Source organism: Spinacia oleracea, chromosome 4 (genome assembly GCF_020520425.1).
Source record: "Spinacia oleracea cultivar Varoflay chromosome 4, BTI_SOV_V1, whole genome shotgun sequence".
In the NCBI taxonomy this organism is placed as follows: Eukaryota; Viridiplantae; Streptophyta; class Magnoliopsida; order Caryophyllales; family Amaranthaceae; genus Spinacia; species Spinacia oleracea.
This window is the reverse complement of record NC_079490.1, coordinates 139,696,606-139,757,553: the sequence shown is the minus strand read 5'-3', so window position 1 is coordinate 139,757,553 and position 60,948 is coordinate 139,696,606. Positions and strand designations below refer to the sequence as shown.

General features: G+C 37.5%; 2 protein-coding genes and 1 long non-coding RNA gene across 3 annotated transcripts; 1 reads left to right on the top strand and 2 right to left on the bottom strand.

Annotated features, from left to right (window-relative positions):
• The first annotated feature begins 3,642 nt into the window (after positions 1-3,642).
• On the top strand, positions 3,643-8,171 carry LOC110790187 (uncharacterized). The gene is made up of 4 exons (XM_021994961.2): positions 3,643-4,130; positions 4,354-6,463; positions 6,574-6,922; positions 7,106-8,171. The coding sequence occupies exons 2-4, from the start codon at positions 4,355-4,357 to the stop codon at positions 7,789-7,791; spliced, it is 3,144 nt and encodes a 1,047-aa protein (XP_021850653.2). The 5' UTR covers positions 3,643-4,130; position 4,354; the 3' UTR covers positions 7,792-8,171.
• A 13,587-nt stretch (positions 8,172-21,758) lies between these two features.
• On the bottom strand, positions 21,759-23,373 carry LOC110778596 (ATP synthase gamma chain 2, chloroplastic-like). The gene has a single exon (XM_056826727.1). It carries the CDS (start codon positions 23,116-23,118, stop codon positions 21,988-21,990), a length of 1,131 nt encoding a protein of 376 aa, XP_056682705.1. The 5' UTR covers positions 23,119-23,373; the 3' UTR covers positions 21,759-21,987.
• Positions 23,374-51,498: 28,125 nt separating this feature from the next.
• LOC130471256 (uncharacterized) lies at positions 51,499-52,716 on the bottom strand. Its single transcript, XR_008931908.1, has 4 exons — positions 52,581-52,716; positions 52,418-52,487; positions 52,226-52,324; positions 51,499-52,142 (listed from the first exon to the last, which is right to left on the bottom strand). It is a non-coding gene; the product is annotated as an uncharacterized lncRNA (long non-coding RNA).
• Positions 52,717-60,948: the final 8,232 nt, after the last annotated feature.

Here is a 60,948-nt window from a genome sequence, read left to right as displayed (position 1 = left end):
CTTGAGGGGGGATGTTAGATTACTTAGTACTGAGTAGCAATGCACATACATTAATATAGTGTAGCAGTTGCATTGTATAATATAGGAGTTGTATTGTATGCAAAGCCTAACTAACTACTGCTGACTCAGCTCCACGTCAGCATAACAGATTGAGTTAGTTACACTAACAAACTTCAGTACATTCTAGAATTCTGCTCAGCTATAAATATTACTTGTAATAAGCTTATTTCAATCATTAATACAATTTCTAAATTTTAGCATTCTTCCCCAAATCCTATCAGTTGGATTAACGTTAGTTAGCGCTTTAACCACTTATTAGGCCAGAAAACAACAATAGTATCATTGTTGAATTGGTAAGGTAGAATTAATATAGGTTTATTAGTGATAATTAGTTTTTAATTGATTGACCATTGAGAATCAGAAAAACCACGTGCCTACCAATGAGAATTTTCCTTTCTTTTACAATGGAAGAAATTTAGGTTAAGCTTTAATTAAAGACTAATTTAAAACATTCTTACGTCATTAAGGATATAATAATGAGGGAGAGGGAGTAAACAAAAGAGGAAAATCAAAGCGACAATGATGGAGACATAGTTCACTTATTCGCCAAGAAGTCTGATGTTTGACTAGTTAGCCACTTGAAAGAATTAATGATTAAAGGAGTCGTGTTTCTTAGTTTCGCTTACATATGAATATATGATCTCACCAAAATTTCTATTTATAAAAACCTATAGAAGTAGTGAGCTTTCACCACATGAAATACATGCATTTGATTCCTTAAAATTACGCAATATTTACCTTTATTGTTTGTTCAAAATTGATCGATGGGTTACGTTGGGTTAAACTTACTCGAATATGGGTTCATTTGATTATATTTCTAGTTTCCAACCGTTCTACTTATTTTTTATTTAAATAATCTATCTATCTATCTAATCCTAAAATCTAGTCTAGTTAAGGAAAACAAAAGTTATCTTGCATTCTTGCTACGTATTGACTCATCCTCGATTTCTATCAAACGTTCAACTCAAATATTCTTCACATGGAAAAGATATGACAATAAAGGAAAGGAATTACCAATTATATTCATTTTATTGTTTACTTTATCACGAGTTCACGACATATAATATGATTTATCTATAGAACATAACTAGATTTTAGCTCGTGCGATGCACGGATTCTAATAAATTGTTAAGTTAAAATATAACTTTTATATATACCAACTACTATATTTATTTAATTCAAAAATAAATTAGGAATTTTATTTTTCATTGGCCGAAACCATTAGTAATCCTACGTGGCGGTCTAATATTTCAGCAAATTAAAAATGCCTCCTTTATATACATATATATTAGATTAGATTAGATTAGATTAGATTAGATTAGATGTATTGGGAAAATACATTCACTACCAATTATTTTCATTACCTTTATACCCTATCATCAATCATACTTTTATCGCTCATCAATCCATTTTGTTTCTAACAATTGTATGGGTAATAATCAACATTGTGTTAATTTACATTGTGTTAATGAGAGCAACGTTGACGGATTCTAATAAATTGTTAAGTTAAAATATAACTTTTATATATACCAACTACTATATTTATTTAATTCAAAAATAAATTAGGAATTTTATTTTTCATTGGCCGAAACCATTAGTAATCCTACGTGGCGGTCTAATATTTCAGCAAATTAAAAATGCCTCCTTTATATACATATATATTATATTAGATTAGATTAGATTAGATGTATTGGGAAAATACATTCACTACCAATTATTTTCATTACCTTTATACCCTATCATCAATCATACTTTTATCGCTCATCAATCCATTTTGTTTCTAACAATTGTATGGGTAATAATCAACATTGTGTTAATTTACATTGTGTTAATGAGAGCAACGTTGATCTCATTTACATGTCATACTTGGAGTGTTGCCCTAGCGAAGATCTAATTCAACTATAAAACACACATGACTTAGGTGTAGTTAGTTCTAAATATATCGGTTGAATGTGTGGACTTTCGATTTATGTGCACAATAAAGGTTGAAAATTTATAGAATAACCAGCTAACACATAATTGTTCACCCGTCTAAATTGTCAATCCTGAATGGACAAAATTTATAAAATTATACTCAGTATGCAACGTATTTACGTATGGTAGTCAATTTTGTCCACCGTTAACCCGTAAATCCGTAATCAATTGTCCAATTCCAACTTAGCGAGATTCCAATTAAGCAATTAATCGTAATAAAACAATTGGTTCCACGTATGAAGTAGGAAGTAGACATAAGCCATTGTTTAAAAGAATCAAGAATGCAATTTGGTGTCATTGATTGATGATGGAACTTATATAATTTTGTAATGTGATGATTAAATATGTTGATAATTTTCTATGAAAAAGGCCACCAATTGATGATGAAATGTGAATGACTTGGCACAACCACAAAGGAAAGACAACTTTAGGAAGAGTAGAATGGTGTAATTTGATGTTGGTGGGGTGCATGTACTAAGGATAAAAGCTGCCCTTTGACCCTCCCAAAAAGGTCGGATAACGTTAGTATTTGGTTCCTTTAAGGACATATTCCTTCTCTACAGCCCATTTGTTTCCATCAATTACTTTTAAGTACTTCCATAAAAATGAAAATAAATCAATTTACTTGTTGGTTTAGTGGTGGTTGGGGCTAAATTTGATAGGGAGAACCCATGTTTGATCCTCCGCAACAACAATTGGGAGGGGACTGGAACTTATCCATCCAAAACTCGCCCGAAATTCGAATCTATTACTATATACTAAAAGAGACACCAGGAATGACACGTGTCAATTCCTGGTGCGATTTTTTCCCGCCAAAACCATTTTCCAAAAAAAATGTATCTGTTTTTATTTTATTTTTATTCTCTACCTTTTTTTATAAACTATTTATAAATGGAAATAAATTTTAGTTTATAAATTATGGCAATAATAGATACGACGGAATAATAATTATTCTAAATTGGTAATATTTTAGTCAAATCTCTATATTAATAATGGAAAACATATCATTTAATATTTTGGTCAAATTACCATATTAGCATTTTAAATATGCATATTAAATGAATAAATTTAAATGAGTATGTTAAAAATGTTATAATTATGCAATAGTTTGGGAGATATTCAGTTAAATATTTTGTGAATAAAGAATGATCAAAATCCGTGCGTGCACGGGATCTAATCTAGTTAGCTATAAGGGTGAACCAGGTGCTAACTCAAAAAAAAAAAAATAAAAAAAAAAATAAAACTAATTTTAAGTACACCCTCGCCAAGGATGAAAATAAGTGCATGATGAAAGTTGGATCAACCGTTATAATAACGCGGATAAAAACTCCAAGTAAATAGATAAAAAGCGAGTGCAAGGATTCTGATATTTTTTGGACCATCAACTATTTACCACATAATTTTTCACTCATTTATTTTATATTTCGTATAATATATTATTTTTATTTCTATTTAAACATAATAAATGTTGGTAAGTTTGATTATTATTTAAGTTAGTGTTTGTTGTTTTTTTTCATTTATAGCTTAGGGCGATGAGAAGTAGCTACATCACCCACATGTGTCAAGCGAGGGTAAATGTAAGAAGATACAAGTTTGTTTTTTCGGATTTTTCACCAAATGCCCCTGAGGTTTACTTTAATGCACCAAATACCCCTAAACTTTCCAAAATGCACCAAACACCCCTGACGTATGCAATAATATCATTAAATGCCCTTTTGTCTGACGGACGTTAACCCTCCGTTACCATGTTTTTACCTTGTTGCCCTTACTTGTCCTTTCTGGCGCCATATCAAAAAAGAAAAAAAAAAAAAAAAAAAAAAATTCAAAACCTAACTTCCCAACTTCTTCCTCGACATTTCTCTCTGTTCTCTTACACCATTAGAGAGCACTTGAGTACCAAACCAAAGAGAGAGAAAGATCGAAATTCGCTGGGATTTGTGTAAAACAACTCGCAATAGTTAGTCGAAGTAAATCCCCACGAAAAGATCGACAATTTGGTCCAAAAATCTGCAGTTTTCGCGAGTCCTACAAAAGTGGGTGCAAGGAGAGCAAAGGACTGGAATTTGTGGCTTCAACTTCATCAAAATTGTGTCAAGGTTAGTTCACTCAATTCGTTTCTTGTTCTTGGTGCTATTTTTTGCGAATTTTGCTTTGATTAGGGTTAGGGTTTTGCTAAAATCGTGATTTTTCCATGAGATGGGTTAACTTGAATTTTGGGGTGTTAATGGTAAAACATAGTGTCTGGTTGTGCTTTGTTGTTTTGCCTAATGATTTAGTTCATTAATTTGAATTTTTGTGTTGTGTTTATTGTTTGTATAGGATGGTCGCAATTTGGTTGTTATGTCATTATAATGATCGGAATTTTGATGTGAGGGTACAAGATACTGATGAAACGAACTACATGGATTTGGTTGATGACTTGTTTGATGATTCTATTAAGCAAGATGTTCTGATTCCCGATTTATTTAGATTGTTTTATGTTAATCCTAGTACGAATAAAAGAGTAGAATTGTTGAATGATGTTGGTTTGATGGGCATGTGGGGTTTATTTAAGCGCACAGATACTGTGGAAATATGGATAGAGAAGGCAAATGAGAAGGAAACTTCAATCCAATTTAGGACTGCAGTTAAGAAAAGGAAGGATAGGAAGGAAAGGAAGGCTGCAGAACTTAGAAGGAAAGCTGAGGAGTTTGAGAGGGAGAGGGAAGAGGAAAGGAGAAGGTTAGAAAGGGAGGCTGAGATTCAAAGGGATTTGGAGGAGCAATTGGCAAACACAGTGGCAGTTGAGGTGCCTGTGTATGATGTTGAGGATTTAAGCGTAGAGTACGTACGTGTTTACAGCTCACAACATGCTGACTGCTTTTCCCCGGGAGGTTCCCAACCACCAAATACACAAAAAGAGCCTTCACCACCACCAAGAGAGCCCTCACCACCACCAAATGTTCCATCACCACCAAGAGAGCCCTCACCACCACCAAATAATCCATCACCACCACCAAGAAGTCCCTCACCACCACCAAATAATCCATCACCACCACCAAGAAGTCCCTCACCACCACCAACCTCACCACAGACACAACCACAGCAACAACAACAACAGAAAGAACATCAGCAACAACAACAAACAGAACATCAACAACAACAACAAACAGAACAACAGCAACACCAACCCACAGAACAGCAGCAACAACATCAAACAGAACACCAGCCAGATCAGACACCCCCTCCTAACAGGGCTGAGTTAAACAAAGGGAGGGGTTTCAGAATTTCCAGAAGTCATGCTAAGAAGACGGGTGAGTTTGTTCCTAAGAAGAGGGGGGGAAGGCCTGCTGGTTCAAGGGTGAGGAAACCCACTGCATACAATGTGGAGGAAGAGGAGCAATGGGATGATGAGAGTGATGATGAAAATTTTGAGGAGAGTGAGAGTGATAGTGAAACTGGTTTCAACTCCGACGATTTCATTGACGAAGAAATTGAAGAAGATGAAGAACAAGATGTTCTTAAGGAGGTAATTTCTGAGAGAAGTTTTGAGGATCATTTAGATGGGAGTAATAAGCTGGATAATTTGTATGCAAATGGGAAAGTTGTGGGAAGCATGCCATGGGGGACTATCAAGTTGCAACCATGGATGATATTCCAAAGCAAGACACACTTCATGGAGGTCTTCAGAGACTTCTGTATTCAAGAGGGATTTGCTGTGAGTGTTGAAAAGGCTGATACAACCAGATTCACTGCAATGTGTCTGGTTGAGTCATGCAATTGGAGGATCCATGCCTGTGTGTTGTTGGATGGGGTCAGTTGGGCCATTAAAACTCTTGTCAGTGAGCACAAGTCTTGTGGGAGACTTGAGGAGAATCCCATGGTGACATCTCAGTGGCTATGCACCAAACTACTTCCTGACATTGAAGCAAATCCAGAAATCCCAATTAAGACACTTCAAAGAAAGGCATTGGGGATTTATAGGGTACAAGTGAAACAGAGGTTGATGTACAAGGTGAGAAGCCTCGGGAGGCAGCAAATTTATGGAGGTTTTGATGAGTCATATGCCCTTTTACCATCCTATGCTGAAATGATCAAATCTACCAATCCTGGGAGTTATGCCTTGGTCACTTGGACTGCAGATTCTGGTAACGTGACACCCCGTTTCAAGGCTTGCTTTTTCTCCTTTGCTGCACAAGTTAGGGGTTTCTTAAGAGGTTGTAGGCCTATCATAGGCATTGATGGTGCACATTTGAGTGGATACTATAAGGGAATTCTCCTCACTGCAGTTGCTATCGATGGGAATAATGAGATTTTTCCATTAGCCTATAGCATTGTGAGTACGGAGAGTATGGACACATGGTCCTATTTTTTCAGAAGTTTGAAGGCTTTGTTTGTTCAACATGGGTGCCAGAGGGATGACTGGACTTTTATTAGTGACAGAATGAGGGTAATTACTCCTCCCTTTCTTGGTTTTTATTATTTGTAGTATTGTTTATATTTTTTTCAGTTTTCTGGTTGACTTCCCTAGTTATTGAAACTTGGAATTGTGTTATGCAGGGAGTAGAATCTGCTTTGTATGATGTTTTCCCCAAAGCAGTCAGGAGGGTCTGTGCTCAGCATCTGTATACCAACTGCAGACAAGCTGGATACAGTGGCACAGCCTTCCATGACTTGTTCTGGGTTGCTGCTGATGCATACAATCCATATGTCTTCAACAAAGCCATGGAAAAGATTGGCAAACTCATCCCAGAAGCAGTGGGATATCTTGACAAAGTGCCTGAACAGTGGTCCAGACACAAGTTTGATGTTGGGGTCACTTGTGATCACAACACCACCAACTTTGTGGAATCCTTCAACGCGTGTACCAAACCCTTTAGGGATCTTCCTGTTTTGTCACTTCTTGAAGGTAATCCTTTACATTTTATCCTATTTTTGTGTCATTGGAACTTATTTATTTAGGTTTGTATTCAAGTGTCCGAGTCGGGTTTGTGTTCAAGTGTCCGAGTCGGGTATGTGTTCAAGTTTCCGAGTCGGGTATTTATTTTGCATTAAAATGTGTGATGCCAATTATTGTATTCTGTTATGTTAGAAATAAGGTCTTGGTGCATGACGAAGATCGGGGCCAGATTTGATAAAGCTGTTGACATTGGACCCGATCAATTGACGCCATATGCTACTAAGGAGCTTGAAGAGAGGAGTGCTGACTCGAGGTTCTGTTATGCAACTAATGCTGGGGGGGGTGAATTTGAGGTTTTAGATGGTCATGTGAAGTTCCCTATTAGGCTTGCTGCTAGAGTTTGTGGTTGTGGGAAATGGCAAGGGTGTGGTATACCTTGCAAGCATGCTATTAGGGTAATATACCATCAAAGACTCAATCCTACAGATTTTGTTTCTCCTTACTTCAAAGGGGCAGCCTATAAGCTCACATACTCAGAGCATATTCACCCCATGCCTGACTCAACACAGTGGCCTACATTTGAGCTACCTAGGATTCTTCCCCCACTAATGAGAAGGGCAGCTGGCAGACCAGCCAAGCAGAGAAGAAGAGGTGCTCATGAGAAGAAGAGGGGGAAAAGAAACACCACTGTCAAGTGTGGGAAATGCAAGCAAATTGGGCATAACTCAAGAACCTGTAAAGGAGGTTCCACTGCAAAACAGAGGAAAGAATCTGCTGCAGCTGCTGCTGGTTCTGCTGGTGCATCAACATCTAGTGCTAGGAAGAGGAAGGCTCCAACATCTAATGCATCGAGCAGCAAGAAGTCCAAAGCTGCATAACTAGAAGTAAGCTTAGGATTCAGTTTAGTATTTCTGTTTTAAAGCTTAGGTTTATTTTGAAAAACAACTTAGGTTGTGGCACATTTTGGCATTTTTTTGTAAAGCTACCCACAACTTGATGTTCGGTTTATTTTGGAAACAAACTATTTCAGTTACGAGTTCAAAGACTTGCATATTATTGATAAATGAAATTCATGTGCTCGTGCCATTACAACCATCATTGTTTGTCTTGATTACTTCTTTACTACAAACATTAGACACAAAAACATTACAATTCCTATTTTAATTGCTGCAGCTTGGAATTTTTTGAGCTCTTTCACTCTTTTCTTCAGTTTCTTCAGTTCGTCACTTATATTGTCGTTGTCTTCCGATGTTCCCTCATACTCGATATTGCTCTGTTGCTGTTGGTGTTGTTGATTTTGGTGTAGAACACTTCCTTTGCACCACATAAAATGGTTACAAGGATCACACTTGTAATATAGCCTCTGTGGATTTTTGGATGTCTCGGAGCTTTTTATTGCACATTTTTTGGAACAAATAGGACAACATTTGTTTGGAACAAGTATGTATGAAAACAGATTGGATGATGATGTATTGGAACAAGAACTCATGCTGTGTTGTTGTTCTTGCTGCTCTGTTGTTGCTGCTTCTGTTGTTGATGCTTCTGTTGTTGCTGCTTCTGTTGTTTGTTATTGTTGTTGTTGTGTTGTGTTGTTCTTGCTGCTGGTGTTGTCTATTCTTGTTGTTGCTGTGTTGTTCTTGCTGCTGGTGTTGTGCTGTGTAGAAGTCCTTGCTGCTGCTGCTATTGGTGTTTGTTCTTGTTGCTCTGCTGTCTTGTTATTCTTGCTGTTGCTGCTGCTGCTGTTGTTGTTTGTTCTTGCTGTTGCTGCTGCTGGTGTTGCAGGGTTCTGCTTGTTGTTGGTGCTCCTGTTGCAGTGTTGTGGTTGTGCAGGTGGGGGTTTGGGGTGGACTGTTTGTGCAGTTGGGGGGGATTGGGGTTTAGGGCAGTGTGGTGTTGTTGTTGGGTATGGTATATATAAGGGAAATTAGTGTATGGGTGACTGCAACGGCTATATTATTCAAATTCAACGGCTAGTTTTTGGAAAAAAAATTACCAAACCTCAGGGGTATTTGGTGCTTTTTACCAAACCTCAGGGGTATTCGGTGCATTATGTTTTAACGAACTAACTGCCTAACGGAGGGTTAACGTCCGTCAGACAAAAGGGCATTTAATGATATTATTGCATACGTCAGGGGTGTTTGGTGCATTTTGAAAAGTTTAGGGGTATTTGGTGCATTAAAGTAAACCTGAGGGGCATTTGGTGAAAAATCCGTTGTTTTTTTGGTTAACTAGGATCCAAACCTCGCGCTATCGCACGCGGATGATCACCGGAAAAAAAAACGATAACGTTTGATCTCCTAAATCAAACACAGTAAAAACAAAAAAGATGTTTTTTTATTGTTGTGTTGATATCATCTTCAATGCGCTGATCTCATTGTATTACAGGTGATGAAGACTCATTTATATTATTTGGAGTTTGAGGAGTTGGATAATCAGACAAATAAGATGACGATATTCTTACTAAAAATATAGAGAACAAAGCTTGAATGGTTAAGAAATTATGTAAAATAGTTCCATAGACAACACAAATATGTATACGTCAAAGAGGTTAAATCCCTATATGTATGAAACGAATGAGATTGTAAATGTCATCTATGTAAGCCTTTTCTGCTGGTTACACCAATTTTATTAAGTTTGGGCAAACTTAATAATAAGGTAGGTTTGATTCCTGTTTTGTTTATAGATTCATACAACTCTGTGGATTTTGAGATTTTTCTAGCACCAAGTACCAAAGAATTAGAGAATCAGAAGTGATTGGATAAGGAGTGAAGCCACTGTCAATCATATATTTGTGGAAGAAGATCTTCAGCTTTCCTGTAATTCCCCATTCTTGCATAACCCGATAATAAGAGTATTATAAGTAACCAATGTTGGCACTATGTTAGCGGAAATCAACTTGTATAAGATGTGCATTTGGTAGAACCCCCATTCCCAACATATCCCCCAAAGAAACCTCGGCTTCAACAGGATTACCTTCTTAATTTGTAGAGACAAAGACAATTTATAAGAGAGCGAATTCAAACCATAGTTCTCCATACTTTTCCAGCATCTCGAAACTACGACCAATCACTTGATTCCTGCCATAACCATTATCAATAAGAATGTTATATGTTTCAACTGTGGGAGCAACTCCCTTCTCTCTCATCCTTTCCAACCATTTTTCTGACCTGATTCACCCAACCTTTTTTTATCAAAGAATTAAAGGTAACAACAGAAGGTTGTAGACCAAAAGACATACTCTGATTTCGTTCCGATGAATATCACAGCTAAGTCAATGTATGCAATCAAAAGAAAAAGATGCACATGTGTATTTTTTTTTAGTATTTATCATAAAAGAACATGAATTTCAATCAGAGATGTTATGCGTGCCTCGAATCTAGGGTGTTATAGTGGAAGGTCTGACTTCAAATGGACATATCTCATGATCTACTCATTAGATTGAGTTGATTCAAATTGGAGGTGAAAGCTTGGCGCAATAGCTTTCCAACGCCTGGTCATAAGCTCATTTTGGATGAGAAATGAGGGAGTTATGACTGTTTTACGAGAAGCTGTCATGCAGCAGGGGAAGTTCGGCCGAACCTGCTGGAAGTTCGGCCGAACTATTAGGTGGTTCGGCCAAACCTGAAGTCAGTAGCTGTGATTTTGGAGGTTCGCCCGAACTTTGGATAAGTTCGGCAGAACCTACTGGAAGTTCGGCCGAACCTGAAGAGAATCAGGAACTATGTTTTTGGAGGTTCGTCCGAACTTTTTGGTAAGTTCGGCCGAACCCTTTGAAGGTTCGACCGAACTCTGCGGGTAATCTGTTTTCTTCTCCGCACAGTACAATCGACGTGGCCTTTTCTTGTCCCTTAGATTGGTTTGTTGTCTAACACTATAAATAACAAATGTAATGAGATTTTCAGAATTAAGAGAGAGAAACACAAGTGAGGTTGAAACCCTAGATCTAAGCATACATAGAATTCTCTCTTCTTCACCTTTGAGAATTCCTCTTTGTAATCCTTTCTCCATTGAAGAGTAATACAAGCTCCAAACCCTCCCCCATGGTGGATATAGCTCATTGAAGAGTGAACCACCTTAAATCTTTGTGTGTGTTTTTAATTTCTTTAATTATTTCTTCTCATTATTCAAACATCAAATTGTCATACAAATCAACATTCAAGCCTAAAAGGTCCTTCATTTATAACAATTGGTATCAGAGCTAAGGTTGTGTTTGGGTTGTTTATTTGATTTCTTGAGAGTATTGAATACTCATGTCAACAATGAAGTTGGATATTGAGAAGTTTGATAGGTCAATTAACTTTGGCCTTTGGCAATTGAAAATGAAAGCTATTTTGATACAAAATGGTGTGCACAAGGCTCTTGAAGGGAAGGATAAGAAACCCACTACCATTACGGAAGAGAAGTGGGAGGAGATTGATTTGAAGGCTTTGTCGGCTATACAACTTTGCCTCTCGAATGAAGTATTGAGGGAAGTTGCCAAGGAGGAAACCGCGAATGATCTATGGTCGAAGTTGGAGGCTCTTTATATGGCTAAAAGTGTCACCAATCGTCTACTACTCAAGAGTAGACTCTATGATCTTCGGCTTGAGGAAGGTAATTCTCTTAAGTCTCATTTAGATGAGTTCTTTTCGATTGTTATGGATCTTCAAAATATTGATGTTGTTTTAGATGATGAGGATCTTGCAATTTACTTGTTATGTTCATTACCACCATGCTATAAACATTTTCGTGAAACTATCTTGTATGGTAGAGATGATTTGAGTATTGATGATGTTAGAGATGCTTTGACCCAAAGGGACTTAATTGATAATCAATTAATTTCTAAATCATCAATTAACTCCAATGATGGCTTGTTTTTGAGGGGTAGAAATCATGAGAAGACTTCTACTAGTAATGGTGGCAATGGGGGAAAGAATAGGGGTCGGTCCAAGTCAAAGAAACCGAATCCTAACCGTAACAAGTCTTGCAATTATTGTCACATTAAAGGCCACATTAAGTCGGAATGTTGGAAGTGGCAAAAGAAACAATCGGGAGGTGATGGTAAGTCCGGAAAGGGCAAAGAACCTCATGCTACCGCCGAGGCTAGCTATGTTGATACCGATAGTGATATTGGTGCATTGGTTGCCACTCATGGAAGAATCAAGGGTAAGGATGAATGGATTTTGGATTCGGGTTGCTCGTTTCATATGACCCCCAACAAGGATCTCTTTAGCTCTTATGAGGAGTATAATGGAGGTAATGTCACCATGGGAAACAATGCAACGTGCAAGGTGATTGGAATTGGGACGGTAGCCATCAAAATGTTTGATGGTATTGTGAGAACCTTAACTAAAGTTCGTCATGTTCCGGAGCTAAAGAAGAATTTGATCTCTCTTGGCACTCTTGACACTAACGGTTGTAAGTGCATAGCGGAAGGTGGAGTAATGAAGGTTGTGAAAGGTGCTCTTGTGTTGATGAAGGGTGCCAAAGTGGGTAGCTTGTACTCATTGCAAGGATCCACCATGGTAGGCTCGGCAAATGTTTCCACAAGTACTATGAGTGATAGTGAAACCAAGTTATGGCATTTGAGACTTGGTCATATGGGGGAGCATGGTATGTCGGAGCTTAGCAAGCAAGGTTGTTTTGGAAGCTTGAAGCTTGGAAGCCTTGGCTTTTGTGAGCATTGTGTGTTTGGTAAACACAAGAGGGTTAGCTTCAAACCCGCGGTACACAACACCAAAGGGATACTTGAATACATCCATTCGGATTTGTGGGGACCCTCTAGAGTTCCTTCGATTGGTGGTTGTAATTATTTGCTCACTATAATTGATGACTTCTCTAGGAAGGTTTGGGTGTTCTTTATAAAGCATAAAGATGATGTCTTTGATGTGTTCCATGATTGGAAGACCATGATTGAAAAGAAGACCGAAAAAAAGATCAAAACCTTGAGTACCGATAATGGTCTAGAGTTTGTAGAGAAGAAGTTCTTGAAGTATTGTCTCAAGCATGGCATTGTGCGGCATCGAACTTGTGCGGGTAGACCTCAACAAAATGGGGTTGCGGAGCAAATGAATAGAACTCTCTTAGAGAGGGCTAGATATATGCTTTCACAAGCAAATTTGGGGAAATCTTTTTGGGCGGAAGCCGTTTCAACGTAACGGCTTGTTACTTGGTGAATCGCTCTCCTCACTCGGCTCTTGACTTCAAGTCACCTCTTGAGGTATGGTACGGAAAACCCGTTGATTATTCTAGTTTGAAAGTATTTGGTTGTCCGGCTTATATTCATATTAGTGATGGTAAACTTGAACCTAGAGCTAAAAAATGTATTTTTGTTGGCTATGGTTTAGGAGTTAAAGGTTATAGAGTATGGTGTAACCAATCTAGAAGAGTCATAACTTCTAGAGATATTGTTTTTGATGAAAATTGTATGATCACTCCGGGAAAGAAGCTTTCTATTTGCAATGATGTAGGTTCACACCATGATACCGAGGAGGAGGTGGAGCTAGATGAGCATTCACATGAAGATGGTCCCTCATCAAGGAGACCTCGTGAAGCGACACCACAAGCTCAAAAGAAATCTATTGCCGAAGAAAGAGCAAAGAGACCAATCAAGCCTCCAAGTAGATACATTGAGGAGTGTGATTATGTTCAATATGCTCTCTCCGTTGCAAGTCAAGTGGAGACCGATAATGATGATCCTTGTTCATTCAAGGAAGCAATGTCAATAAATGATGCCGGCAAGTGGTTGATGGCCATGGAGCAAGAAATGGAGTCCTTGCACAAGAACAATACTTGGAGCTTATGCTTGCACCGAAAGGCAAAAGAATTGTTGGGTGCAAGTGGGTGTACAAGAAGAAGGAAGGTACACCGGAATCGGGCGGTCCCGTCTACAAGGCAAGAGTTGTTGCAAGAGGTTTCACACAATTTGAAGGCGTTGACTTTCATGAAGTATTTTCTCCGGTTGTGAAACACTCATCCATAAGGGTGTTGCTTGCCTTGGTAGCTATGGAAGACTTGGAGTTACACCAACTTGATGTGAAGACCGCATTCCTCCATGGGGATTTGGAGGAGGAGATCTACATGAAGCAACCGGAAGGTTTTGAGGAGAAAGGGAAGGAAAATCATGTGTGTCATCTTTTAAAGTCCTTGTATGGCTTGAAGCAATCTCCAAGGCAATGGTATAAACGATTTGATTCGTTCATGTTGGCACATGATTTCACAAGGAGCTCTTATGATAGTTGTGCCTATTACAAAGAACTTGTGAGTGGTTCCTTCATCTACTTGCTCTTATATGTAGATGATATATTGGTGGCTTGCAAGAATATGATTGAGATTGACAACTTGAAAAAGTTGTTGGCAAGTGAGTTTGATATGAAAGATCTTGGTGAAGCCAAGAAGATTCTTGGTATGGAGATTATTCGTGATAGGAATGCGGGTGTTTTGTATCTTAGTCAAAAGAGATACATTGAGAAGGTGCTTGAGCGCTTCTCCATGGTGCATGCAAAACCCGTTTCCACTCCATTGAGTTCTCACTTTAAGCTCTCAAAGGAGCTTAGTCCTCAATCCAAGGAAGAAGAAAAGTCCATGGCTCACATTCCATACACTAGTGCGGTTGGAAGTGTGATGTATGCCATGGTGTGTTCAAGACCGGATATAGCGCATGCGGTGAGTATGGTTAGTCGGTATATGTCAAGACCGGGAAAGGTCCATTGGGAAGCCGTGAAGTGGTTGTTGAGGTACTTGAAGGGTACCTCAAACGTTTGCCTTGAGTTTGGTAGAAATGCAAACGGGCTTGAGGGGTTTTGTGATTCGGATTATGGAGGTGATTTGGATGACCGGAAATCTACTTCCGGCTATGTCTTTACTTTAGGTGGTACGGCCGTGAGTTGGCAATCAACGCTACAAGATGTTGTAGCTCTTTCAACTACGGAGGCCGAGTTTATGGCCATTACCGAAGCATTCAAAGAAGCAAAGTGGCTCAAGGGTCTAGTGGGAGAGTTTAGTCCATGTTCAAGCTTGGTGTCCGTGTTTTGTGATAGTCAAAGTGCCATACATTTGGCTAAGAATCAAAACACATTCTACAAGAGAACCAAGCACATTGACATCAAGTACAACTTCGTTCGAGATGTGATAGCTAAGAAAGAATTGCTCTTGAAGAAGATTGGTACCGAGGAGAATCCCGCCGACATGTTGACAAAGCCTTTGCCGACAACTAAGTTCACTTTGTGTGTGGACTTAGTTGGTCTTTCTCCATGGTCGATGTAAGCCCATAAGGGCTTGTTGGGAGTGTGTTTGGAGTATAGTTTGGTATTACATTATGAGGAAGTGTGGAGGATTCAGGTCAAGGTGGAGAATTGTTATGTGTGCCTCGAATCTTCCTTGAAGGATGTTAGGGTGTTATAGTGGAAGGTCTGACTTCAAATGGACATATCTCATGATCTACTCATTAGATTGAGTTGATTCAAGTTGGAGGTGAAAGCTTGGCGCAATAGCTTTCCAACGCCTGGTCATAAGCTCATTTTGGATGAGAAATGAGGGAGTTATGACTGTTTTACGAGAAGCTGTCATGCAGCAGGGGAAGTTCGGCCGAACCTGCTGGAAGTTCGGCCGAACTATTAGGTGGTTCGGCCAAACCTGAAGTCAGTAGCTGTGATTTTGGAGGTTCGCCCGAACTTTGGATAAGTTCGGCCGAACCTACTGGAAGTTCGGCCGAACCTACTGGAAGTTCGGCCGAACCTGAAGAGAATCAGGAACTATGTTTTTGGAGGTTCGTCCGAACTTTTTGGTAAGTTCGGCCGAACCTGACCTTGGTTCGGCCGAACCCTTTGAAGGTTCGACCGAACTCTGCGGGTAATCTGTTTTCTTCTCCGCACAGTACAATCGACGTGGCCTTTTCTTGTCCCTTAGATTGGTTTGATGTCTAACACTATAAATAACAAATGTAATGAGATTTTCAGAATTAAGAGAGAGAAACACAAGTGAGGTTGAAACTCTAGATCTAAGCATACATAGAATTCTCTCTTCTTCACCTTTGAGAATTCCTCTTTGTAATCCTTTCTCCATTGAAGAGTAATACAAGCTCCAAACCCTCCCCCATGGTGGATGTAGCTCATTGAAGAGTGAACCACCTTAAATCTTTGTGTGTGTTTTTAATTTCTTTAATTATTTCTTCTCATTATTCAAACATCAAATTGTCATACAAATCAACATTCAAGCCTAAAAGGTCTTTCATTTATAACAAGAGAAGAATCAAACAGTTGCCACAAATTAACAAGAACAACAAACACTTGCATAGAAATTAACCAAAAAGACAATCATAAAAGGGACAAAGGCCAAAGGAGTGAACTAACTAAAGGCAATGACATGTAGATAACGAGTAGAGTTCGAGGTCTGAATGTTTATAATGTCGACCTTCTCTACTGAAGAATGGAGATTTTAACGGCTGCAAGAACAACCATGGGGTTTTCTTCACACAATTATCACTGTGCAGGCTGGATAGGGCAGTCTCCCTTGTGTAAGGGAAGTGAAACTAATAGATTATTACCATCAGACTCGAGGAAAGACAGCCTGGTTTTTGAACTGCTTCTATCATTATTAATTCTCACCTATTAAATTAAAGTGATATTTTCCAAAGGTAAAATAAGTGATGGCATCTCGTTTCACTTGCACAGTTGCACCTTCCGGGTCTGCCATAGTAAGGGCAGTAAATCACAAAACCTGGTGCACTTACTTTGCTCTACAAGGGCAGGATTGGGAGACGATAAACTGATAAGGCATTATCTAGCTCAGCAGCTAAAACACGAGCGCAGAAAAAAGGAAACGATACACTTTCAACTGTTTCTTTTATTTCTGATAGAATACTACGGTAATAACTGTAAACCTGTGGCCGCATAGAGTCTATTCTAATTTCCCTAAGACCGACCCCTTTACTGGAAAACAGTTGAATATCACTATGCAACATAATTTTATGTCACGTACCATAATCTAGCAACTTGGTTTTGGTATAAACACCAACCAGTTGACAAGTAACAAGTTCAGTGGTATATATATATATATATATATATATATATATATATATATATATATATATATATATATATATATATATATATATATATATATATATATATATATATATATATATATATATATATATATATATATATATATATATATATATATATATTCTAGCATGAGATAGGCTTCCTGGAGCCAGACTCCACAAGAGCTTCAATAATGTGTTTTATCGTGGCCCATTCATTTGGATAGACGCATAGACCCCAGTTGTTGTCATTCTCTTTTAGGTCCCTCTGTATTATAGACTAACGTGCTACAATTCTACAGTGTATTGAGATTTAAGAAGTAGGAGCTACAAAGAAGTCCAAGGTTAGTATAGGCTACTAACGAGCTATGGTTGATAAGACCATAACATCAATTATATCAACAAATATACCTACCAAAGACCAAAACACAATAACTAATACTTCGTATAACTAAATTATATTTCCACGTGGAGATGGAATCGAAACAGAATAGACAGATACAAATTTCCTTCAGTCCCAGTTTTCTTCCTATCTACAATATCCCAATTAGTAGAACCACAAAACAGAGGAAAGAATCTGGAACAACTCACACTTTAAGCTAGCAAAATTTAATCTGATTCAATTTATTGAGAGTAACCAACCCAATCCTAACACATATAACCAAGCCTTTTATCATATCATTATATTATGCTTTTACCAAAGATACCTTTTTTTTAGCATGCTCTACCACTAAACCAATGCATATACGGTATATACCCGAATTACTAAATCTACTTTTACTTACCAAGCGATATCTAACCTTATACAACAGATGGTGGTATATTATTTGCTGGATAAAGTATATGTGATAATCGATCTAGAAAAGTAATAGGCTATTTACTGGCTTCTTTTCCAACCACTAATGTACAAGTTCCACAGCCAACAGACTTGAAGTGGTTTTTAGTTCATGTCATAGATACATTAGAACTCTAAATTCATGACAACAACATGGATAATGAGACATGATTAACTAAACACGCAATAACCAACTAATAAAATAGCATAGAAAAATTGCAGAGAACTATAAGAAAAGACTTTACGAGGAAGACTCACTAACCATTTACGACTATGACCGTAGCAAAAACTCTGCTGGATGGTGAAGCCTGGGTCAGCCTTGTATGTGTGCAACAGCCTTCTTAAAGAGTCCACCTGATTTCACCTGGAAACAATGGCCTTGCACCAACAAGATGGTGCAGTGACAGTGTGACACCAAGAGAGCCACGGGATGTGCAGCTAGAATACCATAGATGTCTCCTCTAACGTCAAGCTGATGACAGAAAACAAATGCAAACTACTATTAAGGCAAATATAAACCTTAAACAACTTTATATGCATCAATCAAATCAGAAAGCCAAGCCTCTAGGGTCTACTGGAATATATGTAAAAAAACACTATTATTAATTCGGATGGAAACTATTACAAAGATGTGAAGTTGTCAACAGTCAAGGACGTGTTCGGTATAGTTCATTGCAGGCAGACGTCATTGAAGGCGAACATAAAGGTTCACGTTTATATACCTTCACAGCTTCAAAGACGATCATCTAAGAAGAGAAAAAATAGCTTAGATGCTTAGTAATCTTCGTGGAGTATTAGTGTACATGAACTATCTCTATTTTCTAATCTACTCCTTCTAAAAGGAAAAGAAAATTATCTAGGAGTGCTCCTTTCCTTTTCTGGTTCTATTTACATAAATTTTGGTACAACCTTCAATAGCGCCAAATCTCCACTTTACCTGAAAATTCAAACAGTAATCATCAGATTGACCTTAGTAGTTTTTCCCACTATCCCGGCCATGAGATTACAGTTGCATATTGATAAGTATGTAGTTATCGTGGCAGTGATCCCTTTGTTTTCTAACACGGGAACCTCAAAAGATTCGATCTAATGCCCAAGGGCAGAAGGGTGGCTGATCTGAATTCTGAATAACAGGATGTGACATCAAAAGTCAAAGATACTAACTGAAAGTTGTACTAACGGCAATTTCTTCAGGTTTTGACTCATCCATTACCTTCTCCAACCCCCTAACCTGACCCAAATGTAGCTGATGTTATCACACTTATCAACATATCGCACTGTCCAGTTCCTGCCCATGCGTTCTCTTCATCAACTGGCATCAGTTTTCTGTCGAGTTAAGGCGCAGACAATCAATCTTTCATTTACAGATCCAAGACTTCACACTGAAAACGGCACAACATTAAGACGACAAGACATAAGGGTCTGACGGTGAGAGCCTATGGCATGATGGATCCTCACCTGACTACTATAGGAAGGCAGTCATCGAGTTTTGATATAAATGTCTCTGTTCATATGGCATTATTGTTTTTCACATACAACTTGTAAATGTGAACAAACCCAACCTTGCAAAGTCAAGTCCTAGATTAAAAACTTTTGTCAAACTGCTACTTCTTTTCTATCCAATTCTAATTCATCCACAATGTAGGGTGGTTCCTGATCAGAGCACACTAAAGAAAATAATGGCTAACATATATAAAAATAAAAATAAAAATAAAAAAGAGAATATGAGCTGACCTTCATATCGTGATGGATTCCCTCGGCTTACAACTTCTAATCGTTATTCGCAGGTTACTATATACACAGTCGGGCTATTTCTAATCTCGCAGCACTCCCCTGCGTGGTGCCTGTTCATGCAATCATATTTATCCTGTTAATACACAAACCAGTGTAATGACTCCAATGAAAATGTCAAATATTTGTTTCCAAGCTCAAATGGTAGTGATCAGACATAATATAACGAAGTTCAACAAGGTCACCAAGAATGGAACTATAATGCAAGCTGCTGCTATAAGTTCTTGAGACTCCCAAAATCAAGGAATAAAAAAAGCCAAAGAAACGACTATAAGTAAAATAAATCAGTTTGATATTAATTTAAACCCCCATTAATAAGGTTCTAAATCCACCACTTCAAGGTCATAACATTTCACTCTTTGTTGCTGAAACTATGATCAGTTACTCAAATTACTCGGAACACATTAGCTCAAATTCATATTGCACAAGTGCAAAACCCAGAGAAAATCAATAAGCAAGCGATTCTCTTCTTTATATATTCCAAATAAAAGATCAAGGAAACAAACCTTCATCCACTTTTCAGGACCCGCCTTTGAAGCAGACAACCATTTACGACTATGATCATAGCAAACAATACAACCACAGCAAACTCTGCAGTAACAATGGTCCCGCATTTCCCTCTATTCTAGTTCAGTGTAACAAATAATTAGGGATCAATAGAAACAATAATACCATGACAACAAAAACTACATCATAATTAGGCATTTCAGGCTATCAAGTACCTAAAGAAACCAAGGTAAACAAAGTACAAATAAAGCAATAATGGCAATGCAGATTCTTCATTTTGAAAACAGAATTTTCACCATTTACCACAATGTTTTCATAAATAACATGTAAACCAAGGTACAGATCGAACAGTTATAAAAGTACCTAAACCTAATAGGCGTCGGTGCTCAAAGGGTCAAAATCACAAAGGCGCTTGCAATAAGAACAACCCATGGTGGAGCAGTGTATGCTGGATCGAATTGTAGAATAACATGAAAGTTTGTCCTCATCGGTACAGTTTTACTTGCAGCAATCACCAGTAGTTTCAGGCAAGACCAACATAATGATCAGCAACCAAAATTGGTTGCAGAATCAATGTAACTCCATACGATTCTCCCCACAGAAAGCATAGCACCAAATCCATAATCAAAATCTTAAACACCAGGAATTCCCAACAACTTCCAGTCAACAAATTATCAATAGAAAAAAAATCCCCCAAACCAAGAATTTCAGTTTCGAATCCCAACCAAATCAGTCAAACTATCAATTAAAATACATAATCTCAGAAATTTCTGATGATTTCAGCATAACAAAGCTATCAAACAACCCTAAAAAAATATCCCTTGAAAATTTTGAACAAAATTAACCAATAATTATTCTCCACATAATTTGCTGAAACACAGTAACCAAAAATCGACCTTCTTCAACCCCACCACCAAAAGAATCATCCCATGTCAGTTCAACCCCACAGAAATTCAATTCAACATTCATTATAAACAATGGCTAATAATGCTCCAAGCAGGGTCATGTGCAAATTGCAAAAATGTTTGAGTATTATCATATTATAGTTTATAACTCACACTCTCACAGGAAATATGATTAATTCTCTCAATACTCCCATGGACAAAGATTTCAAACTTCATAGAAAACTGGCTCAGCTTAAGTCATAATATCATTAGCTCTTAGAAGTCTCACGCGATTTAGGATGGAAGGGGTATACATGCAGGTTTGTATAGAGAGCAGAACCAAACTCACATGAGCCACAAGGTCCGCCTCATTTGTTACAGATGTGGGCCTTGTGACTCATATGGAAATATCTAAATTAATGGAGAATGGAGTATTCAACCCCAAATTCAGTTTTACCTCAACAGCAGATGGGAACAATGTCATACCCCCAATAATGCTAAGCCCGGTAAGATATGCACTATGACCTGGTATATCTAACCTGTATATTCTAACCTGTATATTCCAACTGTCCTATATGCCTGGACATAGACATAGATCAACAAGTTAACACATAGTGTAGACATAGAGATAGATCGAAGTTAACAGAAAGTGTGACGAAGACATTACATTCACTACGTTTTGCGTTCTGATAGTTTATGAGGACATGGGGTGGGGACTGTTTAGTGTTTTACTGTAAAATCAGAAATAGGCTCATGTAGGCCTATCCAAACATGCAGACACAGTGTATGATAAACCCGATGTAAAACTTATATCCCTCAAAAAAAAGTTGTAATAAGATAGAAGAGTAACAGGTGCTATTTTCAACTTATATCAGTTTCAAAACCTCAGACATCAGACCTAGAGTTGTGGAGTCTATCCTTCAAGAAAAGTAGGGCCATGTCTCAAAGTCTAAAAATTGAATCGCACTAACCAATTAACAAAGGAAAACACTAGAAGCTAATAAACTTGTCTCATTTAAAGCAGCAAATACCAAAACTAGTCATATGGTCTAAGAGCTTCAGCTCCAGCAACAATCTCTAATAGCTCTTCAGTAATCTTAGTCTGCCTTTGTCTATTGTATGCAATAGAAAGAGTCTTCTTCAACTCCACAGCATTATCATTTGCATTATTCATGGCATTCATCCTCGCAGCTAGCTCACTGGCCACTGACTCTTGCAGTGCTCTTAGTATCTGGCTGTTAAGATACAGAGGCATCATTGCATCAATAATCTGAACTGGGTCTTGCTCGAACTCCAAAAGAGGCTGCACTTGTTGCTTCTTTTTCTCAACTCTCAGTCTTTCAACAGCTAACTTCCCTTCCTTACTCGTCAACCTAAAGAACTCATCCTCTAACGCATAAACACTGTTCCCATAAGCATCAACAGCCTTCCCCTTGGGTGAAAGCGGAAGCAAGGTACGAATCACAGGATCAGACTTAACCAATGACACAAACTTGGTGTACAACAGCTCAACCTTATCAACCTCTTCACTCACAAATAGAGAGAAAACATCATCAGCAATTGTCTGTGCTTCTTTGACAGTCGGGAATCCCTCTCCCTCAACAAATCGATCCACAGAGACAAAAGACACCCGCCTAGAAAAATAAGCATTTCCCTTCTTCCCAACACTTATAATTGTACAACTTAACCCAAGTTTCTGCAATTCTTGAATCCTAGCCTCAGCCTTCCTAATAACAGCACTATTAAACCCACCACAAAGTCCTCGTTCGCCGGTAATCACCACAAGAGCAACTTTCTTAACAGTCCTAACATTAGCTAAAGGAACATCTACATCACCTTCTAATTGAACACTGTCATTGATATTGCACAACATATCAGCTAAACCCTCAGCGAATGGCCTGCCACTAATAACAGCCTCCTGAGCTCTCCTAACTTTGGCCGCAGCCACAAGTTTCATGGCTTCTGCAATTTTCTGGGTGTTCTTTACAGTGTTGATTCTATCCCTTAGCTTTCGAATTGTGCAATTGATTTGAAATCGGGAAGTGGGGTTTGATGAACTGGGCAATTGATGAAATGGGTTGGATTTCAATTCAAAAAAAGTTGAGGATTTGGGGTAAATTGAAGGGTTTAAAGTTAATCGTAATACAGAACTCGAACAGCAAGACATGATGCTGTAAATTGTAACTGCAATACAATTTTGGTGAATGAAAAAATTCAAGCAAGCAATAAAAAAGCTGATTGCATTGAATTAAAGACGTATAAGCTACTCGTATATAGCTCACCGGCAGAGAAGGTAGCAGTCAGTAGAAGTGCACTCGCTCTTCTTGTTCTTGCCTGCTTGCAACAGCAGCACCTCTAATTCCCGACAAAATTACGGTGGAAGAATCAAACTACTCCTCCGTCCCTCTAAGCTATAGCCTCATTCGAAGTTTTGTTTCGCAAGTTTAATGACTTAGTGTGCGTTCTATTCAACTGATTTTCACTTATTTTTCCTAAACTTATCTGAATTGAACTTAACTGAACTTGCAAAAGGTCTTGCGCGCACAAGGTGCACAATAAATTTATTGTACACCAAGATAACTTTAACTATTTTTTTTGTAACTTTAACTTAGTTTTGATTAACTTTTATATTAGTAAAAAAAATTAATAGATAAATATTTTAAAGGGTTAAATTATTAATTTTATACATTATTAGTGATTTTGAAGAAATAAGTTTTACTAAAATGAAATAATTTATCACTTAAAAATAGATAACTTTTACATATATATGCTTAACTTTTAAGCATTTTGAGTTAACTTTTACTCCGGTGTACAATATTTATTGTACACCCATTGTAAATAAGAATTTGTGCTGAACTTATCTGAACTTATTAGAATAAATTAAAATTTATTTTAGTTATAAATTATACTTGGTCAACCCTTATTTTTCCTTATCTGAACTTATCTGAACTTATTTTTTCTCAAATAAGTGGAAATAAGGTGAACAGAACATAGCCTTACAAAAGGTCTTTCATTTTATCCGGTTTATATAATTTTTACCTAATTTTGGACTGGTTAGTAGAGGAAGTATTTTTGCATATCTGATATGTGCTTGTAGGACCAGGTTCTGGTGAGAACCTCCCTTATAATGAGAACCTCTGATAGTTGTTGGATTAAAACAAAACGGACGGAAAGTAAACATAAGATCAAGAAAAGTAAACACAATATCGACAGAAAGTAAACACAAGATCGGAAAAAGTAAACACAACATCGAGTAAAAGTAAACACAATATAATCAAAAGTAAACGCAACATCGACAGAAAGTAAACATAAGATCAAAAAAGTAAACACAACATCGAGTAGAAGTAAACACAATATAATCAAAAGTAAACACAACATCGACATAAAGTAAACACAAGATCAGAAAAAGTAAACACAACATTAGAAAAAGTAAACACAAGATCGGGTAAAAGTAAACACAATATAATCAAAAGTAAACACAAACATCGACAGAAAGTAAACACAAGATCAGAAAAAGTAAACACAACATCAACAAACAAATAAAAACTAGAAAACCTTATTTAATTTAACTTGTTTGAAAATAAAAATTAAAAGGGGAATCCCCTGGGGACACAAAAGAAATCGAAAAACAAAACCCAGAATCGAAGGCAGAACAAAGATGTTCAATATAGTTGAAGTTAGAAGAAGAGAATATGAGAAATGAGGAGGAGGAGGTTGAGAGAAAGAGAGAGAGAGAGAGTTTGAAGGAGAGAAGGAAGGAAGAGAGAGAAGGAAATTCTGAAAATTAGGGGAGTGGGAGAGGTCATTCAGAGCTGTAAAACTACATAATTGCCCTTAATGAAGTCCTTTGGTCGGGTAGGGTAGATTGTAAGCTGTTAGATTGATTTGATCAACGGTTGAGATTAGTTCTCAATTCTCATTTTAAGGGGTGGTTCTCACCAGATCCTGATTCTGTGCTTGTATATGCATATCGTATCAAAAGATAAAATAAGAAAATAAAATAAAATTGAATGGTACTTTTTTAAACAAAAATGATTTTTTTTTTACAGAATGATACTTTATTTTAACATGAATGATACTTCTTTTCTTTTTTTTTTTCTTTTTTTTCCCTATTTTATCTTTTAGCTATTTATCTTTTGCTCTGATATCCGAAAATACTTCCTCTAACCCGTTCCATACTTTTTCTTTCACTTTGTTTTTATCGTCTTATGAAGTTATGAGTATCGATTATTCCATTAAGCCAAAGTAAATTTTGTTAAACTCTTAGATGGACGAAAATTTGAAATATTTTGGGTATTTGGACATCTAGCCATGTATATAGGGGCGTTAAATTTCCGACTTAAAGAAAATGTCAAATTGTTGAAATTTAAAAACTAGGTACTTTTTCCATTTTTCAATTTAGAATATTCGTGCTTCTTCCGTTCTCTTTTAGATGATATAATTCTTTAAGCACATTTGTCAATGTACGATTTCAACATTAGTATTCAATTGTGAATAGAAAATAGTTATAAAAAGTTGATATTAGTAAAATATTAATTGAGACGAATATAATAAAACCCCACATGACTATGTTTTTTTTATTAAGCATAAATTACAAAAGAAACTCAAAGGAGCATATGTGAATAGTGTCAAAATTAAATTGTGTCATCAAATAAGAAATGGAGGAAGTAATTGCTATTTTTTTCTTCATGTTACTATTTTAATTGTTTCAAAATCCATTTTCTCGTGGCTAAAAGAAAGAAACAAAATTAAAGGGTATACGCAAATGAGTGCGAAAACGTCTCATACAAGACTTATTGCTAATTTTTAGGGATGCACATATATAAATTATTAATTATGCGTGTTAAATGAGTAAAATAAATATTTTTTCAAAAGGAGAATTCGTCATGCATCACAAAAGACTTCCAAGGATGTTGTGGATATAAATAACAAATTATAAATGGGGACAGGGGGATTCAAATCTGAGACCTATTGTACGCATACACTCAATCTTAACCACTAGGCTAAGACATCATTGGTTCTTCCTCGTGCATATAAATCTTATGTTCTCCCTGTTCTTCCTCTATTGTTTAAGATAATATGGAGGGTTGATGTTATGGACAGTGGATATGAGTCTTACGTTCATTTTTTTTTTTCAATATATATAAATCTTTGATAAATGTCCATAAAAAATAAAATCTCAGCCCAAAAAGGTTTTGGGCCACTTTTCATCCAAACAAATATTCTTGATTTTGGGCTGGTTAGCCCGTTCCATACTTTTACTTTCACTTTATTAGGACTACTATTTTGTTCCCTTAAGAGTTAAGGCAAAGTAAAATTACTCCATTAAGAGTTGAAGCAAAATAAAATTTTGTTCAAAACTTTATACTGTTTAAAAATAAATTGTTATAAATATATTGTATTGTGGATGACCATTATACCCCTGACATCCTTATCCTATATAATGTATGTATGTACATATTATATTGATTGGAATAAGATGATAACCACCCATTTCTCTCTTCCTCTCTCTCTCCCTTTCTCCCTAATTTCATAACACGTTATCAGCACCATCGCTAACCGACAGAAAATAACAATAAGAACGAAAATGAAAAGCAAAGGAGATAATCATCATTAATGTAAGTTAGGTTTTAATTGTGTTTTTGATTAAATTTGATCGCTATGTATGGTAAAATAACTAATTCTTATGCGACAGTTCTACATATGTGATATGTTCATATGTCATATTGTTTGGGGTCTATGGTTTATTGACTTCGGTTTTAGTGTGGCAGTTAATTTTGTTCATTGTCAATTTAGTTATCTACCGCAATTTATGAGTGCATATCATAGTACCATTTTAATTTTTGGGATTATTTATTGCTTTTGATACGTTAAACTGTCTTCCTGTTGCAACTTTCTTGATGCTTATCATTGTGTTTGCATTTATTGAATAGCAATTGTAAAATCCTTTGCCTAAATGTTGCATTCTTGCGTATGTAACTATATGATTGATTTATTTATTTTTGGCTGAAGAATAAAATGATAATAGATTGCATGTGATATATTCTTTTGTTTATTTCTTATTATATATCTTGAATAAGATTTTTGTGATAAATTGCGTAGTGATGTTGGATTTTGTAAACAATACTTGAGTTTGGAGAGTATACTTTTGATTTAGTTATTCTTATTACGCGACATCATGCACTAGTATAATATATACGGAATATGTAGTTGTGAGCATTATACTTGATTTATTTATATCATGATCTTCTTGATATCTTATTGTTGCATTCTTAATTGGAATGTTAATGGAGAAATTGGTTTTGGAAAACACTTTAAACGTGGTTGATTTCTTGATCACCACTTCTGAAGGAAATAATTGGTTATTAAAGTCTATTGATGCCCCTCATACATCAATGAGAATAGATTATGAAGAGATATATTTAGTGGGTAGGTAAAATTGCTTCCCACAATATTTAAGAATGGAATATATGTAAAAATCAGGGGGAGATAGCTTTTAACTTTACAAAATAGTGATATATGGATTAAAATGGTACATGGATGATAAATGTGGTATAGGTTTTTGTTCATAAATTATGAACACAAGTATGAGTTTATGATATTGATATCATCCTGAAGATGAATAAAGATGAATATGTTTATTGAAATTGATATGTACCACAATTGAAACGAATACTCCAGAAGAGTATAAGCTATCTTTCCATAAGTTTTGTTAAATTGTCTTGCCATTACAAATGAGACACCAGTTTGTGTCATTATATCACATCACAATATGTCCAAATTATAGTATTTTATAATTTTAGTGATCACTTTGGGAAGATAACCTGCAGTTATCGAATGAAATAATTTATATGATATTATATATGTATGATGTGATAATTTAGGCCATCCGGGTTTAAGAACACCCGTCATGAGAGTTTATTGTTAAATAAAAGTTTATGTGCTGACACTCCCTCACATGTTGTATATATATATTAAAAGGCAAGACATATTGATGAGGTTGAGTTGTATTTCAATTGAATGTCGATTCGATTGAGAAAATAAATACAAGAGATATAAATGACTTTGAAAACTTGTATAATGATATGATAGGTGACTTGAAGTTCACCATGACAGTAAGTGACCCGAAGTTCACCAAAAATGATAGTAAGTGACTTGAAGATCACCAAGAATTTTACAAGTGTTTTGTGATTGATTTAAGTATCATAAATCTCTTGATTGGGGGCAATCATACGTCAGCACGAAATGAGAAAATATGAAAAGAAAAAGAAAAAAAAAAATACAACTGCACAGTGCATCTACTCCCCATGATTAATGTTGATCTCCAGAAGAGAATGGAAATATGAAAATTTTATTAAAATACACGTTGAAAAGTGTATTATTAGTTGGTGAAGGATTTTATACCCCATAATATATTAAAAATATTTTTCCAACTTAGGGGGAGATGAGCAAGAATAAGTTGGCAAAATTAAAATATAATAAATTGATCCCCATATGAGTAAGTGTACATGCCAACTTTATGTCTTCAAAATATGTTTGGACATAAATATATATGACTTAATTATGTTAGTTTTACATGTCTAGAGACATAAAGGTATATGATGGTCATAGTGCTCGATGTTACATATAGTAAGTGTTGAGAAGTATATCTTGCCAATATTTATTTAAATCTCTACACATGAAGTGTAGATTATATATACGGTTCCAACATAATGATGAATTATATATTTATTTATATGAAAGGGCAAGATAATGCAGTTGATGGTATTATTGAAAAGAAAGAAAACACTATTATATAGTGTATGAAATACCCTTGAAGTGGTATAGATATCTGAACTATAATAGATGACCCATGAGAAGAGCGGAATGGTACCTATTGAGTAAGTATTCAGATATCATTGATGAATAGCATGCAAAGTATATGTTGAAGAATTTTGATGATACCGGTAGATGATGGAACCGAAATATAATGCATATGCGAAAATAATGGATTTTGAATAGGGGATCGCAAATCTATGTATGTTTCGACGCAGACATAACTATGATGATCAAATGAGCTCATGAACCTGAAGTCCAACAAGTTATGGATTTGAAATATCCACACTGTACAGTGTTTTGCATTTGAGTCTTACATTCATATACATGTGTAGTTAAAAGGTAAATGCATCATGCATCATTCATCATACATTTAGTTTGTTTTATGTTTTATCATGGTATGATGTAGAATTATCCAGTTATAATTTCGTAATACATGTGTCAAAACTATTATGATGTCGTATATGAAAATGGTAAGACGAATTTGCAACTTTATTCGAATTTGTAAGAGGAGATTCTTACCCCACTGGGCTAGTAATTGCGAAAGAAATATGTATTATTGATTTAATAGCATGTTATGAATCATGCAAATAAGAAGAGTTCCTGAAGAACTTATACATGATATTCTTAAACATCTAGCTCTTTAAGTTTTACATATGAATGTCATAACATTGATCAAATATTATCTAAACTCTTGAAGAGTGTTTTTGAACTGTCGTCTCAACCAGTAGTTTGAGTACTTGAGAATTATGAAATATACATATTAGTTTATTCACGGAAAAATTTGTACAAATATGAGTTGATTCAAAAATATAAAATAAGAGCATGTAATGTCCTTACATTGAGTTTTATTTTAGGGTCCAGAAAAACCATAAATCACATTATTCCCTAAGTTGGACAGTGATATTATTATTTATCATGTATTGTCATGAAAGTATGACTAGAGAATTTTTGATAAACATTGATGATTACTACTACTTATGACCTGATATGTTCATATTTTATAGTGTTTTTACCCCCGTCCCTTAGTACTTTTTGATCTCAAATGAGCTCTTCGGAGCGATTTTTAGTACTAATGTGCTCCTTGTAGTGTGTTTGTAGTTTCAGGTTCATCATTGTAGGAATTAGCATGTTTTTGTGCATTTTCTACTCATTTTAATTAATACAAGAGATTATGTACTTTCGAGAGCACACACATTGAGTTGGAAGAGTTTTCGAGCAAAGCGGATAGTGAAAGAACTAGAAAACCGACACTCGTCTACTATTTTGATCATAACTTACGTTCTACAATTCCAAATGAAGTGATTCTAATTGGGTTGGATTCTAGACTTCAATAGCTTTCCAACGAGTGGTCACTCGTCTAATTCCGACGAATAACGAAGGAGATATGGCGTTTTAAAGATAGAGGATTGTGCAGTTTGTACGCGCGCCCGGCGGGCGAATGGTTGCCCGACGGGCGAACTTCTGCCCGACGGGCGGGAGCTGCCCGACCGGGCGCGTGCCGATGATTTCCAGAATTTCTCCCTCCGCCCGGCGGGCAGACCTTCGCCCGACGGGCGGGTTACGAGCTGGTCGCCCGACGGGCGGAAGGCTGCCCGACCGGGCGACGACAACCCAGGGCCCTTTTTCCGCGGTTTTCTTCCGGTTTTTCCTTATGTTTATGGGCAAAATATAAATACTAGGCTTAGTTATTTTAGTTGGACATCTTATTTTCTAGTATTAGCCCCTTAGTTTATTTCTCTTAGCTTTGTTTTCTCTCTAAATTCATGCAAACACTTAGTTTTCAATTTCAATAAAAATTCAAGCTTTCTATTTCTCTTGTTCTTCAATTAAGGTATTGTTCTTTATTTCAATTCTTTGTTTAGCTTTAATTATATTTTCAATCATGCTAATTGCTTTGTTTATTGTTTATATGCTTGAGTAGTCTATTTTCTAGGGTTTGGGGATCCATGAATAATATGAAGGGATATTGAATAATTGTGATTGTTGGCATTGTAATTAATTCCTATTGATTGGTTTATTTCACTATACAATTAGATTTGCGCAGGTTTAATTGTGGTAGTTATGCAATATCAAATTAAGATTCGAGAGATGCAATTTGATGTTTAGGCTTGTGTCAATAGGTGGAATTAGAGTTAATACGTAGCGAGAGCCCGTTAATTCTAAGTCTATGATTAGTATTGATTCGAGAGAGCATGCTAGTCTAATTAATTACTTTGTTGAATATCGTGATTGTTCATTGTCCTGGATTGTTATCTGTTGGTGAACCTATGCCCTAGATTCCTTAATATATTGATTCCTAGTTGTTTAAATATCGACGTAGTTTTAGCAAACCATCAAACCAACTCTTGTTCACAATAGTCTAGATTAATTAATTGATAGTTGAAAGAACGCCTGTTTCCCTGTGGATTCGATCCTGACTTCCCTTGCTACCTAGCTAGTGGACCTTAGGTTATTTTTGATTAGGTGATACGACTTTAGCCTGTCAAATTTTGGCGCCGTTGCCGGAGAAACGGTTTAATTTTCTGCTATTAATTTTATGATCTAGATTATTTTCTTGAGTCTCATAGAACTTCCAGTTCTTTGAGACCATGTATATATTTTATTTTCTTTAGTTTATTTTTTATTTTTTATTATTTTTTTTAACTTTTATTTTTTATTATTTTAATTTTTTTTCCTCGAAAAAATGGATTATTATTCTTTCCCTCAATTCGTAAATGAGCCTTTTTGGGTGTATTTCGATAGGCTAAATGATTTCATTGGTTACCACAATCTTAATCTTTGGGATTCTTGTGGTTTTGCTTATGGTGGTTTAAATGAGTATACAAGGAATGTGATAGAAAGTAGATTTAATGGTGATTTTCGAGCCTTGTCTTTGGATGATATGTGGGATTCCTATATGTGGTTTGCAAGGGATTCGTATGAGCGTGAAATGTCCATTCATGTTACATGTGCTAATCCAAATTATGAGCATAATCTACATGTTTCTACCCCCTCTCCCTTGAATGCTTGTTATAATGAGGTGCATTCTAATGTTTATGATAATCATGTCTATTCTAATTACTTATCTAACCCTTGCATGGATATCAATGTTTTGTCTCATGATTCCACAGTTGCTTCTCCCGTGTATTATTGTGAACCCTTACCCAATCCTGTTCAAACCGAATCAGAAAGCAGAGATAGCTTCTTAGAGGAATTAAGAAGATTAAAATCTGAGATTGAGATTCAGTGTACTACATCTCAAGAGACTACTAATGAGATTATTAAAGCTAGTAAGGCTACTCTTGAGAGATTTAGAAAAGTTCAAGAAATTATTGAAAATAATGATTCGAGTTGTGTTGGGGATGGGGGTCAACTGAGTGAACCCATAGGCAACCAAAAGTGGGAGGAACTTATAACGGGGGTTGAGGATGAGTTGGAGGATGATGATGTGATTGTTGGATCAATAGATGAAGGATTTGTTGAAACTGAAAAGCCATATGTTATAGAGCAAGTCCATGAGGAAGTTGAAGTTGATAAAACCCTTGTTGTTGAGTCAACCCCTACCCCTCATATTCCAAGTCCAGGAAGGGTTTATCTTAGCCCCGTTTACACCGTCTCACTCCCCTTCTCTTTCCCCATAAAACCTTTGCTTGAGGATCTTCCTCCTCCCCACGAAAATCAAAAGTCCAATGACCCAATAGAGTATGTTCCTCTTTGTGAGTCTTTTGCAGGTACTTACAGTACTTACAAAGAAGAGGTGGATGCTTTGCAGAGAGCTCTATATGGTGAAAAGCCTGTCCACCATGAATGCCAAAACAAAGAGAGAGTTATTTCATTGATCATTGAGGTTGAAGAATCAATAGTCCGCAAAAACAACTTCCATAAGGAGAGTATGCCTACTTTCTCTTTTCCTTCTTTTTCTTATTCTTCTTTTATTATTGTTTTTTCTTTTTGTTCTTCTTCCTTTAGGCATCCTACTCCTTACTGGCATAGAGCTCATTCGGACTTTATGCAAATGTTGCTGTTGATTATCATGCATGTCTTGTTGCACGAAAGATGTGCGAGTGCGCATGACAAGCTTCTACGCTCGTTGGTTGGTTATTTACTAACCAATCGCTTTGCGGGAGGCACATAAGAGTTGGAGCCGGAGGGGTTCAATGAATATTGAGACCCTCGATCTCCACTCCTTCAAGCACTGAGGACATTGCTGAGTTTGGCTTGGGGGAGGTATGTGTTATTGCTTTCTAGAGTAGTTTATCGCTTTTGAAAAAACAAAAACAAAAATACGTTCCGATAAAATACAAAATCATGCTTCCATGTGCCCCTTGATTGAAAATTGTTTTGATTATTGGTATTTGATGATGAGCAATGTAAATGTGTTATCCATGATTTGATATCCGATTGCCTTGATGCCTTAACATGAGTCAACTCTGACTAACTATTTGTGGACTTGGTGCCCGGCTAGTTGATTTGGTTAGGAATGTGTGATAGCTTCCTGGTGTGTCATTGATTTTGAGTATTGATTTGCAACTATTAGTAGTGTTTTATGACTCATATACATGCACATTGTGGAGGACGAAGGCATTTTTCTATTTAGGTAGCCTTCAGATGAAATTAGATACATTCGTTCCCTCCTTTTCTACCCATGTTGTTGCTTGTGCCCTTTATTCGGTGACTAGCCACATTACAAGCCCGCGAAAACCCCATTGGTTACTAGTCCCAAGCCTAGCTTGGGGGAGCTAATAGTAGTGAGGTGAGGGAGTTGTAGTGTTGTTGAAAAAGGAGTTCGTCTTATCATGTTTGTTGTTGAAAAATGAGTTGAAAATGAAAGAGATGAAAGAACAAAAAAAAATGTGAAGGTTTCTAAAAGAAAAGGAAAAAAAAAGATTGAAAAAGAAAAGAAAGAGAAAAATCTATTACTCTCAGAAAAAGTTCTAAGCATTGTTTCAATCGAGTTTTGCAAATTCATATCCTTATAAGTGATTGGTAATAATTGTGAAAAAAGGCAAGAAAGTATGGTGTTGGTTATTTGTTGTTTTGTCATGTGTTGAGTGGGAGAGTTATGGTCATTATATTGGTTGATCATGGTTGTATTTAGGATTTATGCTCCCCAAAGCCAAGGCTTTAAGCTCACATTTTTCCCAAATTTACCGCACCCTTACCTAAACCTAACATTACAAGCTTTGAAGACCTTCTGACCTTTGTGCATAGAGTCGTACTTATGTGAAAATAGTTGTTTATCAATGCAAGTTATGACATGACACATTCCGAGTCGACTACTAGGTTGAGTGTATGTTTTTCTAGACACACGAGTGTTGTGAGTTTGGGAGGGCATTGTTCACTTATATGTTCGGAGGAGAGCGAATGGGTAAATCTTTTATCCGCCACATAAATGAGTGACAAGAGTGTGAGCACTAGTCTTGAATTCCATTGTGCATTTGTGGTTCACTTTGCGTGACGATTGTTAAGGTGGATTAGCGGTCGTATAGATTTGATCGGTTGACATTGATGCATGCTTGTTGGATTTTACCTTGAATCGTATCCATTGTTTTAAGATGTGTTTGGGGTGAAGTTGATTTATGTATTCATCGATGATTTCTTTGCTTAGGGACAAGCAAAGATCTAGCTTGGGGGAGTTTGATATGTTCATATTTTATAGTGTTTTTACCCCCGTCCCTTAGTACTTTTTGATCTCAAATGAGCTCTTCGGAGCGATTTTTAGTACTAATGTGCTCCTTGTAGTGTGTTTGTAGTTTCAGGTTCATCATTGTAGGAATTAGCATGTTTTTGTGCATTTTCTACTCATTTTAATTAATACAAGAGATTATGTACTTTCGAGAGCACACACATTGAGTTGGAAGAGTTTTCGAGCAAAGCGGATAGTGAAAGAACTAGAAAACCGACACTCGTCTACTATTTTGATCATAACTTACGTTCTACAATTCCAAATGAAGTGATTCTAATTGGGTTGGATTCTAGACTTCAATAGCTTTCCAACGAGTGGTCACTCGTCTAATTCCGACGAATAACGAAGGAGATATGGCGTTTTAAAGATAGAGGATTGTGCAGTTTGTACGCGCGCCCGGCGGGCGAATGGTTGCCCGACGGGCGAACTTCTGCCCGACGGGCGGGAGCTGCCCGACCGGGCGCGTGCCGATGATTTCCAGAATTTCTCCCTCCGCCCGGCGGGCAGACCTTCGCCCGACGGGCGGGTTACGAGCTGGTCGCCCGACGGGCGGAAGGCTGCCCGACCGGGCGACGACAACCCAGGGCCCTTCTTCCGCGGTTTTCTTCCGGTTTTTCCTTATGTTTATGGGCAAAATATAAATACTAGGCTTAGTTATTTTAGTTGGACATCTTATTTTCTAGTATTAGCCCCTTAGTTTATTTCTCTTAGCTTTGTTTTCTCTCTAAATTCATGCAAACACTTAGTTTTCAATTTCAATAAAAATTCAAGCTTTCTATTTCTCTTGTTCTTCAATTAAGGTATTGTTCTTTATTTCAATTCTTTGTTTAGCTTTAATTATGTTTTCAATCATGCTAATTGCTTTGTTTATTGTTAATATGCTTGAGTAGTCTATTTTCTAGGGTTTGGGGATCCATGAATAATATGAAGGGATATTGAATAATTGTGATTGTTGGCATTGTAATTAATTCCTATTGATTGGTTTATTTCACTATACAATTAGATTTGCGCAGGTTTAATTGTGGTAGTTATGCAATATCAAATTAAGATTCGAGAGATGCAATTTGATGTTTAGGCTTGTGTCAATAGGTGGAATTAGAGTTAATACGTAGCGAGAGCCCGTTAATTCTAAGTCTATGATTAGTATCGATTCGAGAGAGCATGCTAGTCTAATTAATTACTTTGTTGAATATCGTGATTGTTCATTGTCCTGGATTGTTATCTGTTGGTGAACCTATGCCCTAGATTCCTTAATATATTGATTCCTAGTTGTTTAAATATCGACGTAGTTTTAGCAAACCATCAAACCAACTCTTGTTCACAATAGTCTAGATTAATTAATTGATAGTTGAAAGAACGCCTGTTTCCCTGTGGATTCGATCCTGACTTCCCTTGCTACCTAGCTAGTGGACCTTAGGTTATTTTTGATTAGGTGATACGACTTTAGCCTGTCATGACCTCCAGAAGAAGGTTTAAATATGTCCAATATGAAAGCTAGGATACATTTTTTAATATTATATGCAAGAATATATATTTATTTCAGGTATTATTTTCAAAAGTTTGGTGATATAAATACTCACCTAGTTGTGAGGGGGTCGAAAAAGCGCGAGGCTAATGCGTGACCTTGTCCCTCGTGGGTGTGAAGATTCTTTTTATTCAATCAAGTGTAATTGGATTTCCTGTGAGTATACACCCAATTGACTAGTAATATAGGAGTCGCCATTCAGTTTTTAACGACAATGAGAAAAACTGACAAAACCCGGTTATCGTGACATAAAGGGAGTGCAATTATGTTTGACCACGACGGCCGTAGGTTCCCTTGTGATCCCTGGTGTGGGGATCTCTCAATATACACCCGCAAGGTAGAGATTGAGGGTTCGGGGGACTGTAACTACCGAGAGGAGTACTTCGCTCGTCGATAACTCCAGAGGCAGGATATCCTTACTAGCTCAGCATAAATAATTGAAGGGACATGCGTTAACTATTAAACTAATCTGAGTTGATTTTAGCAATATGCAACATATAATACTAATTCGATCGTGATTATCTGATTTAAGTAGTATTAAGGGACCTAGCATGATAATCCGATTTCCCAAAAATATTATATTTGTTAGGCATGATAGAACAATCAGATTAGGTTAGTTTAACAGTTCATAAAAAGGGCGAGGAAAGCAGTTAAATCATCGAAAAGGGACACATTACGACGCACCCTTGAGAGGTGCGTCACGGTTCTCAGAAAATTAACCACTTTGACTTTGCTATTTCTCCTTTTTATTTAACGAATCTCAATTATGGGACAGGATACGCTCTGTTCGATTTATGGATCGATTGCGACAGAACGCGTGAACAGTTTCGCAGCGAGAGGCTTAGGCTAAGGGTTGGAGTCAATACTCAGAATATAATTATGTGTTGTTGTTGTGTTCTTTCACGTCGAAATTAGGGGCCTATTTATAGGGAAGAGTTCGTGGAAAGATAGAATTGCAGAGTTCTAATCCACAAAGAATTAGGAAAAAACACGTACCCAGGTACTTTCAGCGCCCAGGCCTGGGCGCCGAAGATTTCGGCGCCCAGAGCCAGGCGTTGAAAATAGGGTCTGGGCAGTTTTGTTTAGTCAGATTCGGATTCCTAAAATCCGTAGAGTTTGAGATTAATCCGAGTCTTTTAGCGCGTATCAATTTTATGACGGAATGCGTCTGGGCCCGTTACGAACTCTAGGCTCGTTAGGATTTTAATTAATACGTAACTCTTATTTCCGAATCCTATTAGGAATAGGATTCTCGCGGTTTTCTATCTCATTTAGGATTTATGTTGGAGTGCAATACCTAATTCTGACAGGTTTCTATCCTTTATGATTTGCCACTTTTAGAAGCTACCTTTTACTGCAATTACTATTTTTAGCAGGTTTCCATAAATAGCAGGTTTCGGGTGAAATGAAATGGGGAATCGAGATTCGTTTATTTTATAGGAGATGCGTTGTCAAGTGGAGATTTACGTTTTCATCATCGAACCTTTCCCTTGCGGGAATGGGGACAAAAGTAGGTGTCTACAGTTAGCCCCCACTTTGACTGAGTCTTGGAGTAAGACGATGGTCAAATTTTAGACGGAATGCGTCACACAAGCCATGGTGTATGTGACCTGTTTTGCGAGGGTCTCACGAGCCCCCGAGTGATAACATTTGACTTAAGGGTCATCACTTGAAGTGTCGACATATCCCCCACGTGTCATTGGGATTTGTCAACTGATAGTATAGAAACTTCCTCACTTTGTCACTGGAAGGATCTAAAGGTGCGTAGAAACTCCCTCACTTTGTCATTGGGAGTAGCTACAGATGTTTTTCGAAATTAAAGTTGTAAAGTGTAATTGGGCATGGCCAAGCCCAATCACGAGGTAAAACGTTTTTAAAGATTCTCATTTTCAAGGCTAGCTAAACGAGAAAACCCCCTTGTTTTTATAGGACGTAAAACGAAGGAAAATCCAGCACATCGTTTTTTTTGGAAAAACGGAAAACCAATCCTTTAATTTTTGGAAAAAGGGAAAACCAATCCTTTAATTTTTGGAAAAAGGGAAAACCGAAAAAAGTTTTCGCTGCAGCGACTAAGGACCTGCGCGGTTAGTGACGCAGACCCCGCCCGCTGAAGGTGGGCGAGACTGTCCGCTGAGGGTGGACGCCCCGTCCGATAGAAGTGGACGAATCTGTTTTGATGTTTTGAAAATAAGGACCTACGCGGTTTGTGACGTAGACCCCGCTGGCTGAAGATGGCGAACCTTGTCCGCTGAGGGTGGACACCCCGTCCGATAGAAGTGGACGAATCTGTTTTGAAATTTATTTTGCTATTTTGAAAATAAGGACCTACGTGGTTTGCGCCGTAGACCCTGCCAGCTGAAGATGGCGAGCCTATTTTAAATTTGAAGACTTTATTTTTGTCGAAAACTGAGGACCTGCGCGGCTAGTGACGCAGACCCCGCCCGCTGAAGGTGGGCGAGTCCTGTCCGCTGAGGGTGGACGTCCCGGAATTCGTTTTTTCTATTTGGAACTCGCGCGGTTCGTGGCGCGATCTTGCCTGATTGAGGTGGGCAAGTCCCTATTTCATTTGTTCTTGTGATTTTTTTTTGAGAATTTCTTTTTATTCATTCTTGTAGGAGCGAATTCTTCCGAGGGATGCTCGGATTTAGTTGCAACCTGAATGTGGGTTGACAACGTGCTTAGACGGACCATTGTCTTGTGGTCATCTTCTTTCATGGTTTTGAGCTAGTCTTTATGGCTCAATTTTGCCATTACCTGGGTCCTTGATTAGGGGACTATGTATAAGTATTAACGGCGACCTTTGTCTTGAGGTCGTAATCCAGTTTTATTTTTTGAGACATCCAAACACGGGACTTCGTACATCGTAGTCTGGGAATATTGTTTTTACTTTGCATAATATATATTTTCCTTCGAGCCCCCAAGCATTCATGCTTGACGTTCATTTCTTGTCAAAGAGGTTCCTTGGGGATACGCATTCTGTAATGTCCTTGATCGTGTTTGGGATTGTGCTCGTAAGTGCGAGCGATTTTTGTAGTGGCGTGCTACTCTTTAACAAAGCCGTGAGGTGCGACTTTCAGTAAAGAAATCGGCAATATTCCAGTCGAATGGATGCGGCAGGGCCCAATAGAAATTAGGGCCCCTTTTTTTTTGAGCCTGGGTTCATTTTTGGCGCCCAGGCCTGGGCGTCGAAATAATTCACGCCCAGGTGGGACGTTGAAAGTGTTGTTTGGGCTGGTCTTTTGATGACACAGTTGGCCTCTTGCTCATTCGTTTATTTCACTTGGAAGTTCTATGTATTCTCTTCTCTTTTGTTTTTTTCTTTATTTTTAGAACGTGATGATTTTCTTGAGAAGCCGTAGCCGATTGGTGGACTACGGTGCTTGTCGCTTTGGGGCGATTATTTTAAGGAACTGTTGCTCTTAAGGCGTACAATTATTGCGATAATTGGGCGAGTCTATGGCGTAAGACTTTGATCGCTCTTGTTTGTTGTATATTTTTTTTCTTTTGAACGCGTTCGTGAATGTTCGATACTTAGGATGATGATATGTATGTGCGAACGAGCGTTCATAGAATGGCCGTTGTGTGCGGTCCATTAATCAGTTTGCTTGAATCATTTTTTTTTTTTGAGCAATGACTGATTTTGAATAGTTTGCTTAGAAGCTTGATAGGGTTCAGGCCCATTCATGAAGTGGGCTTAAACATCGTGCCCTTTCGATTGTTCGAACATTTGCTTCGAGATTTTTTTTTTATTTTGCTATAGTTGTTTCGTAGCTTGGAGCCCCCAAGTATGCACGTTGGGATGCTTCCTTTTGGCGTACGATTTTTGGTAGGTTCTTTTGAGAAAGATGCCTTGGGGTTCCGCTCGTGTAGGTGCGAGCTATCCCTTCCGTGGTAGGTAACATTTTGCTACCTTTAATCCTTAATGTAGAAGTCGTGTGGCTTGCGTTTTGAATTTGGGCGATAAGTAGTCTTTGCCTCTTTTACACATGCTCTTTAGTGCAACATGCCTTACTCTTTTTTCTCAGACTTGTACCGTGGGATGGTTGAACTTATGGTGCGGCGTAGGCCTGTGTGGCCTAACAGCGTGTCTTAGAACATTCCTCCAGGTGTTGGGATATCATTATTATTTTTTGCATTGGAGTACTTCATCATGCCTCGTTCAGGTGTTCGAACAAGTGTAGCATCTTCTGCGTGGGTTTGCACGGCTTATTATTTCGTTCGATGCGAGGATTCATAGGTGTTTATTTCTTATTTTTATATCCGGGCAAAACTTGGCTAGCAGAAAGATTCAGCGCCCAGGCAGGGGCGCCAAAGATATCGGCGCCCAGCTATGGGCGTTGAAATTGATTTATGGGTATATTTTATCCTTGATTTTTTTGTTTTCGCTTTGGAACGAGGTAGACTGTGTAACGGGTGCTTGCAGAGCGAGCGTTATGTGCAGTAGTTTGATCGGAGTGTTGGTGACTCGCGATTTTCAGTCACCCTTGTTAGTGGGGTGACTTTATGTATTCTAAGTAGTGTTTAGAATTTGGGAGGGGTTGTAGCCATTCTAAGGTTCGTTTTACACGATCAAATCTTAGGATTGTGCCCCTATGATGTATGTATAGCATTAGCGTCGAGAATTTGTGATAAAATCGTCATTTCGAGCATTTTAGAGTGTTTTTCTCAAGCCCCCAATTGTAGCTACGGGATTGGCCTGGTGCTATAATGCTTTGCATACGTCTTTATGCATTCATGGTGACACGGATCATGAATAGTTTGAACCAGACTCGTTTAGTGCGAGGTACGTTCGAGTAGTGATTTTGCTACTTCTCTTGTAAATGTCGTATTGTGCGACATTGCCATGGTCAAGGTAGTCACATGTCGAAGTGTGCCTTGACCAATAGCTAGGTGCCCCATAATCATATTTAGAAATCTTTTGACTTACTTGCAATATCGAGACAAACGTATACTTAGATTAAACCAACGACTCTTTATTATGTTCGAAGAAGTCTTTAAAAATCATTTGAAAATTATTTAAAATCCGAGTCCTACTGTGTACAATCCGAGGTGTCCTAAGTAGGTTGACTTATAGAAGGGTTCGTACAGGATTACATGAGTGAATCAAAATACTGTTACAATTTTTGGAATGCTGTCTAAGGATTTGCTGGAAGCCAGGGTGCAGGCGTCAAGATATTACTTGTGCCCGTTTGGCATATGCTTTAGGCTTTTAGGGCCATCTTTTCCAGAATTGCGGGAATATAAACCGTTTTCAAATTGACTTAGATTTACTTGGTGTATGTCTGCACAAAAGGTCAAGGTATACTTAGTTCCTTCCTTATCTCTTTCATTTCAATTTTTTAGCCCCCAGTTGCTGTTATGTCTTCCCATTAATAATGTTTTCAGATTTCGATTTTAGATGCCCGTGTCATATGTCTGAGTAGAGTGAGCCTTGGTTAAGTGCCAAGTCCTATTGACAATGTCTGATTTTTGAAAGGAGATTTGCAAGCATTTGAATTACCATGAACGGGTGCCCTGAGTTCGAAGGAATGATGGGGCGATGCCGTAGAACAATCTTCTTTATTGCAAGCTTACTGCCTTTACTATTTGTCGGCGATTATGACTGTGTCTAATGGTGAAAGAAGGTCTTTAAGCGAATGACTATGTCTAGTGGTGAAAGAAAGTCTTTAAGTGAGTTAGTTCGCTTTAGGGAGGGTCAAGTTGAGTACTTTAGAGGTGATGGACGCTTGCGCTAGCCCCCATTCAATTGAGGCAAGGCGATCTTTTGAGTCTTGGCTAAGTGCCTAGGAGTGTGAGTGCTCCTTCTGGCAAGGGTACGTGCCCTTATTATTCTTCGATGTGTGCTCATTTTGGCATCTTTGATGACTTGGATCTTGACTCAAATTTTCTTTCGACTTGGGTTGCAAGTAATTAAATTTCAATAAGGGACTCTATTTCTTATTCTTGTTATTCTATAGGCTTTAACATTTTTGCAAATTGGTTGGACCGAATCATGGATTGCCTACGTATCCGCCTTAAATAGATTTAATTTGGAATCAGGTCTTGCGTAGTTCTTAGCCTAGAAAATGGTTTCTTAGAATGCCGATTTTAAACAAGTACGTTCTGAGGTGGAAACATATTATTTGAAACGGTAGAATAAGTGAAGTTTATTATTATTTCAATCTACTGCTTTGCCGTAAGCCAAAAATTTGTTTTATATTTTTTTTGATTGAGTACATGTATTATTTTGGTGGTACGTATATCTGAATACGTGTTGTACCCCTCCAAGTGTTCGTTATTTTTCCGTGCATGTGCGGATAAAATGACGAGCACTTCTGGACAATATTTGGCGAGCAGAGAGAATCAGCGCCCAAGCTGGGGCGCTTAAAGATTTCGGCGCCCAGCTCTGGGCGCTGAAAATGATATCTGGGCAGATTTTTTGGTTTTGTGCCAAATATTTGTGAATTTTTTTTGTGCGCTTAATGTTTTTTTTCTTTTTCTTTTTAGACTAACTTTTAGAGGCGCTTTGCAAAGTTCCTTTTTTATTATTCACATTTTATTTTTATTTTTTTGCACTTTTCATTTGTTTCCTTTTTTTTTGTTTGTGACTCAAGACGGCTTGAAAGATGGGTTGAATAAGATAGGATAATTTGTATGGGTATTGGTCAAGCATGAGGATCATATCTGCTAGGACTCACAATTTGCAGCCTTAAGCTAGTGTCCTGAGTTTATATCAACCAAGACCAATGAGTAGCATGGGGATGGCTCAAGGGTATATCAACATGATGTGTCTGAACAAGGTATATGGTTATTATGCTAATGGGTATGACGCACGTATCAATGGCCGCATGTGGTTTGCAGTTGACAATAAGTTCAAGAACAAGAGTCGAGGTAATGGTTTCTTGGGTTATGGCAATGAGAACGTGGATGGGTTAAATGAGTTGAACAGGGGCCCCAGAGCGAAGGTGTCTAAGAACATAAGGACTGGAAAGGGTAGACATCGTAGAATTTTATGATTTGGATTGGTTGACTCAATTCTCTTCCTTCGTTTACTTGGGTAAATTTCGCACTTTGGGAGGTACGGGCTAAGTATTTCATGGCTCGCTCTTTTCGCTTTCCCTTTTTTTTTCTCTTTTTTCTTTTGCTTGGGATTTCTCCCCAACATAAATCCTTCAATCAATTTGGGCTAAAAGGTAGATGGTTGTGGTCTTTGAGTCACGAGGCGAGACTGAGTGAGCCTCGTTTGGTAGGCCTATAGTGGACCTTTAATTTTAGTAGGCTTAGGGTGGACCTTTAAATTGTCTTACTTTGCAAGCGTATTTAGTCGTTTCTTAAAATGTGCAAATAGCGTAGATTCAAAATGTTGTTTTTACTTTATTGAATTTTAACGAAAGAATTACATCGAAAATATTTTTTTTGCTTCTTTTCAGATTCCAGTTTCTGGGGTTTAATTGGAAGTTGTGATTTAGACTCAAACTTTCATTAATCTTTCTGATTATAACCCGTGTATGAATACAAGGAGGTGGCCTAGACTCAAAATAATGACGTGGCGCAAGCCAATAATACTTGACCAAGCAACTCTCAGACTTAGGCTAATTGGACCATAACTTTCGTTGGTTTACACTTTAGATTTTAACCCTTGGGTGTTCATTTGTCATGCGCCATTTTGTTTAATGTTGGCAAGGTAGTTAATTGGGGAGATCGAATTTTTATTTTTGCAAGACTAGAATCATTAGTGCGGCTTCTCTCTTAGTGTGTATTGCTTTACCCCAATGGTAGCCCTATTGGTATGCCGATTTGGGTATTTTCATGGTTGGTCATGTTGCATTCATGGAAAATCTTTTAGTCCGTACTTAGTAGTATTTCAAGGAGCGAGTGACTCGAGAGGACTATGATAGTCGTGACCCAATGTGATTATAAGCCTTGGGGCCATTAATTTTTTCTTTGCCAATGGTATTAACACCTTAGGTTCACTTTGGGGGTTGTGCGACTATGGGGGAATGATTACCAGAATGTGACCGTTTCCATTTTGCAAATACTATAATATATTTTATTGGTGAGAGAGAGTATTGAGGCCGTGGATTCCTAGCAAGGGATGACAATTACATGTGGGTGCTTTATTGATTTAAATGTTAGGAAGGGAGACTCAATATGGTTTAACCTTTTAACTTGCAGAACGACACTAAGCATTAGGGCTGATTCTATATATGGATAAGACAACTAGACTTAGGATTTGGATTGTATTTTGGCATAGCCTAGTCTAGACTCAGATTTATTTGAACATTTTTTTTTTCTTGAAGACTTTATTCGAACATTATTTTTTTGAAATATTTTGCCATGTGACTTTCAAGGTCGTTTAATTAGCATGCTCGGTTTTGGTGCCGAGCATTGTCGTCGTAGGAGGCCTAACAACGACACAAAGAGTTATTTATTTTTTATTTTTTTTGTCGCTTTTAGAATCGAGTGCCTTTTCATACGCCCTTGCAGCAATTTTCACGAAAAGTTTTTTTTTTTGCTACGTGTTTTTTTTTTTTGCGCGGGCACCGAGGCTGCTGTGCCTGACCAAAAGGCCAGGCAGCAACTTCAGCGCCCAGCAGTGGGCGTGAGAAATTTCGGCGGCCAGCCAGGGGCGTTGATAATGCGTCCCTGGCTGGTTCTCGTTTTCTGTTTGCGTATACTTTTGTTTTTGCGACTTTAATTTTGCGTGCTTGCCTTATAACGTCCTTTACGCGTTGTGCAGCGTTTGTGGGATTCGTTACAGGCTATCCCGAATGTCGCTTTTTTTGTGGCGATCGTTCGGGTTTGCGGAACACGTATTGTGGTATAACTCTTTGGCCAATTGGTTTATGAATGTTTGGGCAATTTTTAAGGTCGTTAGTTTTCTAGCATTATTTCTCTAGCATTATTCGTACGCACAATCATAACATAGTCACATAGTTCGCTACACATAACTACATTACAAACATGGATTTGAAAATTAAATATGTCACGTAGTTTATGATAGGCTTCTATGGGTAGTATTTGCGCCTGGCTTGGTACCGCTTCTATCGTAGATCCAACACATGCCCCGGTCGAGGTAGTGTCTTCAACAGACGAATTTCGCTCAAGAGGCCAACCCGCAAGTGCAAGCCAAGGGGGCATGCAGGCGAGAGGGACCTAATGAGCGAGCGATTGGATTCGGGATAGGTGTACTACCTGCACAAGTACCGAGTGGGCAACATGCGCGGCGTATGCACCCCCCTATTGGCGAAAAAGGTATCCTTAGTCCCAACTCCTGAGGGAGCCGAGATTCGTTATGATGTTCTGCCCGTTCACATTAATATGCTGATTTTCAGGTCGTCCCAACTTGATGGGGAAATAAACGTGGGGTAGGATCGTTTCACCCTTCGGCTATTTTGATTACCTACAAGCACGAGTATTTCCTTCACTATCCCCAGTGGAGTCGCCATTGTGAGGGGGTCGAAAAAGCGCGAGGCTAATGCGTGACCTTGTCCCTCGTGGGTGTGACGATTCTTTTTATTCAATCAAGTGTAATTGGATTTCCTGTGAGTATACACCCAATTGACTAGTAATATAGGAGTCGCCATTCAGTTTTTAACGACAATGAGAAAAACTGACAAAACCCGGTTATCGTGACATAAAGGGAGTGCAATTATGTTTGACCACGACGGCCGTAGGTTCCCTTGTGATCCCTGGTGTGGGGATCTCTCAATATACACCCGCAAGGTAGAGATTGAGGGTTCGGGGGACTGTAACTACCGAGAGGAGTACTTCGCTCGTCGATAACTCCAGAGGCAGGATATCCTTACTAGCTCAGCATAAATAATTGAAGGGACATGCGTTAACTATTAAACTAATCTGAGTTAATTTTAGCAATATGCAACATATAATACTAATTCGATCGTGATTATCTGATTTAAGTAGTATTAAGGGACCTAGCATGATAATCCGATTTCCCAAAAATATTATATTTGTTAGGCGTGATAGAACAATCAGATTAGGTTAGTTTAACAGTTCATAAAAAGGGCGAGGAAAGCAGTTAAATCATCGAAAAGGGACACATTACGACGCACCCTTGAGAGGTGCGTCACGGTTCTCAGAAAACTAACCACTTTGACTTTGCTATTTCTCCTTTTTATTTAACGAATCTCAATTATGGGACAGGGTACGCTCTGTTCGATTTATGGATCGATTGCGACAGAACGCGTGAACAGTTTCGCAGCGAGAGGCTTAGGCTAAGGGTTGGAGTCAATACTCAGAATATAATTATGTGTTGTTGTTGTGTTCTTTCACGTCGAAATTAGGCGCCTATTTATAGGGAAGAGTTCGTGGAAAGATAGAATTGCAGAGTTCTAATCCACAAAGAATTAGGAAAAAACACGTACCCAGGTACTTTCAGCGCCAAGGCCTGGGCGCCGAAGATTTCGGCGCCCAGAGCCAGGCGTTGAAAATAGGGTCTGGGCAGTTTTGTTTAGTCAGATTCGGATTCCTAAAATCCGTAGAGTTTGAGATTAATCCGAGTCTTTTAGCGCGTATCAATTTTATGACGGAATGCGTCTGGGCCCGTTACGAACTCTAGGCTCGTTAGGATTTTAATTAATACGTAACTCTTATTTCCGAATCCTATTAGGAATAGGATTCTCGCGGTTTTCTATCTCATTTAGGATTTATGTTGGAGTGCAATACCTAATTCTGACAGGTTTCTATCCTTTATGATTTGCCACTTTTAGAAGCTACCTTTTACGGCAATTACTATTTTTAGCAGGTTTCCATAAATAGCAGGTTTCGGGTGAAATGAAATGGGGAATCGAGATTCGTTTATTTTATAGGAGATGCGTTGTCAAGTGGAGATTTACGTTTTCATCATCGAACCTTTCCCTTGCGGGAATGGGGACAAAAGTAGGTGTCTACACTAGTGCATACAAGTGAAGATTTGAAAATTCAGGTCAAATGGTGGAGAATCAAATTTCAAGGAGCTACATGTTGATACATTTGAAAAGTTATCAACAATATTATATTCATTGAACTTGGAGATCTCAAGTGATGTATTCATCAGGGGGAGAAAATACACGTTGCACTCTTTTTCCCTTAACCATGGTTTTGTCCCATTGGGTTTTCCTGTTAAGGTTTAAAATGAGGCAACATCCCAAGCGTATTATGATGAGTGTTGTACTCTTTTTTACTTCACTAAGTTTTTATCCCACAGGGTTTTCTTAGAAAGGTTTTTAATGAGGCATCATCTCATGTACATTATACTTCCATTGTATTGTTTTAGATAATGGACATCCAAGGGGGAGTGTTATAAATATATTTTATTGTGGATGCCCATTATACCCTGACATCCTTATCCTATATAATGTATGTATGTACATATTATATTGATTGGAATAAGATGATAACCGCCCATTTCTCTCTTCCTCTCTCTCTCTCCCTTTCTCCCTGTTGACCCTAAAGTTTTGATGATGACAAAGCAAACTCCTGACAATTGGTTAAGTTATGTTGCATAATAGGTTCCGAGATCCTTAGAGGGATAATGCTAAGTTAAGGAGATCCTGAGTTGGATAAACTAAGCAACGTGGAATATAAGCAAGTAATTGATCCATGTCAGACACTACATTGAAGAAATAATCATTAAGCAAGGCGAGATCCTTAGGCGAGTTCCTAAGGCGAGATCCTCATATATTATGTGGATCCTCGATGTTCCAGAGAAGGAACAAATTGGGAAGTCTTCGAGTGAAGCTTCTAAAGGTGCAACATGAAGACTACAACATATGAGTTTATGTTTTAAGATTTATGTAAGTATTTAATAAAGTTTATAAGTAATTTGGTATGAAAGGGACATAGTATTTTGGTACGTTTTAAATGAAATATGTTAACTGTAATTATAAAAGAGTTTTAACTTGGAAAATCTTTTTAATAAATAAAATGTATTTAATTAATAAATGAAACATAGGATTCTGATTTACTCTCCTTGTTTCTCAAGTAAAAGTTTTTCCACGTTCCTTGAAACTCTCCCCATGTATTTCTGTTCAACGTACATTTAGTGTTTTGATTTGGTCTCCCTTGTTTCTCTCCAACTATGCCCATGTTACTGAGCAGTAACTGTTAGTGGGTGGTTGAGGGAAACATGGGTACCAAACCCTAAGTAAAACTCTCCTATAAAAGGAGAAGAGTTTTAGCTTTTCAAAACACACAACTGATCTTTGCAAAATATATTTTAAGAGCTTAAACGTTTTAAAAGAGAATCAGTTTTCAAAAGAGTGTCCCTTGAGTTCCTTATTACTTTGAGCTTTATTACGTACTAGAGTTTTATATCAAATTGTATTTTGGGTTTAAGGGTTGAGTGATCCTTAATTGACTTAGGGTTAAGTCAAAGAGAAACAGAGCGACTTAGAGTTAAGTCAAAGAGAAAAGGAGCGACTTAGAGTTAAGTCAGAGAGAGAAAGAGGAGCACAGTAATCAAAGGGGATTGCTGTGGGGAACTCGTGTTCGAGAGGAACTCGAGTTAGAGAGTGTATTTGTAATAGAGTTATTGCATTAATACAAAAGAGTAGTGAGGTTCTTCTTGATTAGGGTCAAGAAGGTTCCTCCATTTTATATCTTTCTTCGCTCATTATTCTCAGTTTCTTTATTGTTTAAATTCCGCAAGAAACTTACCCAAGTTCCCAAGAAACAATTCACCCCCCCTCTTGTCAAGTGTTCCTACTGAACTATCAGTTGGTATCAGAGCAGGATCTCACAAAAATACAGGAAACCCTGTTGAGAAAAAGTTCCTGGAAAGTATGAACGCTTACGAGAAACTCGAGGAAGGTTATTCCACTCAAAGACCTCCAATGTTCAACGGAAAATTCTACACCTACTGGAAGAACAGGATGGAGATCTACATCAAGGCAGAGAATTATCAAGTCTGGCGAGTCATAGAAGTCGGCGATTTCGAGGTAACAATGACCAATGCTCAAAATGAGGTAGTTCCTAAACCCATGTCTGATTTTACTAAGGAAGATTTTGAGAAATTCGAAATCAACGCAATGGCTGTGAAAATCTTGCATTGCGGCCTTGGACCTCATGAACATAACAGAGTTATGGAGTGCAAGAGCGCAAAGCAAATCTGGGATCTCCTTCAAATAACTCATGAAGGAACTAATGAGGTCAAACGTTCAAAAATTGATTTATTAATGTCTAAGTATGAACGTTTTGAAATGCAACCAAGAGAAACAATACAGGAAATGTTTACTCGTTTCACTAATATCACTAATGAACTAGTTTCTCTTGGAAGAAATATTCCCTCTGATGAACAGGTTAGGAAGATCCTAAGGAGCATGCCACAGGATGATAGATGGAGAACCAAGGTCACGGCATTGTTCGAAACAAAGGATTTCACCAAATTCAACATTGAACAATTGGCGGGATCCTTGATGACGCACGAATTACATCTAGGAGCAGCTGTTCCTGAGAATCCCAAGAATCGAGGCCTTGCTCTTAAGGCTGAGGAACAGGAGGACTCGGATCCTGATGAAGAAGAAGCTGCCATGTTGGTCAGAAGAATGAAAAGATTTTACAGGAACTCTAAACCTGGAAATCTAAGAGGAAGGAACTCAATGAGAAAACCAAGCGGTTCCAAGCCTGACCAAGGATGTTTCAAGTGCGGAGAATCAGACCATCTAATCAAAGACTGCCCTCAGTGGGAAAATGAAAAAGGGAAAGGCAAGGGAAAGGATCTGTCCAAGGAAAGATTCAATAAATCAACCTTTGCCAAACCCAACTTCAAGAAGGCTATGATCGCAGCTTGGGGAGATGCTACTGACTCGGAAGAAGATGAGGATCAACCAAATGAGGAAACAGCAAACCTTTGTCTTATGGCAAAGATTGATGGAACAACCCAAGATCCATCAAAAGAAGTAAGTTCCTCAACTCTTCAATCTCTGTCTAAAAATAAGTTAGTGGAATTATTGATAGAAACTCTAGATAACTTTAAAAAGCTCAGTGTAATAAAGGCTAAAAGTGACAAAGCCTTGGAACTCACCAAGGGACACATGACCTACCTTAATAATGTTAGATCTGATGTACAGGGTAGGTTCTTTGACTTGCTTGATAGAAACACTGCTCTTCAAAACTCCTTTGAGAGAGTCAAAAATGAAAACATTCTTCTCAAAGTGGAACTCAGTCAATATAAACTGTTTAATTTAAGCCTAGATCCTAGCAAGTCTACTGAGATTAGCATGGGGGTCTTTAACGTTGATTTGGAAAACTTAAACAGTGAGTTGGTCACAGTAAAGGAACAAAAGGAGAAATTAACCAAGGAACTAGCCTTAGCAAATGCACATAAACAATCTCCTAGAATCACGCCTAAGTGGATTGAGAAGGCTCAATCTAAGAGAACTGAAGGCCTAGGTTTTTACTATAAAAGGAACAATGGTAAAAAGAAAAATTATGTGGAACTGCCTAGTGTCAAAGTTTGTTCCTTTTGTGGTACTGGTGATCATGTTGTGACTGAGTGTTCCAAAAAGAAGGAACTGTTCAATAAAAACCAGAACATTGTCAAGAAGATATGGATTAAAAAAGATGATCCATTAGTAGAAAAGGAACTCGAGGAAACCCGAGTTCCTGTATCTAACAATTGATAATATTGCAGGTCCTAGTGAGGGGGAACAACTCGTGGTATCTTGATAGCGGGTGTTCCAAGCACATGACAGGAGATAAAACCAAATTTCTCTCACTAGAGGCCTACAACGGAGGAACTGTGACCTTTGGAGACAACAAGAAAGGTGAAATCATCGCCATTGGAAAAGTAGGAAGGTCAAGTTCCCATTCAATTGATAATGTGTTCCTGGTAGAAGGTTTAATGCACAGTCTGCTTAGTATTTCACAATTCTGCGACAAAGGAAACTCGGTAAGCTTTACTTCAGAAAGTTGTCGAATTATTAACAATAACAGTAAGGAAGTTATTTTGGAAGGAACTCGCAAAGGGAACACATACACTGTGGATCTCAACAAAGTTCCAAGGAACAACTTAACTTGTCTTAGTGTTATTGAGGAGGATCCACTTCTATGGCACAAGAGATTCGGACATGCTAGCTTTTCATTGCTTGACAAACTGAGATCAAAGGAACTAGTGAGAGGTTTACCTTCCATCAAGTTCCTTAAAGACAAAGTTTGTGAAGCATGTGCCAAAGGAAAACATGTCAGGAGCTCTTTCAAGCCTAAGAAAATGGTTAGCACAACCAAACCATTGGAACTCATCCATATGGATTTGTGTGGACCTATGAGAATTCAAAGTAGAAGTGGAAAACGCTATGTCTTGGTTATTGTTGACGATTTTTCTCGATATACCTGGGTTATTTTCTTAGCAAGTAAAGATGAAACGTTTAATGAATTTGTCGCTTTTGCTAAGAGAATACAAAGATCCACAGGACGTCAGCTAATACCACTAGTACAAAAAAGGGATATTGCTTCGAGCCTAAAAGGGGTTATTGATTCGTTTTATGTGCGAAGCATATAGACTCGATGCAATTGAAGGCATTCAATTGCTTCGCACAAGTGCGAAGCATTTAAGACTCCTATTGCATTGCACTTACCAATATTTCGAAGCATTTGATCGTAGCAACTATTAAAACGTACTAGCAATTGCTTCGCGCCTATCAATTGTTCGAAGCATTAAAAGTTCTAATTGCTTCGAACTTATGAATTATTCAAATCAATTGATTTAAGTAATTGCTTTGGTCTCAATCGTAAGCCCGAAGCAATATATGCAACTTTTCTATTTTTAAAAAATATTCCACAAAGAGGGAATAACACCTCCATTTACAACGAGGCAATCTAGTATACCACACATCCCATCATCTATCTCCAAAGCGCTTCATTTTGTACCAATAATAAGCAATTAAAATCAAAAAAAAAAAATCAACTATCATAAAATATTGCCCATGACCAATACAAAATCATTAACCATTCAAAATCCATAAAATCATCCTAAAACGACATCTGTTACAAGTTGTCCAAAACATCAAAATATTTCAAAACAAATAAAACTGCAATGGAAGATAAGCTTTAACAGTTACAAGTAAATATCTTCTAATAATAGTAGCTTTTAATTCTAACAAAATACTATACTTCAGGAGAATACAAAGTCCAAAAAGTATAGAGCCCAACAAGTTAAAACTTCACGAATTTGCCCATTAGTATAAGGTTTAGTCACCTTAAAATCCTGGAAAGAGAAAAAAAACAATGTTAACATATATAATATCTATAGAGATCATTAACTTAAATTTATTTAAAAAAAATTCGTACCTTGAATAGATTTTCACTTCCACTATATGAGTGGACTATGTCATACATGAACCTTGAAGTAAAATACCCGCACTCAGTACCCCCATCCTGTTGAGCACACTAGAGAAAACCAATTTAATATTTCATAGGTCAACAAGTCATCACTTAAATTAAATTTCCAAAAAAGAAATGATAAAAAATGTAGATATTTACCACAGCAGCACCCCATTGTAATTGTGGACCTTTACTTTTCCCACCATATGCCTTGTAAGTTTCGAAGGCACTGTTCAATTATCATTATTCACAAATATTATGAGATAATTGTACAAATTAATCAATTTATAGATAAATGTTGAAAAAATAAATATGAACTTACCTATCCAATACCACTCTTATTGCTAGGCTGCGTTTCTTCTTAATTGAATCAAATACGTGAACCGTATTTATGGTAGGGTAAATCACAAGAAGCACCCAATGATTGCTACATGTTTAAAGAACCAATGAACAAAATTAGCTATTGTTTATATGATAAAGGAAATCCTATAATAATAAGAATGTCAATAGCGTGTGAAATAATATTTACCACTCGTACTGGTTCTGCGAGTAGAATGTCATTTTTGCCTAAATATGTACTAGAACGACTCAATTAGCCTTAAATGTGGAATAATAGATTGGAAAGAGTCCTATAAAGTTATAAATATGCATATTAAACGTATAATAAGTTTGAAAACATTCCTTAGGTTGTTTAGTTAAAAGTTGGGTTCGAAAATGTCAATTTTGCCTAAATATGACCTAGAACGACCCTATTAGCCTTAAATGTGGAATAATAGATTGGAAAGAGCCTTAGAAAGTTATAACTATGCATATTAAACGTGTAATAAGTTTGAAAACATTCCTTAGGTTCTTTATTTCAAAGTTGGGTCGAAAACGCCATTTTAGCCTAAATATGTACTAGAACGACCCAATTAGCCTTAAATGTGGAATAATAGATTATTACGAGTCTTAGAAAGTTATAATTATGCATATTAAAAGTGTAATAAGTTTGAAAACATTCCTTAGGTTCTTTAGTACAAAGTTGGGTCGAAAACGCCATTTTAGCCTTAGAGGGGGAATTCTTAGAGAATGTGCTGAGAATTACAACCAAGATGCTCAACTGTTTAATTCTAAGCTATCTGATGAACTTGACTCTTTCAATCAAAAGCTTCCAAACCCAAAAATTGTTTATACTGACATCTACACCCCTTTGTTTGATATGTACTGTATCATTTATGTTCCTTCAATAAGAGAATGAAATTAGTAGTTTCTGTAAGTCTGTAACTACGTACCATGAATGCAAGAGTTGAATATTAATCTATTGTTGATCAGAACTGTGCAGATCAGTGCACGGAACTGATCAGTTCTGATCAAAACTGTGCACTGATCTGCACAGAACTGATCTGAGCTGTGCAGATCAGTGCACAGTTCTGATCAGAACTGATCAGTTCTGTGCACTGATTTGCAATGTTCTGATCTGAGCTGTGCAGATCAGTGCACAGAATTGATCAGTTCTGATCAGAACTGTGCACTGATCTGCACAGAACTGATCTGAGCTGTGCAAATCAGTGCACAGTTCTGATCGAAGCGCAGAGTTTTAAAGGAGAAAGATAGTTTGGGGTAAGGGATGGAAAAGGACTCTGTAATGGAAAATTAAAGGAGAAATTTTTGGATTTTCAGTGCTGAAGGAGAAAGTTTTAGGAGGAGAAAGATTGGATTTTTCAGAAAATTAAAGGATTCATGTTTCTATTGCTGAAAATTCAGACACTTCTATAATATCTTTTGCAGAAAATTAAAGGATTCATGTTTTTATTGCTGAAAATTCATCTTCGCATATGTGTTTTGCCACAATCACAAACTCCAACACCCCAATATATGCAAACCGCCTTTTCTTGGATTCACATGCATCTTCTTTTGCAGAAACATGTGAAATACCCACTCTTAACAATTGCCAATTCTCATTCAAGATTATACTTTCACCTTAGACTTAGCTAATTGCCAAGAGTTTAAGTAGTTTGACAATTTACCATTTTTATATTCAGGAATACAAACAGACTGGATAATATCATAACACATTTGTTTCGTACTTTTTACACGACTTATTTTCACTAAACTTGACTTATTTTGGATACTCTGACCTATCTTATTTTGGATACTCCGGCCTAGCGACCAACCATTAACTAACTGATAATTATATTGACACTCCAAACTCTACAATAAAGTCTAAATAATACAAAATATAGCTAAAGTTTTTTTTTTGACAAAAAATATAACTATAGTTGAGTGCCACAATTCTCTTTAACCTATAACAACATGCTCCTTTGATAATCCAACTAACAAATATATGTTGTTGCTTTCACACATCTATTCTAACTTTCTAAGGCTAAGCTTGATTTAATACAAGCAATCATTCATACTCTTCACCATGAACTACAAGAAGGATATTAAACTACATTTATCAACTACCCTACTACTCCAACAGACCATACCAGCGACAACCAAACAGAACCAGCACACCATCAGAAAGAATCCAGCAACCAGAAACCACCAACAACCAAACACTCAAAACGGAGTATAACAAATAATTCCAAATTAAATCGCAATAATTTCTAGTTAGGAATTGAGAGACATGAAGTTACTTAGAGCATTCAAGGTACATCAAATCACCAAGTCCTTTGAGAACAGAATAATGTTCCAATTTCAATGGACAAAAGGGGGAAACTGTTATGCGTGCTAACCTCTAGAATCTCCTTCGCTATGTCTGACTTGTTCACTTTGTCCAGGACAGGAACTTCTCAGCTAAAACTTCAACTTCTGAACCAACTTCAAAGGATAGCAGGAGCGCCCTTCTTTATCTGCGATATGAGTTTCAACAAATTATTAGTTTCCATCCTCTTTAAGCAATCAATCTAAAACAATTAAACCAAATTAAAATTCTAATTATTTTATACAAGTATAATCAGTTATGGTAAAGAAAAGCAGTAGTCATTTGCAATGAATACCTCACAACACCACCAACGCCATTGAAACAGACATTTGGTGGGCAAGAAACGCGAAAACCCCCCCTCAACTCCGACTAATTACATCATAAATAATAGGAAATTAAACCGGTAGTGCAACTAACCTTTCAATTCCGATGAATCTTCGAATGAATCTTCCAATTCCAATGAACTCGAGTGCAGAACCGATCGATGAAAGTAACAGCTTACTAGCAGCAACAATGGTGGGTGGTATATTTTGGTTGTTTTTTCTAATTTACTTTTTATGATTGAATTTTCTTGCGCATATGTATGATGTTCCATAGTGAATCACGTCGCCCTGTGACCGGAGAAGTGCGCCGTAGAGACCGGAGAAGTGCGCCGTGGAGACCGGAGAAGTGGAGAGAAGTGGGAGTTAGTAATGGAGGTTGCTCGTGGTTCTGTATTTTTGGGGAAGGAGGGGTAGAGGTCAGTCATGGGTTAAGGTATACTGGTATAGTAATTAGTAATTACAGCTTGGAATGGGCCATCAAATGAATTGAACTTTCGCGTGGCCGATTCAATTGGGCCTGCGCAGCAACAATGCATCCAAGAATTTTATTGCACCGTTTATAAATAGGCCCGAAGCGTTTTCTTTTTGGCGGAAATATTAAATATTTTGGCGGATTTATTTCATGCTTAAATGCTTCGAACTCTATTAAGTCCGATGCAATATACTTGACAGAATCTCAAAATCTATCAAATGCTTCAATCCCAAAAATAGTACCGAAGCAAATGTAACTTAATGCTTCGAGCATGTTTAGGTTCAATGCATTTAAGGTGAAGCAACATGCATTTTTTGTACTAGTGTACATATAAGGTCAGATCATGGAACTGAATTCGAGAATCACAAGTTTGATGAATACTGCAAGGAACAAGGTATGGATCACAACTTTTCTGCACCTAGGACCCCACAACAAAATGGAGTCGTTGAAAGAAAAAATAGAACCTTGGAAGACATGGCTAGAACCATGTTAATTGCCAGTTCCTTACCAAGGAACTTCTGGGCTGAAGCAGTAAACACAGCTTGCTATATTGTTAATAGAGTAATGATCAGGGCCATTTTAAACAAGACTCCCTATGAGTTATTAAAAGGAAACAAACCCAATATCTCTTACTTTAGAGCCTTTGGGTGTAAATGCTTTGTTCACAACAATGGCAAAAGAAACTTAGGGAAATTCGATGAAAGAAGTGATGAGGCCGTGTTCCTAGGATACGCCTTAAACAGTAAAGCATATAGAGTTTATAATAAAAGGTCGATGTGTATTGAAGAGAGTGTACATATAATATTTGATGAAGCTAACAATGTTGATGAGATTCAGGAACAGGAAGATTTCGAAATTGGATTAACTCGTTTTACAGATTATGATGAGGAAATCTCTCCTGGAAGAAAGCAAAATGGAATATCAGATCCACAAACACAAGAAACTGCTACTAACCAAGGAGTTCCTGGAAGAAGAACCCCTGATCCTGAGGAACCAGAAAATGTTGATCATGAGGAACCAGAAAATGCAAATCCTGAGGAACCAGAAGATGATGATTCTGAGGAACCAGAAGAAGATCAAGAGACCTCTGATGCAGAGGAACAAGGATCTCAGGAAACAGAAGGAACTGAAGAGACCTTAGATGTTCCAGTGGCACAATTTCAACCTAAGCCCTGGAAACATCAAAGTTCTCACCCAATGGATCTGATTATCAGTGATATTAGGAAAGGAACTCAAACAAGGTCTCAACTAAGGAACTTCTGTGCTTTTCATGCGTTCCTCTCCACAATCGAGCCAAGGAACCACACCGAAGCTTTGGAAGATGCTGATTGGATCACTGCCATGCAAGATGAGTTAAATGAGTTCCAAAGGAACAAGGTATGGCATCTGGAACCCAAGCCAAAGAATCAGAAAGTCATAGGATTAAAATGGGTGTTCAGGAACAAGCTCGATGAACATACTACAATCATCAGGAACAAGGCAAGGTTAGTAGTCAAGGGCTACAATCAACAGGAAGGTATTGATTTCGAAGAAACCTTTGCTCCTGTTGCTAGATTAGAAGCTATTCGTATTCTAATTGCTTTTGCAGCCTTTATGGGATTCAAGTTGTATCAGATGGACGTCAAATGTGCTTTCTTAAATGGTTTTCTTGAGGAAGACGTCTATGTGGAACAACCCCTTGGTTTTGAGAATCCCAAATTTCCGAACCACATCTATAAGCTTGATAAAGCTCTTTATGGGTTAAAGCAAGCTCCTAGATCGTGGTACGAGAGATTATCAAAGTTTCTTTTACAAAATGATTTTAAACGTGGAAGAATCGATAAAACTCTATTTTTAAAATCAAAAGGATCTGACTTATTAGTTGTACAAATTTATGTCGATGATATATTATTTGGTGGTACTAACGAAAATTTGTGCAAGGATTTTGCTAATTTAATGTGCAGTGAGTTTGAAATGAGTATGATGGGGGAACTCAATTTCTTTCTTGGTTTGCAAATCAAACAAACTAAGGAAGGAATTATGATCCACCAACAAAAATATGTGAAGGAACTCCTCAAAAAGTACGAGCTAGATTCAGTGAAAACAAATCACACTCCCATGGGAACAGCCACAAGACTAGATGAGGATCCCACCGGAAAAAGTGTGAATCAAACGACGTACAGAGGAATGATTGGATCTCTGCTATACCTAACCGCAAGCAGACCAGACATATCATTCAGTGTTGGGTTGTGTGCAAGATTTCAATCAAACCCAAAGGAGTCCCACATGACTGCAGTGAAGAGGATATTCAGATACCTCAAAGGAACAGACGATCTATGTCTGTTTTATCCAAGAAGTGGAACTTTCGATTTAAAAGGATATGCGGATGCAGATTATGCAGGTGATTTAGTGAACCGAAAGAGCACATCAGGTATGGTTCAATTCCTAGGATCTTGCATGGTTTCTTGGGGTTCCAAGAAACAGAATACCGTTGCCTTGTCCACAGCAGAAGCTGAATATGTAGCAGCTGCTGCATGTTGCTCTCAAATACTGTGGATAAAGCAACAGTTAAGGGATTTTGGCATAATATATGATTGTGTTCCTATTTATTGTGATAACACTAGTGCAATCTGCATCTCTAAGGATCCGGTACATCATTCCCGGGTTAAGCATATTCATATTAGGCATCACTTTCTTAAGGATAATGTTGAAAAAGGTTTAATCAAGTTGGACTTTTGTCAAACTGAGAATCAAATTGCAGATATTATGACTAAACCTTTAAGCAGAGAGAAGCATGAGAAAATGAGAATGGAACTCGGGATGATCAAAATAAGATAAGTAAGCTGACAATTCCTCATGAGGTATGACTTTTTTAGATTTGTGCATTACTACTGTATACCATTATAAATATATGTGCGTAAAGCATAACTGAAGTTTACCATTGTTAAGGAACAACCAAAAATTTAGAATTAAAATGTGTGTTTAATTAGTCAGTAATATGAGATACGTAATTCAAACAGTTCCACTAAAATATAAGGATCATGGATATATTTTTTATGTTACAATTTTTTCCTATCTTCTATTTTTCCACAAATTATTTTTATTTTTCATTTTCTTTTATATATCCATAATTTTCATTTATTCTCTTAAATTTTATTTTTCTAAAATTAAAAGCTAATGGATCACACCTATGGATTTCTCATACTCATGGCCACCACAAATTAAAATTTCACCACTTCAAAACACAAGGAACCCAAAATAAAAACCCCCAAAATTCACACACCACAAAACCCTAGAAATTAAAAATCCCCAATCTAAAACCCTAGCCACCATGATCGGCGGCCAGCCACCGGAGGCAGCGGCTCGGCGACCGACCGACCACCGATATCCCAAGAGTCGCACCTCCGCACGCCTCCCTCGCCCTAAAACCCAACCACGACACTCTTCCTTCATCCACAACAACCACCGGCTCCCAGCTCTCCCCCTCGTCGGACACCACCGCCGCCGGCCAAATCCTCACCCAACCCCTGCTCGACTTCCCTCCTCCGTCCGCCCTCCCAGTCGCGCGTCCCCCTCCCCTAATCGACCCAAATCGCGACAACCACAAACCCCACCACCCAAATCGCGACGACCACCCTTACACCAACCACCCAGATCGCGAACCATCACCACACATCATCCGACCCGCTCGCGCCCTCGCCCAGCCCAGAACCGTCCTCCCTTCGTTCCGCCTCCCCTTCTGTTCGGTTGACCAAGGATGACGAAAACAAAAAAAAAAAAAAAAAAAAAAAAAGAAAAAAAAGAAAAAAAAAGAATAACGGATTGTTCTAAGGGGGAAGTTACCTCGTTCCGTGTTCCTTCGGTTGAGGATGCACATTTGGTAATTAATCAGATTGGGTGCGACAAATATACTGGGGAATTCGTTGAATGATATGGTGGGTTATGATTTTTTATTAAAGGGATGTCGTTAAAAAAAAAAAAAAAAAAAAGATTAGAATGGTAGTTGATATATCTCTTGATAATGAGAATAATGATGAGAAGGTGGGAGACTTAATGGAGGCAGTAGAAATTGAGACAGGGTGTGGATTGATATGCATTTGAGAAAAAACCAACCTAAACTTGTTACATACCAAAACCATCCTCCCTGATCCTAGCTGTGTTACATTATGCTTTTGATTTTTTGGAACTTTTTATTTTATTTTTTTATATTTTTTTGGTATGTCACCCTCTGTTGGGAAACATACGATTTTTATTCTTTTATTTCTGTGGAACTCCTAAAAGATCGTATCTCTAAAAACTTGGCTTGTTAATTATTATGTTTTATATTCGAATTTAGTACGTTGGAACTTAACTTTGAGGCTAACTTAGTTTGCCAACCGTTGATCGGAGGGCGCTATAATCGGTATATATTAGTACTGTATTTTTCTACTTTTTGTTAATGCCAACAGGGGGAAATGAATGCAAACTTAACTTAAATTGATCACTTGAATCCGTCTCACTACTCTCTTCTCGATGTAAGTTTATAAAATTTTATTTCTCGTTTTTAATTTTATTTTCGTTTATTAAAATTAATTTCAATTTTCCTTAAATTCATTTAGGAAGTTTAGATTAATTTTTATAAAAATAATTTATTGCTTTATATTTATGCTAATTGATTACTGCTGCATTTAGTGAAAGTTTGCTTTTGTTGTCATCACCAAAAAGGGGGAATATTGTTGACCCTAAAGTTTTGATGATGACAAAGCAAACTCCTGACAATTGGTTAAGTTATGTTGCATAATAGGTTCCGAGATCCTTAGAGGGATAATGCTAAGTTAAGGAGATCCTGAGTTGGATAAACTAAGCAACGTGGAATATAAGCAAGTAATTGATCCATGTCAGACACTACATTGAAGAAATAATCATTAAGCAAGGCGAGATCCTTAGGCGAGTTCCTAAGGCGAGATCCTCATATATTATGTGGATCCTCGATGTTCCAGAGAAGGAACAAATTGGGAAGTCTTCGAGTGAAGCTTCTAAAGGTGCAACATGAAGACTACAACATATGAGTTTATGTTTTAGGATTTATGTAAGTATTTAATAAAGTTTATAAGTAATTTGGTATGAAAGGGACATAGTATTTTGGTACGTTTTAAATGAAATATGTTAACTGTAATTATAAAAGAGTTTTAACTTGGAAAATCTTTTTAATAAATAAAATGTATTTAATTAATAAATAAAACATAGGATT

Excerpts from the sequence above, each read along its gene's own strand:
- LOC110790187 (XM_021994961.2), top strand. The coding sequence starts at position 4,355 with ATGGTCGCAATTTGGTTGTTATGTCATTATAATGATCGGAATTTTGAT. Across the intron at positions 6,464-6,573 it reads TTATTAGTGACAGAATGAGG|GGAGTAGAATCTGCTTTGTA; the intron begins GTAATTACTCCT and ends TGTGTTATGCAG. Across the intron at positions 6,923-7,105 it reads TGTTTTGTCACTTCTTGAAG|AAATAAGGTCTTGGTGCATG; the intron begins GTAATCCTTTAC and ends CTGTTATGTTAG.
- LOC110778596 (XM_056826727.1), bottom strand. The coding sequence starts at position 23,118 with ATGTCTTGCTGTTCGAGTTCTGTATTACGATTAACTTTAAACCCTTCA.